General features: G+C 43.2%; 2 protein-coding genes across 3 annotated transcripts; one reads left to right on the top strand and one right to left on the bottom strand.

Annotated features, from left to right (window-relative positions):
• The first annotated feature begins 29770 nt into the window (after positions 1 to 29770).
• Positions 29771 to 46562, top strand: LOC123102004 (PH-interacting protein). The gene is made up of 24 exons (XM_044523258.1): positions 29771 to 30068; positions 30842 to 30917; positions 32001 to 32371; positions 32856 to 33007; positions 33174 to 33410; positions 34171 to 34280; positions 34356 to 34433; positions 34527 to 34633; positions 35303 to 35397; positions 35481 to 35605; positions 35696 to 35883; positions 36076 to 36151; positions 36570 to 36738; positions 36930 to 37000; positions 37951 to 38031; positions 38105 to 38175; positions 38498 to 38594; positions 38933 to 38992; positions 40011 to 40065; positions 40155 to 40555; positions 40645 to 42321; positions 42577 to 43149; positions 43233 to 43291; positions 46056 to 46562. The coding sequence occupies exons 3-24, from the start codon at positions 32004 to 32006 to the stop codon at positions 46249 to 46251; spliced, it is 5046 nt and encodes a 1681-aa protein (XP_044379193.1). The 5' UTR covers positions 29771 to 30068; positions 30842 to 30917; positions 32001 to 32003; the 3' UTR covers positions 46252 to 46562.
• Positions 46563 to 51379: 4817 nt separating this feature from the next.
• On the bottom strand, positions 51380 to 56243 carry LOC123102003 (enolase). 2 transcript variants are annotated; one of them, XM_044523257.1, is made up of 17 exons: positions 56056 to 56243; positions 55215 to 55278; positions 54976 to 55040; positions 54327 to 54374; positions 54157 to 54243; positions 53981 to 54061; positions 53788 to 53889; positions 53621 to 53701; positions 53469 to 53543; positions 53230 to 53292; positions 53056 to 53136; positions 52778 to 52972; positions 52639 to 52689; positions 52406 to 52494; positions 52260 to 52311; positions 52086 to 52142; positions 51380 to 51783 (listed from the first exon to the last, which is right to left on the bottom strand). In XM_044523257.1, exons 1-17 carry the CDS (start codon positions 56122 to 56124, stop codon positions 51703 to 51705), a joined length of 1341 nt encoding a protein of 446 aa, XP_044379192.1. In that variant the 5' UTR covers positions 56125 to 56243; the 3' UTR covers positions 51380 to 51702. The 2 variants fall into 2 exon arrangements, with proteins under 2 accessions (XP_044379192.1, XP_044379191.1); XM_044523256.1 differs by lacking the exon at positions 51380 to 51783 and having other exon boundaries at positions 51963 to 52142.
• Positions 56244 to 72089: the final 15846 nt, after the last annotated feature.

Genomic DNA, 72089 nt, shown 5'->3' with positions numbered 1-72089 from the left:
AGGTTGAGGAAGATGGCTCTAGCAGCAGCACGACGGCGTGGTGGTGATGGAGCTGCAGTACTCCGGCAGGGCTTCGCCAAGCTCTATGGAGGAGGAGGAGGTGTTGGAGAGGGAGAGGGAGGCACCAAAGGCAAAGGTCAGAGGTCCTCCATCCCCCCCACTATATATAGGGGGGCCTAGGGGGGCGCCGGCCCTAGGAGATGCAATCTCCTAGGGGGGCGGCGGCCAAGGGGTGGGGGGCTTGCCCCCCAAGCAAGGGGGCGCCCCCCCCCCCTTTAGGGTTTCCCCCACCCTAGGCGCATGGGCCCTAGGGGAAGTGGTGCCCCAACCCACTTTGGGCTGGATCCCTTCCCACTTCAGCCCATGGGGCCCTCCGGGATAGGTGGCCCCACCCGGTGGACCCCCGGGACCCTTCCGGTGGTCCCAGTACAATACCGTTGACCCCGAAACTTGTCCCGACGGCCGAAATAGCACTTCCTATATATAATTCTTTACCTCCGGACCATTCCGGAACTCCTCGTGACGTCCGGGATCTCATCCGGGACTCCGAACAACATTCAGGTTACTGCATATACATATCCCTACAACCCTAGCGTCACCAAACCTTAAGTGTGTAGACCCTACGGGTTCGGGAGACATGTAGACATGACCGAGATCGCTCTCCGGTCAATAACCAACAGCTGGATCTGGATACCCATGTTGGCTCCCACATGCTCCTCGATGATCTCATCGGATGAACCACGATGTCGAGGATTCAAGCAACCCCGTATACAATTCCCTTCGTCAATCGGTATGTTACTTGCCCGAGATTCGATCGTCGGTATCCCAATACCTCATTCAATCTCGTTACCGGCAAGTCACTTTACTCGTACTGTAATGCATGATCCTGTGACCAGACACTTGGTCACTTTGAGCTCATAATGATGATGCATTACCGAGTGGGCCCAGTGATACCTCTCCGTCATACAGAGTGACAAATCCCAGTCTTGATCCGTGTCAACCCAACAGACACTTTCGGAGATACCCGTAGTATACCTTTATAGTCACCTAGTTACGTTGTGACGTTTGGTACACCCAAAGCACTCCTACGGTATCCGGGAGTTACACGATCTCATGGTCTAAGGAAAAGATACTTGACATTGGAAAACTCTAGCAAACGAACTATACGATCTTGTGCTATGTTTAGGATTGGGTCTTGTCCATCACATCATTCTCCTAATGATGTGATCTTGTTATCAATGACATCCAATGTCCATAGTCAGGAAACCATGACTATCTGTTGATCGACAAGCTAGTCAACTAGAGGCTTACTAGGGACATGTTGGTGTCTAAGTATTCACACATGTATTACGATTTCCGGATAACACAATTATAGCATGAATAAAGACAATTATCATGAACAAGGAAATATAATAATAATGCTTTTATTATTGCCTCTAGGGCATATTTCCAACATGGTGTGTATCCTGTTGATCTGTTGGGTGTAGTATTGATGCTCCATAACACAGATGGTAACTCTTCTACCCAACAACCCGGTGTTCTCTGCAAAGGAACCATAAGCCGGGGCTTGATGCCTTTCAAGATCTCTTGATTAGCCCTTTCTGCTTGACCATTGGACTGTGGGTGTGCCACTGATGAAACGTCAAGCCGGATGTGCTCCCGTTCGCAGAACTCCTTCATGGCACCTTTGGACAAATTGGTACCATTATCTGTGATGATACTGTGTGGAAAGCCAAACCGGAAAATCACTTTTTTGATGAACTAAACCGCCGTGGCCGCATCACACTTGCTAACAGGTTCTGCCTCCACCCACTTTGTAAACTTATCAACCGCCACCAGGAGGTGAGTCTTCTTATCTTTGGACCTTTTGAAAGGCCCAACCATATCCAGCCCCCAAGTCGCAAATGGCCAAGTAATTGGAATCATTCTCAATTCTTGAGCCGGCACATGAGCACGTCTTGAAAACTTTTGGCAACCGTCACATCGTCTGACCAGATCCTCCGCATCAGCATGAGCAGTTAACAATAGAAGCCATGACGAAACGCTTTAGCTACCAAAGATTTTGAACTCGCGTGGTGACCACAATCTCCTTCGTGGATCTCATGCAAAATTTCACAGCCTTCTTTAGGAGACACACAGCGTTGAAACGCCCCTGATACACTGCAATGATGCAACTCGCCATTGACAATAGTCATGAACTTGGACCGCCGGATTATCTGTCGGGCCAGAGTCTCATCCTCTGGTAACTCGCCCCGGTTCATGTACGCCAGGTAAGGGAGCGCCCAATCCGGAATGACATGAAGAGCTGCCACCAATTGAGCCTCCGGATCAGGAATAGCCAAATCCGCTTCACCAGGGAGCTTGACCGATGGGTTGTGCAGCATATCCAGAAAAACATTCGGCGGGACCGGTTTGCGCTGAGAGCCCAGCCGGCTTAAAGCGTCCGCCGCTTCATTCTTCCATCGGTCCACGTGGTCCACCTAATAGCCTTTAAAGTGGCCTGCAACAATATCCACCTCACGACGATATGCTGCCATGAGTGGGTCCTTGGAGTCCCAAGTGCCAGATACTTGTTGAGCCACGAGGTCCGAGTCACCGAAGCACTTAAATCAACTTAGGTTCATCTCCTTAGCCATCCGGAGACCATGGAGCAAGGCTTCATACTCAGCAGCATTGTTAGTACAAGGAAACATTAAGCGGAGAACATAACAAAACTTATCACCTCGTGGGGAAGTTAATACGACTCCAGCCCCCGAGCCTTCCAATTGCCTGGATCCGTCAAAATGGATGGTCCAATATGTGTGATCCGGCTTTTCTCCAGGTGCTTGCATTTCCGTCCAATCATTGATGAAATCAACAAGTGCTTGAGACTTAACCGCCGTCCGAGGCACATACTTCAATCCGTGCGGCCCAAGCTCTATAGCCCACTTGGCAATCCGGCCAGTCGCTTCCCGGTTTTGGATGATATCCCCCAAAGGAGCAGAACTGACCACCGTAATTGGGTGCCCTTGGAAGTATTGCTTAAGCTTCTGGCTTGCCATAAAAACTCCATACACCAGCTTCTGCCAATGCGGATACCTTTGCTTGGACTCAATGAGTACCTCACTGATATAATATACCGGACGTTGAACCGGATGCTCCTTACCTGCCTCCTTTCGCTCCACCACAATAGCCACGCCGACTGCACGAGCATTAGCAGCAACATATAGCAGTAACGGCTCCTTGTCAATGGGAGCGGCGAGCACAGGCGGATTGGCCAATTGCCGCTTTAAGTCCTCAAATGCTTCATCGGCAGCGGAACTCCAGACGAACTGATCCGTCTTCTTCAACATCTGATACAAATGGATTGCCTTCTCACCAAGGCGGCTGATAAACCGGCTTAACGCGGCAATCCGGCCTGCCAGGCGTTGAACATCATTGATACACTTCGGTTTAGCCAGGGAGGTGATGGCTGTGATCTTCTCCGGATTAGTCTCAATTCCCCTGTTGGACACCAAAAAACCCAATAACTTGCCCGCCGGTACACCAAAGACACACTTGTCCAGATTAAGCATCATCTTGTACGTCCTCAGGTTATCAAAGGTTTCCTTCAAATCGTCAACCAGAGTCTCCTTCTCCCTGGACTTAACCACGATATCATCCACGTAAGCATGTACATTACGGCCAATCTGCTTGTGAAGACAATTTTGTACACACCGTTGATAAGTTGCCTGGGCACTCTTGAGCCCAAAGGGCATAGACACATAGCAGAAGGCTCCAAAGGGAGTTATGAATGTCGTCTTCTCCTGGTCCTTAACTGCCATTTTGATCTGATGATAGCTAGAATATGCATCCAAAAAACTTAAACGCTCACAACCCGCCGTAGCATCAATAATTTGATCAATACGGGGGAGGGCAAAAGGATCTACTGGACAAGCCTTATTAAGATCTGTGTAATCCATACACATGCGCCAGGTGCCGTTTTTCTTAAGGACTAGCACCGGATTGGCAAGCCACTCAGGGTGAAAAACTTCAACAATAAAACCAGCTGCTAAGAGCCTGGCTACCTCTTCTCCAATCGCCTTGCGTCTTTCTTCATTAAACCGGCGGAGGAACTGTTTCACCGGTTTGTATTTAGGATCCACATTAAGGGTGTGCTCAGCGAGTTGCCTCGGTACACCTGGCATGTCAGAGAGCTTCCATGCAAAAATGTCCCGATTCTCATGGATGAACTCGATGAGCGCGCTTTCCTATTTCGGATCCAAGTTGGCACTGATGCTGAACTGCTTGGACGAATCGCCAGGTACGAAGTCAACAAGCTTAGTTTCTACTGCCAATTTGAACTTCAGGGTCGAATCATGCTCCGTAGTTGGCTTCTTTAATGGAGTCATGTCCGCTGGATCAACATTGTCCTTATAATACTTTAGCTCCTCGGTGGCACAAACCGACTCTGCGTAGGCCGCATCTCCTTCCTCGCACTCCAAAGCAATTTTACGGCTTCCGTGAACCGTTATTGTCCCCTTGTGACCCGGCATCTTGAGCTGCAAATACACATAACAGGGTCGTGCCATAAACTTGGCATAGGTCGGTCGCCCAAAGAGGGCGTGATATGGACTTTGGATTTTCACCACTTCAAACATCAATGTTTCCGACCTGGAATCATGATCATATCCAAAGGCCACTTCCAGAGCTATCTTACCAATAGGATATGCTGACTTGCCAGGTACCACACCATGGAACACCATATTAGACGGTTTGAGATTTTTATCTGTTAGTCCCATACAACAGAAGGTCTCATAGTACAAGATATTAATGCTGCTCCCTCCATCCATAAGCACTTTGGTGAACTTGTAACCTCCCACCTGAGGCGCCACCACCAGAGCCAACTGACCCGGATTATCAACCTGGGGAGGGTGATCCTCTCTGCTCCATATGATTGGCTGTTCAGACCAGCGTAGATAACGGGGCACGGCCGGTTCAACAGAGTTGACTGCCCGCCTCTGAACCTTCCGATCTCGCTTGTACAAGCTAGTAGTGAAGACATGGTACTGCCCACTATTCAACTGCTTTGGGTTGCTCTGGTAACCTGATTGTTGCTGCTGCTGGTTATAACCACCCTGGTTGTTCTGATTATTTTGATTATTATGTCTGCCCGGATTACCATTAAATCTTGAACCAGAATTTCCTCCACCGTAACCCGGCCCGGATCCTGAGCCACCGCCGGAGCCATGATCATACCGGAAAGCATTAGAATTCTTGAACTCCTGCATAATAAAGCAATCCTTCCAAAGGTGGTTTGCTGGCACCTCCTTCGTCCCATGTCTTGGACAAGGCTGGCTCAGTAGATAATTTAGGCGGTCTGGGTTAGGGTTGGGTGCCCCACTGCGATTTGGCGGTTTACCCTTACGTCACTGGCCCTTGTCCTGCGCGTTGTTATTAGCCACAAAGTCCATGTTACCATCCGCTTTACGCTTGCCTCCGCCACCATTGCCTGCCAAGTGATGTTGCTGACCTTTGGAGTTGTTGTTCCTCTTTCCCTTCCCTGCCTTGTCATTATCAGATTCGGGATCCTTGGTACTATCAGAATCATCATACTTTACCAAAGCGGACATGAGGGTCCCTATGTCAGTGCAATGGCGCTTCATCCGTCCCAACTTCAGCTTTAGGGGCCCAAACCGGCAGTTGCCTTCTAGGGTTAAGACTGCGGTGTCAGCGTTGATGCAGTCTGATGAATGCAACACTTGTGAGACCCGGCGCACCCAATGAGTCGTTGATTCTCCTTCCTCCTGGACACAGGCAGCTAAGTCCACTATCGACATAGGTTGCTTACATGTATCCTTGAAATTACTGATAAACCGGGCTTGTCGTGGTTTTGTCACGGCAGATGTCCTAGAAAAAGGACTTAGTCGTGGAGCCATCGCGACGGGTTAGCTTGAAGGGGTTAAAGCGGACACAAGGACGCAAGAGAGTTTATACTAGTTCGGCCCCTTCGAGGAAGGTAAAAGCCTACGTCTAGTTGTGATGGAATTGATGGGGTTTCGATGACTAGGGAGCAAACAAGCTTCGCCTATGTCTCGAGTTGTTGTCTCCCTCCTTGAACCGCCGCCGGGTCGCCCCCTTATATACACGGGTGACGCCTGTCGGTTCAGAGAGTCCTTACACCGGTTCATACTCGTATCCGGGTTGGTCTCTCCTCGTTCCTAACTTCAGTACAAGTATATGTACAAACACCGGTATACAGCTATAGGTTTTAAACCGACTACGGGCCCTGGGCCTTTATCTACCTCTTTGGGCTTTAACACCTTTGAACTACTGATGAAGTTAGTCCGCCCAGGTAGGCCGGTTTACGCCCAGTAGTAATATCCCCAACATTAGGCCCCAGATTGATTTAAACAGGTTCATGTCAATCTTTAGCAAAAAATCTTCGTCTTCAACCTCTTCTTGTAGTTGTTGAGCCGCCGTGATGTCATCTTCTCTGTTTGCTGTAAACCAGCGTGACGTCATCTATCATAAAGAAAACATCCATGATATCTTCTTGTTTAATAGATTCGCAATGACCGAGGCAACAGCTCTACTTCCAAAATCTGCGGTCCCTTGATTCACGCGCCTGACCCATGTCCTTTGCCTTATAAACGAAGGGTCATTTCTTTTCTCCCCTTCGTGCCCTTCCTCTTCGTCTTCCTCGCGTCGCCAGTCTCAGACCTCCGCCACCGCCGTCGTCGTCTTCTGCATCATCCTTGGCCGCTGCATCAACCTGAACGCACCAGAAAACCGCGGCGACCTTCCGCGTCTTCCTCAGCTCTGGTAGGTCTTCTGCTCTTCTCAACATAGATCTGATCTAAGGCTTCATGTTCTTGCGGTGTTCATCACTTGTTCATACTCATGTACTAGCTCCTGGATGCACATGTGAACCCTTGCTTTGTGTAGCGGTAACTTTTAGTATCCGCCGCTAGTTTCCTTCCCAAAACCATAGATCTCACATATAGTTCTGCCATTGATTCAATACTGTTCTGCTTTGATCTTCGACCATTTTTCTTATTTTCTGAACTTGCTTCAGATCCAATGCCGTAACAAGACCTTGTGAAACCTGTTTCTGCATACTTAACCATCCGCAATCTCAATTGCTTCAATGTTTAGATCAGGCGGTTTAACCTTATAGAAAATTTTCCAAACCGGTATATGCCATTAGTCCCCTTGTTGAACCGCCAGATGTTGGTTGCTTTATGAAACTCCGGTTTAGATAGAGCTTTCTCCGGTTTAACATTGTACATGCCAGTGCACTTTAATCAATGCATTTTTGAACCGGGATCTTTTACCTTGTAGATTCCATCATGGCCAAGCAAGTGTATGAGTGCAATTGGGTTCCTTCTCGCGTCACAGAGGCTGAACTGGACGATTTAGTCCTGATTGGTGCTTTAGGCAGCAAAGATACCATCCATTGGAGGGCTCCTAGCAAAGAATGCCCTCCCACACCTCGGGAAGGAGAGGCTGTTGTTTTCGTAGATCACTTAGCCCGGGGCTTTAAGCCGCCCGGTTCTAAATTTTACCGGGATGTTTTAGCCGATTTCCAGCTCCATCCACAAGATACTGGCCCCAACTCTGTTACAAATATGTGTCACTTCCAAGTGCTCTGTGAAGCGTTCTTTCAGGAGGAGCCCACGGTGGAACTGTTCAGAGACCTATTCCATCTAAACCGTCATACTAAATTTACTGACGGCTCCAATACGGAGTTGGGTGGCGTGGCGATTCAGAAAAGGAAAGAGGCCACATACCCTCACGCTAAACTGCATAGCCACCCCAAAGAATGGAATCAGACATGGTTCTACTGCAAAGACACCTCCCCTGCTGGTGAGAATCCCTTGCCTGGCTTTTGACCGGAGCGGCTCAACAACACACACCCTCTTCCACAAAGATTGACTGCACAGGAGAGAAGTAAATATGCTCCTCAGCTATCAAAGCTCAGAGCTTTTATGGCCAATGGTTTAACAGGGGTTGACCTTGCTCACTGTTGGATATCATGGAGCATACTGCCTCTTAGTCAGCGCTCCGGTTTGATGTGCGAGTATACTGATCATGTTGATGACCCACTGCGACATTCAAAACTCCAGCTTTCTGGTGAAGAAATCACAGAGGCTGTGCGTAAGATACTGAATGAACCGGAACATGTCTGCGCTAGAACCGGCCTGCTTCCCTTCTGTGCCACCAACAAACCGCCAGTTGTAAGACTTTGATTTTTCTCTTTGCTGAATCTATTATTGATATGTCTGGTCATTGTTTTTTAATATCAGTGTCTGCATAATCAGGGCGATGATCCATTTTGGAGCAAAAAATTGCCGCAGGAGAAACCAGAAAAACCAGACAAACCGGAAAAAGCAACCCGACAAAAAACTAAAGCTGTGAAGAAGACTGCCCATAGGAAAAGAACCACTGCATCTTCTAATCCGGCCCTTGACGATGAGGTGGATAATCCGGACTTTGAGGTAGAGCTTGACTCACTTGGTTTATTTTTCATGCGTCTTATTGATGATGATATTTGTCAGGACGATGCCGAAGCCAGCCACGCGGATGCTGCAGAGGTAATTATTCTCTCTTCCGATTCAGAAATTTTGCCTTCACAAAAAATCCGTCAGGCAAACCGGAAAGTTAAATTTTCTCATCCTCTTGCTTATTTGGATCCTAAACTTCTTATGAAGACCCAACAACACGAAGCTCGCCGCACCACCCGGCACAGCGGGCAGGTAGTTACCTCCGCCGGTTTACCGAATAGTCCGGTTCGGAAATGCCATTCCGAGGTCTCTAATTTGCTTGTTAGTGCTTGTCCTAAAGCGGGCTGCTTTCGTCAACCTCTTAATCCGTCTGACTCCGATTATCAGGTTACTTCCCACTCATCTTTTGGCGAGTCATCAGCTACTCAGCTCCCACCGCTCAAAACGGTGCTTGGGTAAGCTATACTTATTGTGATGTTTGCAGTACATTTCCTTAGAACATATTCTGTATTTGATTTTGTTATTCTTCTTAGGGCCAAACCTAGGCCAAGCAAGAAGGCCCGCCTGGACAAAGCGGCCGAAGAAGATGTCGTTCTTGAAGCAGGACAAGACACCCAATGCTGAAGCGGCTATTCCTGAGGATATTCCCAACGATCCACCGCAGCAAGATGATGATCTTATTGCTGAAGAGAGACCTACTGATACTTCAGGTCCTACCCATCAGCCCACAGGTTCCATCCAGATTGAAAACTCCACCGGTCCAGCAAAACCCACTGACAAGCCAACAGCTCTAGTGCAAACCGGCGGTACCAAAGATGATGAGGTTGTCATTACTGGCACTGGCCATACTGAGCCAAACAATCCTGTCGCTTTATCCAAACATTCTGCCAAGGAAGAATTTGCTGCCTTTGGCAAAGGCAAGTGGAACGCTGATCTGACGACTTACGCTGCTCTGAACGCCCAAGATATCCATTCCGGCTATCTGAACCGGCTGTATACCAGCCGTGACTACGAAGCCGGTCTGGTTAATATGATGAAAGATAAATATGAGGTAATTTCCATATGCTCCTTCCTGCTTGTATGCTTCCATTCTCTGACTCTCCTAGCCCCCAAGGGCCGGTTTGGAATATTCTTTCAAACCGGGACTTAAATAATATAAATCTTGTTGCTTTGAAATTTGCTGATGTAGCCCCCAAGGGCCGGTTCAACTTAGCGTAGTTAAACCGGTACTTTAAGTAATTGAAACTGCCGCATCAGAATATATATGATCAAATAGCCATTAGCCCCCAAGTGCCAAGTTGAATACTTGTATTGATCTTGGGACTTTGTAAACAATTGAAAGATGAAGATCAAATATGCATTAGCCCCCAAGTGCTAAGCGCATAACTTGTTATGTGGTTAGTACTTGAATCCTTCTACCGATTTGTTGAAACATATATCTGTATGCATGCAGGCGGAGCTGAAGACGAAAGAAAACCAAGTCATCGATCTTCAAGAAAACCTGAAAACCCAACAGGCTGAAACCTCCAAAGCAAAAGAGGAATTGGCCAGTGCTTTAAGCGCCATGGAACAACTTAAGGAGAACTTCAAGAAGAAACGGGCGGACTGGGCCACTGAAAAGTCCGCTTTGATCAAACGAGCAGAGGATGCTGAGGCTGCACTAAAACCAGTGGCAGATGAACTGACCAGCATAAAGCGGCACGTGCATGCCATGACTGCTGCTATCTTTGGTAAGCCAGTTTGCCTTCTGAATTGGCTCTGCCTTCTGACAGAGTCGCCGGTTTATTAACCCTTTATGGTATTTCAGGGACACGCATTGGTCACTTGGGGTCAGATGTGCGGAAGAAACTAAAAGCCGCCTATACATTGGTTGAACAATTGTATACTGGTGCCCAGCGGATCATCTGTACCGCATCTCATAACAAACCGGCGCCCACTTTGATTCAAGATACTCTGATGAAACTGTCGGTGCTTCCTGCCCGGGTTGAAGAGCTGAAGAAATCTGCTGCTCGAACCGGCGCAATCAATGCTTTAATCCGGGCAAAAGCCTGGGTGCCGGATTTTGATCCTATTGAAGCGGCTCAGGGCTATCCCAGCTTGAAGGAAGACGGGTCAGAATTTGGTGAAGCGGATCTGCGAGCAATAAACCAGGAAGTGCGTCCACTAGCTTGTGAGTTGACTGAGGAAGCAGACTTGTCTCGTTATCAAGCGCAATATGACAGTCAGAACAAGCGAATAGCTGCGCCAATCCATGAATCGGAAAATCTGATTCCTCCAATCCGTAAGCATACTTACGCTCCCGATATTGACCCGTCATTGCTGATCCATGATGAAGCTGTTTTTCAAGCATTAATGGGAATCGACTGGACAACTGTGGATTTCCAGCCACTAGGCAGGGACACGGAGGCTGAAGCGGCGCAGGATGACCCACAACCATCAGGCCAGGCTGGTGACCAAGCTTGAACCAGAAGCCGGTTTTAAAACTGCCTCTCCTTTGCGAAAAACAATTATATTATTATGGGCACCATGTTGCCTTGTAATAGGCTAGCTGATACCTTTGATGTTGATATGCCTTCGTGCATAATTTGTTCTTCCTGTGGTAATGAACTTTCCAAAACACTTTCTGAAATGAAAATTTCGTCAAGTGCCACCGCGGTTGTACCGTCAGGCGGAATATGATGTCTGCATATATGAAATCAAAACAAAGTTTTAAGTATATGACCAAATTTTTGAGATACATAATACCTGTCGTCATTGAGTGTGAAGTTGGCTTGGCCAATCTTGAAGCGGAGTTTTGCAAACCCACACTGTTGGAGGAGATAACAACTCCTGTATATATATGACGCTGGTTTACCATGTAAACCGTGCCGGGTTATAATAAAGACCGTGTTACTCCATAAGAGGATGTTAACAACACGGATCAAACCGGTCAAATAGTCTCCGGATTGACGTGAACTGTGTTCCGTCAATCGATAAAAGTTTGTCGGTTTAAAAACACAATAAAAAGCAAAAAAAACTTCAAAGAAAAGTGTGAAGCAAAAGAAAAGTTTTATTTAAGCTGATCAAATGGCGTTACCATGGCCAAACACGACCAAGCTCCCATTAGGTGTAACTATGGTTCTAGTCAGCCAGGTCCCCAAATGAAACCGTGGCATTTATGCCGACCAAATGGCGTGGTCATGGTTCGGGTCGACCAAGCCCCCAAGTGATTCTGTGGCCTTAGGCCGATCAAGAGGCATGACTGGTTCAGACATGACCAAGTCCCCAAGTGATCTGGTGGCTCTCGCCTATCAAGAGGCATGGTATTGGTTCGGACACGACCAATCCTCCAAGTGATATAACACGATGCTTTTAGCAAAGCGAACTCAAGGGGTAAACCGGAGGCCGCTTTAGAGCAACTTCGTGTAACCTCACATGATGTAAAAGAACAGATATCCCGCTTTAGCTGAGGTTCCGGTTTATTATATTTAATCATAATATATACATTGTCGTAATATGTACATAAGTACAGCCAATGGCTCAGGTATAGTAAGGCTGAAGATGAGCTATATTCCATGGCCTGTTAGTCTCCTCCTCTGATGTACGTGAGTCCTTATGCTCTCGAATATCGATCAGATAGTACGACCCGTTGTGCAGATTCTTGCTGACCACGAAAGGCCCCTCCCAAGGTGGGGATAGCTTATGCATATCAATCTGATCTTGGATGAGCCGAAGCACCAAATCTCCTTCCTGAAAGGTTCTGGTTCTGACCCAGCAACTGTGATAACGACGAAGATCCTGCTGGTAAATCGCCGATCGGGCGGCTGCGATGTCACGCTCTTCATCCAACCGGTCCAAAGCATCTTGCCATGTTGTCTCGTTGTCCACTTTAATATAGGCCGTGACACGAGGTGAATCATGGCGGATATCACTGGGGAGAACCGCCTCTGCTCCATAAACCATGAAGAACGGTGTGTATCCTGTTGATCTGTTGGGTGTTGTATTGATGCTCCATAACACAGATGGTAATTCTTCTACCCAACAACCCGGCGTTCTCTGCAAAGGAACCATGAGCCGGGGCTTGATGCCTCTCAAGATCTCTTGATTAGCTCTTTTTGCTTGGCCATTGGACTGTGGATGTGCCACTGATGAAACGTCGAGCCAGATGATCTCATAATTGGGCCCATGAACTGATAGAGTTGGTCGGTAAGCTTTTTAACCAAGTGCGGGCCGTTCCTTCAAGCATCATGGTGAAGTACTTCGCACATGCCGCATCATCCACATCAAGCATCTCCATGGCCATCTCATAGCTCTCCACCCACGTCTCTGGGGGTTGATCCGCCGTGTAATTTGGTACCTTGCGCGGGCCCTTGAAATCCTTGGGCAGGCGCACATTGCGTAAAGCGGGGACAAGGCAAGGCACCCCCAAAGAACTAGAAGTAACACCGGGTTCGACCGAGATAGTTGGACGAACCGGTGTAAGCTGCCGAGCCTGATACTGTGCGGCTAACTCGGCCTCCCTGCGTGCTCGGGCCCGGTCCACCACCTCCTGAGTGTTATCAGCACCACCCGCCGGGTTGTTGTCGTGGGGCGCTCCACGTCGTTCATTGCTTGACACTATTGGTTCATCCATACACCTGCTATAGCTCCGGCTTGGGCGAGGGGTCAAGTGGATCCGGTCGCGGCTGTATGAGTATGCTTCCTGTTGGTCCAAAGCTGTCCTAAGAAGCTCCTTGACCCGTCGCGTCTCTATCGCCTGCGGTGAGTCGCCTTCAATTGGAATGGCCTCCAGCCGTGCAGCAGCGGCAACAAGATTGTCCATTGGGTTGGAGTAGTGACCCGGAGGTGTTGAAACAGCCTGAGGTATAACAGTGTTTTGACGAGGCAGATCCATCAGACGGGGCTGAACCGGCGCACCGGTCCCAGGAGCTTACGCCCGGTTCCCCTCCAGCGGATTACTGGTTCCTGCTCCTGAGGTGTTGAAAAGGTCTCTGGCCTCGAAAACCGAAGGCAAACGGGATCGGTACTTCCTCCTCATGACTTCATGCGACGCGTTCTGGTCCAACATGAGCCTGTAGGCTTGTGCGTCTAAAGCGGCCCGCTCTGTGGTCATCCTGGCATTCTCAGCTGCCAGGTCCGCCTTGGCCTGGGTGATCTGTTCCTTCACCTTTGCAATCTCCACGTTGTGGACTTCCTGATCCGCTGGATTAGCTTCTGCCATAAGCGCAATCAATGCATCAAATAGATCTGATAGAACTTGAGCCGGCGGGTGTGCAGAGCTTCCTGCCCCGGCAACCGTCGCCGCTACTGAACCGGAGGTTATTGGCGCAGCGGTCGAAGAATGAAGCGTTGCTTGTGTCCCATCCATGAATATTCCAACTCGATTGGGTTGATCAGAGGGGTCCGGAATACTGTTGCCATCAGAATAGCCCCCAATCCGGCCATCTTGTAGCTGATATAGAGATTCAGTTTCTCCAATTGATGACTTGTCGCCGGAATAAACGACGGTCTCGCCGCGAGATTCCGATCCATCCTCATAACTTCCTCCATGGATGACTCCCATGAAGGCACGCTTCACGGCCGGTTTAACCCGGGCGGATCACGCACGCTGAGCCATTTCGACGAGGTCGGTGCAGATGTCCGGCTCAGGGCCCGGTTCTCCGATCTTGCCGATGAAAACATGTATGCCACCAAAGGGGACCCGGTACCCGTACTCAACTGAGCCGGCCTCGGGGCCCCAGCCTGCATCATCGATGTAGAGCTTGCCGTGACGACTCTTAGTCATCTGGCCCACAGCGTAGCCCTTGAGTCCTTCAGAACGGCCCTCCAAGAACTTGAAACCATCGTACGATAGCCCCACGGTGGGCGCCAACTGTCGTGGTTTTTGTTGGGTTTCGTAGTAATTTCAAAAAAATTCCTACGCTCATGCAAGATCATGTGATGCATAGCAATGAGAGGGGAGAGTGCTGTCTACGTACCCACGCAGACCGACTGCGGAAGCAATGACGCAACATAGAGGAAGTAGTCGTACGTCTTCCCGATCCGACCGATCAAGCACCGAAACTACGGCACCTCCGAGTTCGAGCACACGTTCAGCTCGATGACGATCCCCGGACTCCGATCCAGCAAAGTGTCGGGGAAGAGTTCTGTCAGCACGACGGCGTGGTGACGATCTTGATGTACTACAGCAGCAGGGCTTCGCCTAAACTCCGCTACAGTATTATCAAGGAATATGGTGGCTGGGGGCACCGCACACGGCTAAGGAATAGATCACGTGGATCAACTTGTGTGTTCTAGGGTGCCTCTACCTCAGTATATAAAGGACCAAAAGGGGGGGGGCTGGCCGGCCACAAGGGGTGCGCCAGGAGAGTCCTACTCCCTCTGGGAGTAGGATTCCCCCCCCCAATCCTAGTTGGAATAGGATTCGCGGAGGGGGAAAAGAGAAGGAGGGGGCCGGCCACCTCTCCTAGTCCTAATAGGACTAGGGGAAGGGGGAGGCGCGCAGCCCATGTAGGGCTGCCTCTTCTCTTTTCCACTAAGGCCCATCATGTCCCATTTAGCTCCCGGGGGGTTCCGGTAACCCTCCCGGCACTCCGGTAAAATCCCGATTTCACCCGGAACACTTCCGATATCCAAACATAGGCTTCCAATATATCAATATTTATGTCTTGACCATTTCGAGACTCCTCGTCATGTCCGTGATCACATCCGGGACTCCGAACAACCTTTGGTACATCAAAATGCATAAACTCATAATATAGCTGTCATCGTAACCTTAAGCATGCGGACCCTACGGGTTCGAGAACAATGTAGACATGACCGAGACACGTCTCTGGTCAATAACCAATAGCAGGACCTGGATGCCCATATTGGCTCCTACATATTCTACGAAGATCTTTATCGGTCAGACCGCATAACAACATACGTTGTTCCCTTTGTCAACGGTATGTTACTTGCCCGAGATTCGATCGTTGGTATTCCAATACCTAGTTCAATCTCGTTACCGGCAAGTCTCTTTACTCGTTCTGTAATACATCATCCCGCAACTAACTCATTTAGTTGCAATGCTTGCAAGGCTTAAGTGATGTGCATTACCGAGAGGGCCCAGAGATACCTCTCCGACAATCGGAGTGACAAATCCTAATCTCGAAATACGCCAACCCAACATGTACCTTTGGAGACACCTATAATGCTCCTTTATAATCACCCAGTTACGTTGTGACGTTTGGTAGCACCCAAAGTGTTCCTCCGGTAAACGGGAGTTGCATAATCTCATAGTTATAGGAACATGTATAAGTCATGAAGAAAGCAATAGCAACATACTAAACGATTGGGTGCTAAGCTAATGGAATGGGTCATGTCAATCAGATCATTCTCTTAATGATGTGATCCCGTTAATCAAATAACAACTCATTGTTCATGGTTAGGAAACATAACCATCTTTGATTAACGAGCTAGTCAAGTAGAGGCATACTAGTGACACTAAGTTTGTCTATGTATTCACACATGTATTATGTTTCCGGTTAATACAATTCTAGCATGAATAATAAACATTTATCATGATATAAGGAAATAAATAATAACTTTATTATTGCCTCTAGGGCATATTTCCTTCAGTTTTGTCACGGCAGATGTCCTAGAGAAAGGACTTAGTCATGGAGCCATCGCGACGGGTTAGCTTGAAGGGGTTAAAGCGGACACAGGGACGCAAGAGAGTTTATACTAGTTCGGCCCCTTCAATGAAGGTAAAAGCCTACGTCTAGTTGTGATGGGATTGATGGGGTTTTGATGACTACGGAGCAAACAAGCTTCGCCTATGTCTCGAGTTGTTATCTCTTGTCTGAACCGCCGCCAGGTCGTCCCCTTATATACACGGGTGACATCCGTCGGTTCATAGATTCCCAATACCGGCTCATAGATGTGTCCGGTTTGGTCTCTACTTATTCCTAACTTACAATACAAGTTACATACCAACGCCGGTTTACGGCTACAGGCCTTGAACCGACTATGGGCCTTGAGCCCTCATCTGCCTTCTTGGGTTTCAACATAGTTAACTACTGAAGAAGTTAACCCGGCCCAGATAGGCCGGTTTACGCCCAGTAGTGATATCCTCAACAAGCTCGTTATAGTAATGAGTCGAGTCGAGCTAGCTCGTTAATGAAACGAGCTTTAGCGAGTCGAGTCGAGCTGGCTCGACTCGGCTCGAATTCCACCCCTAGGCGCGCCCTACCCCCCTGGGCGCACCCCCTGCCTCGTGGGCACCTCGTGTGCTCTCCGGACTCCATTTTCTTGCACGATACTTCTTTTGGTCGGTAAAAATTCATCATGTAACCTCCCGGAGGTTTTGACTGCCGTATCACGCAAATATCCTCTGTCTTTGTTTCGAGCTGTTCCTGCTGCAGATTAGAGCAATATGCCGTCCCAGGATTCCGAAGGAGAAAGCTATGTGGCTGATTATCTTGTAGATCCTAAGGTCTATGGGGACGTGGAGCATTGTGGTTGGACTACAGAAGAAGAAGAGGACTATGAACCCAAGGGAAAGGAGGAGACGAGCTCAGATGAAGATGAAGTCCCATTACCTCAACCTGGGGACATGCATGTGGAGTTCAAAAAGTCAAGCCTCCCTGATAGAGCAAAGAAACCTAAGATCGAGTTTATCCCCTTTCGCCTCTTGCAGGAAAACAAACAGGAATTATGCAAGAAGATATTAAGCCTTGAGCAGGAGATCGATGACCTCAGGGATCAAAATTCTATCCTCAAGTGCAAATTAAGGAAGAAGCCTACGCCATCAACAAAACCATCACCTTCTTCACCAACAAAGAAGAACTGAGTATATGGTATGGGTACTCCCCTTGGCAACCGCCAAGCTTGGGGGAGTGCCCAGGTATCGTATCACCATCACTTTTATCTCTACCATTTTTCTTAGTTCGATCCTTTTGATAATATCTTGATCTAGTAGAATAAAGTTTTAGTATGATCTAGTTGTGAGTTTTGCTTTATGATCCTTCTATGTAATCGAGTCCGTGAGCTATATATAATAAAGATTAGTGTTGAGTCAAGGGCTTGATTTTTTTGCTATGATCTTGAGGGAATAAAATAAAAGAGAAGAAATAAAAAGAAATAAAGAGATCATATGGATCTTATGGAGAGTAATGAGCTCACATATAAAGAGTATGATGAATAAAGGTTGTTGAGAGTTGACAAACATAGTTTTGGTCATTGCTACAATTAATAGGAAGTAATAAAGAAATAGAGGTTCACATATAAATATACTATCTTGGACATCTTTTATGATTGTGAGCACTCATTAAAGTATGACATGCTAAGAGTTGACGTTGGACAAGGAAGACAACGTAATGGGTTATGTTTTCTTACATCCGAGATAAATTATATTGTCATGGATCATCCAACATGTTGAGCTTTCCTTTCCCTCTCATGCTAGCCAATTTCTTTGCACCAAGTAGAAATACTACTTGTGCTTCCAAATATCCCTAAACCCAGTTTTGCCATGAGAGTCCACCATATCTACCTATGGATTGAGTAAGATCCTTCAAGTAAGTTGTCATCAGTGCAAGCAATAAAAATTGCTCTCTAAATATGTATGAATTATTAATGTGGAGAAAATAAGCTTTATACGATCTTGTGATATGGAAGAAATAAAAGCGACGGACTGCATAATAAAGGTCCATATCACAAGTGGCAATATAAAGTGACGTTCTTTTGCATTAAGATTTTGTGCACCCAACCATAAAAGCGCATGACAACCTCTGCTTCCCTCTGCAAAGGGCCTATCTTTTACTTTTATCTTCTACCTTACATAAGAGTCATGGTGATCTTCACCCTTCCTTTTTACATTTTATCTTTTGGCAAGCACAACATGTTGGAAAGATCCTGGTATATATGGCTAATTGGATGTGAGTTTTCATGAACTATTATTGTTGACATTACCCTTGAGGTAAAACGTTGGGAGGCATAACTATAATCCCCTATCTTTCTCTGTGTCCGATTAAAACTCCATACCCATAAGTATTGCGTGAGTGTTAGCAATTGTGAAAGACTATATGATAGTTGAGTATGTGGACTTGCTGAAAAGCTCCTATATTGACTCTTTCCTATGTTAAGATAAATTGCAATTGCTCCAATGACTGAGATTATAGTTTGTTAGTTTTCAATGAAGTTTATGATTCATACCTGAAATTGTGATTGAATTGTTACTCTAGCATAAGAGATCATATGACAAGAATTATATAAATTGCTGTTCTAAGAATGATCATGATGCCTTCATGTCCGTATTTTATTTTTATCGACACCTCTATCTCTAAACATGTGGACATATTTTTCGATTTCGGCTTCCGCTTGAGGACAAGTGAGGTCTAAGCTTGGGGGAGTTGATACGTCCATTTTGCATCATGCTTTTATATCGATATTTATTGCATTATGGGCTGTTATTACACATTATGTCACAATACTTATGCCTATTTTCTCTTATTTTACAAGGTTTACATAAAGAGGGAGAATGCCGGCAGCTGGGATTCTGGGCTGGAAAAGGAGCAAATATTAGAGACCTATTCTGCACAGCTCCAAAAGTCCTGAAACTTCACGGAAGTCATTTTCAGAATATATAAAAAATACTGAGCGCAAGAAGTTCCGGAGGGGGGCCACCCCCTGCCCATGAGGAGCTGTTCTGTCGGGGATATCCCTCCGGGAGGGGGAAATCATCACTATCGTCATCACCAACGATCCTCTCATTGGGAGGGGGTCAATCTCCATCAACATCTTCACAAGCACCATCTCATCTCAAACCCTAGTTCATCTCTTATATCCAATCTTTGTATCCAAACCTCTGATTGGTACCTGTGGGTTGCTAGTAGTGTTGATTACTCCTTGTAGTTGATGCTAGTTGGTTTACTTGGTGGAAGATCATATGTTTAGATCCATTATGCATATTAATACCCCTATGATTATGAACATGAATATGCTTTGTGAGTAGTTACCTTAGTTCCTCAGGACATGGGAGAAGTCTTGCTATTAGTAGTCATGTGAATTTGGTATTCGTTTGATATTTTGATGAGATGTATGTTGTCATCCCTCTAGTGGTGTCATGTGAACGTCGACTACATGACACTTCACCATTGTTTGGGCCTAGAGGGAGGCATTGGGAAGTAATAAGTAGATGATGGGTTGCTAGAGTGACAGAAGCTTAAACCCTAGTTTATGCGTTGCTTCGTAAGGGGCTGATTTGGATCCATATATTTCATGCTATGGTTAGGTTTACCTTAATACTTCTGTTGTAGTTGCGGATGCTTGCAATGGGGGTTAATCATAAGTGGGATGCTTGCCCAAGTAAGGGCAGTACCCAAGCACCGGTCCACCCACATATCAAATTATCAAAGTACCAAACGCGAATCATATGAACGTGATGAAACCTAGCTTGACGATAATTCCCATGTGTCCTTGGGAGCGCTTTCCTTCATATAAGAGTTTGTCCAGGCTTGTCCTTTGCTACAAAAAGGATTGGGCCATCTTGCTGCACCTTATTTACTTTTGTTACTTGCTACTCGATACCAATTACCTTATCACAAAACTATCTGTTACCGATAATTTCAGTGCTTGCAGAGAATACCTTGCTGAAAACCGCTTATCATTTCCTTCTGCTCCTTGTTGGGTTCGACACCCTTATTTATCGAAAGGACTACGATAGATCCCCTATACTTGTGGGTCATCAAATACCTCTTTTCTTTGGAGTTGGCTTAGGAGTTGTTTTAGGAAGTGCCCAATCATTTTCATTACTCAACATATTATTCAATAACAATTCAGCTTGATCAACAGTTCTTTCCCTGAAAACACAACCAGCACAACTATCCAGGTGGTCTCTGAAAGCATTGGTTAGTCCATTATAAAAGATATCAAGTATTTCATTTTTCTTGAGAGGATGATCAAGCAAAGCATTAAGTAATCGGAGAAGCCTCCCCAAAAGCTTGTGGGAGATTCTCTTCTTCAATTTGCACAAAATTATATATTTCTCTTAAAAGCAGCTTGTTTCTTATGAGTGGGGAAATATTAGCAGAGAAGTAATAAATCATATCCTGGGGACTACGCACACAACCAGGATCAAGAGAATTAAATCATGTTTTAGCATCACCCTTTAATAAGAACGGAAACAACTTAAGGATAAAGTAATAGCGAGTTTTCTCATCATTAGTGAACAGGGTGGCTATATCATTCAACTTAGTAAGATGTGCCACAACAGTTTTAGTTTCATAACCATGGAAAGGATCAGATTCAACCAAAGTAATTAACTCAGGGTCGACAGAGAAATCATAATCCTTATCGGAAATACAGATAGGTGAAGTAGCAAAAGCAGGGTCATATCTCATTCTAGCATTCAAGGATTTTTCTTTCAGCTTAGCTAATAATTTCTTAAGATTATATCTATCATTGCAAGCTAAAAAGTCTCTAGCAGTTTCTTCATCCATAACATAACCCTCAGGCACAACAGGTAATTCATATCTAGGGGGAGAATCTTCATCATTACTTTCATCAATATTATCATTTTCAATAATTTCATTCTCTCTAGCCCTAGCAAGTTGTTCATCAAGAAATTCACCTAATGGCACAATATTATCAAGCATAGAAGTAGTTTCATGATAAGTATCATGCAAAGCAGAAGTGGCATCATCAATAACATGCGACATATCAGAATGAATAGCAGGAGTAGGTGTCGCAAGTTTACTCAAAACAGAAGGTGAATCAAGTGCAGAGCTAGATGGCAGTTCCTTACCTCCCCTCGTAGTTGAGGGGAAAATCTTGGTTCTTTTATCTTTCAAGTTCTTCATAGTGATCAGCAGATATAAATCCCAAGTGACTCAAAGAATAGAGCTATGCTCCCCCACAACGGTGCCAGAAAATAGTCTTGATAACCCACAAGTATAGGGGGTCGCAACAGTTTTCGAGGGTAGAGTATTCAACCCACATTTATTGATTCGACACATGGGGAGCCAAAGAATATTCTCAAGTATTAGCAGCTGAGTTGTCAATTCAACCACACCTGAAAAACTTAATATCTGCAGCAAAGTATTTAGTAGCAAAGTAGTATGGAAGTAGAGGTAACGGTGGCAAAGGTAACAATATTGGTTTTGTAGTGATTGTAACAGTAGCAACGGAAAAGTAACTAAGCAAAGATCAATGTGTGAAAAGCTCGTAGGCAATGGATCGGTGATGGATAATTATGTCGGATGTGATTCCTCATGCAACAGTTATAACATAGGGTGACACAGAACTAGCTCCAGTTCATCAATGTAATGTAGGCATGTATTCCGAATATAGTCATACGTGCTTATGGAAAAGAACTTGCATGACATCTTTTGTCCTACCCTCCCGTGGCAGCGGGGTCCTATGGGAAACTAAGGGATATTAAGGCCTCCTTTTTAATAGAGTACCAGACCAAAGCATCAACACTTAGTGAATACATGAACTCCTCAAAATACGGTCATCACCGGTAAGTATCCCGATTATTGTCACTTCGGGGTTAACGGAACATAACACATAATAGGTGACTATAGACTTGCAAGATAGGATCAAGAACTCACATATATTCATGAAAACATAATAGGTTCATATCTGAAATCATGGCACTCGGGCCCTAGTGACAAGCATTAAGCATAGCATAGTCATAGCAACATCAATCTCAGAACATAATGGATACTAGGGATCAAACCCTAACAAAACTAATTCGATTACATGATAAATCTCATCCAACCTATCACCGTCCAGCAAGCCTGTGATGGAATTACTCACGCACGGCGGTGAGCATCATGAAATTGGTGATGGAGGAAGGTTGATGATGATGATGGCGACGGATTCCCCTCTCCGGAGCCCCGAACAGACTCCAAATCAGCCCTCCCAGGAGAGATTAGGGCTTGGCGGCGGCTCCGTATCGTAAAACGTGATGAATCCTTCTCCTTGGTTTTTTCTCCCCGAAAATGAATATATGGAGTCAGGGTTGAGGTCGGTGGAGCGTCAGGGGGCCCACGAGGCAGGGGGCGCGCCCCCCGCCCTCGTGGACAGGGTGTGGGCCCCCTGGCCTTGATTCTTTCGCCAGTATTTTTATATATTCCAAAAATATTCTCCGTGAAGTTTCAGGTCATTCCGAGAACTTTTATTTCTGCACAAAAATAACACCATGGCTATTCTGCTGAAAACAGCATTAGTCCGGGTTAGTTCCATTCAAATCATGCAAGTTAGAGTCCAAAACAAGGGCAAAAGTGTTTGGAAAAGTAGATACGTTGGAGACGTATCAGCCAGCCCCGCTAGCGTGCCCTGGTGGGTAGTGGGGCCCCTGGCCCACCTCTGGTGCCCATCTTCTGGTATATAAGGTCTTTTGACCTAGAAAAAATAAGGAGAGGACTTTCGGGATGGAGCGCCGTGTCTCGAGGCGGAACTTGGACAGGAGCACTTTTGCCCTCCGGCGGAGCGATTTCACCGGGGGAACTTCCCTCCGGGAGGGGGAAATCGAAGCCATCGTCATCACCAACAACCCTCTCATCTTTGGGAGGCCAATCTTCATCAATATCTTCAACTGCACCATGACAACTACTATGATGTGGAAGCAATAACTAAGCATGATATGAAACTACTAGAGTACTGATGAACCAACATCTTCGATCTCAAGAACCATCTCACTCTTGGCTATCCGGCTAATCAATATACCACCTCGATCACCTCATGATCAATACCTCCACGTGATCATTGTGTGACCACATCACAAACTGAATGATCATCCTCAAGATCATCCCATCATCATCCTCAACATCCTGCCAAACTTTTACTGCTCATAATATCAACATATAAGTCACCTAAAAGTCATTTCGTCATGTGAGTGTTGATCGAATGGTGTGACCTAGTATGAACTTGTGCCCATGACCGAGGAAACAACTATCGATAGATTAAACACACACTGCAGAGGTTAGCACACCGTACCCACATCACAGAACCCATGACCTCGTACTCCCATTCGGGTGGACCAACGGTGTTCCGACAAAACCAATCTACTGCCATGACACTCTCCCGACCACTCCGACCAACTCCCCTTTGGGATCAGTCCTGGGTGGCCCCGATGTCACCTCGTGACACCCAACGGCCACCGTCGTGGCAAAACAAAAATGGTCCCAAACGAGGACAAAAGCGCGTAAACAACTCGGGTGCACAAGGTTATTACCGCCTACCGGGCCAGGGCAGCACGCGTGCATAGCCTTCCCTAGTTGGAGGCACCGGCGAGAGGCATGATAATAGACCGCATTAGGGCCCTCCCATAATGGCAAATGTGGTTGCACTGGAAAAGCCCGGTTCAGTGGCACTTGACCAATGAAATGATGAAATTTGTCCCCAAAGATAGATCTGTGATAACTGATACTCCGACATCATACATCCACCTGTAATCCAAGTTATAGCAATATCCAACAAATGATCCAAAGCATAACCTAGTCATATCATAATACTCTGAGGATAGCATATACCTAATACCATGATGAATCCAAGAACCAAGATGCTACTAATCCAATAGCAAGACCAAGATATTAACCTAAGATCCACATGATAACATCATATCCAAAATAATACTCCAAAGCATAATATCAAATACTATCATGGTGAAAATAATATAAGCCACTAATAATCCAATGGCAACATGTCATCCTCAATCTACAAGCATTAGTCCTAATAATCCGAACAACATCATGTCAATAGCAAGATCAAAATATCACTCCGAGAAATGCCATGAACAAGTCATGCATAGCTAAGGTAATATTTTAAATAAGTTCAAATAAATAAACCATGGCATTGCATTGCAATGCAATCATGCAAATGGCGGGTGTGGCTTGCCTGGGATGGATGGATTCATATCTCAAACCCTAGTTCATCTCTTGTGTTCAATCTTTGTACCGGAACCTCAGATTGGTACTTGTGGGTGACTACTAGTGTTGATTACACCTCATAGTTGATGATATATGGTTTATTTGGTGGAAGATTATATGCTCAGATCCATTATGCTATTTAATATCACTCTGATCTTGAGCATGAATATTATATGTGAGTAGTTGCTCTTATTCTTGAGGCCACGAGAGAAGTCATGTTGCAAGTAACGATGTGAACTTGATATTCGTTCGATATTTTGATGATATGTATGTTGTGATTCCCTTAGTCGCGCTGAGGTTGTAAATCGTTAAGTTCTGTTCATTTATTTGCACTGACATCAGTCTTTGATTGCCCAGTGGATGTAATTTCCTGTAATATATGTTGGACGTGCTATGTTTTCCCATTATGTGGTACATTTGCTTAGCGCGCCTCACATTCCAGCTAACTGGTCACTAGTAAGCCAAAAAGCTGTGAAATTAATAGCTAGCACACACCGTCATGGGCCCTTTGTGAAGGATAGCGGCCCACTACCGTTAATGGGCCCCCCTAATGGGCTCGCAAGGGCTAGAATTCTCTTGGGGCTTTGATTGATCAGTTTTGCTCTTGTCCATAAATACTCGTCATAATGGGCTGAAATTATAGCTAGGCCAAATTCGACTTTGTCTAATTGGGCCTACAGACATGTTCAAACTTTAGCGGGCCCAATAAGTTAATGGGTTGTAACCAGGCCGAAAGCTCTATTGGGCCTCTATAATTGAAAAGGGCCAAAAGTTAATGCTTGGCCCAGTAACCTCTCGGGTCGTTAACATGCCGAAAACGAAGCGGGCAATAAGTGGGCCCATTCGATTTCACGGGCCATTAACAGGCCGATACTAAGGTTGGGCTGTATATGGCCCAACTGTATTGTGGGCCTTTAGCAGGTCGAAAGAGACATCGGGCTGGTATTGGACCATGAAGAGCATGGGCCGCTAAGAGGTCGAAAGTCAAGTCGGACTGTATATGGCCCAACTTTGTTGTGGGCCTTTAGCGGCCCAAAAGAGAAACTGGGCTGGTATTGGACCATGAAGAGCATGGGCCGTTAAGAGGCCAATGCTCAGGTCAGACTGCAAATGGCCCAACTCCTTTATGGGTCATTAACATGCTGAAAGACACACCAGGCTGGAAATTGGCTCAACACTTAAATGGGTCGCTAAAAGGCCGAAAGACATACATCCTGAAAATTGGCCATCCCTTGAATGGGCTGTTAATAGGCCGAAACTACGTCGGGCCGATATTGAGCCCAAATATATAGTGGGCTGTTAACGGACTCAAACTAACGATGGGCTGCAATGATGTCAAATAGTTAACGGGCCATTGACGGGTCGAATTGGCACATCTTGTATGGGTCGTGGGCCTAAATGGACCAGACACAAGTAGGCCTATATGGGTCAGCTTGCTAATTTTGACTGGCCCGACCTCTTTCACCTAAATGGGCCACTGTTGGGCCTTGCCACGTGTCGACGTATCATAGGCGCCTTCCGTACAATGAGTGGATGTCATCTGTCCCAACACTAAGCCGACACGTGGATCCTCTAGCGAATAAGAATTTTACACGTGGAAAATCCCTATTGGTTCGGGCTGTTAACGGGTTATCGGATCCAAACCGGAACCCGATAACTTAACGGCGAACCGTTACGGTGGATGCCACGTGTCGGTTAACCTTGACGAAAACACTTCCATGACGCGCGATTTATCGTCATGGAAGTGGACACTTCCATGATGACAATTCCAGTATTGTCATGGAACACTTCTACGACAGCACAGGTATGACTATCTTGATTATGCCATAAAATCGTCATGGAGTACATGCATGACAGAAAACGTGACCTACTGTGACAAACACGTATCATCACGGAAGCGTTTTTTTTGTAGTGATATCATCCCACCAAAATTGCCTAATTGGCATGCATGTTACTAGTTATGATACTCCCACTACAAGGAGCCTTATATATGACTAGTAAATAATAAATATGGGGTCTTGGGGAAGTCAAAAGTAATAAAGTCTTGTGCTAATATAGTTGACACCATAAACATGATTTCAATAGGTACCCGTCAATGATGGCTAGGTGTACCATAGACAAAATTTTACCCATATGTGTTTGTACTAATTATAATAAAAAAATGAATGTAATAAGAGTACTTGATGTGTCCAAAAAGGTGGACAACAACATGTAAGTTATTGAAATCACAACATTATAATATATCCAGCTCAGCCATGACTTTTAGAGAAACAAGTTAAAAGCCACACCATTATGGCATTCTATGCCGTATACCCATAAATTCTGGCTATAAATGACTGGTATGACCCAACCAAGGGTGACACCTACAAGTTGCCCCATTTGTTGGCATCTTCTTCCCTTCAAATTCCTTTTCTTGTCATCTCTTTGTTTCTCCCATTGATACCTCAGCATGGGATAAACCTAGGAGCACCATCTGAGCCATAGCTTGGTTCGTATAGGTCCGAGACATCGCTTACTTCCCCTTTTCTTTCTACTTTTCCTATTATTATTCCCTTCTGGATCTCTCTCGTAAGACCAAAGAATGAATGTAAGCAGTAATGATACGACAAACCATTCAATGTCGTTGATGCCACCCCAAACTTAGAAGACACACTACTTCCTCCGCTCCTACGATATGTTTGGTTTGTGTTGTATCACACATTACCATTTCTTGCCAACCATTAAGTAGCCAGGAAATCGGCTAGAGATTCTTGGCCCTTTGTTGGGGAATTTTTTGGCAAGTTTGTAAAAGGCATGCGAGGTGAGTGGGCTACTTTTCATAGGCAAAGGACCAAATGAGGGCCAAAATATTATAGGTTACCAAGATTTTGTTAGGGCACATAAAGGCGTCGAGAAAATGTACATGTACTGCCAAATCCCCCCATACATAGTTGTATGTTGATATGCCATGTTTGCACGTTAAGAGAACTAGGTTACTGGGAGTCGCTTATTTATTCATATAAAATCATGTTATTTCATAGCGTGTTTGAAGGGCATACGAGTAGAAAAACTATTTTCAAATATTACAATAAAGTAGGTTGTGTCAATTGACAACATGCCATAGAAAAGGAAGGCCCTTTTCTTTCCAACAAAAGTAGTTACAATAAAGTTGGTTTGTCGGATTTTATGTTGTTATATGTGATAAGAACGTCATCAATATTGAATGCTTATCCACAACGTGTACAAATGATTTCTCACTTCACTTCCTATACATCATATTGTCATACATCTATGTAACATCCATTTCCATCTGTAGCATAATCTGGCACATTACAATGACTAAAACTCCTCCATTTGCATGTGAAATTTTTTGTTATTTTCATGTGGCATACATACTTTGAACAATTTTATGGAAGTGTTGTTAACAAGCAAGCTTTGGCACAAAACATGGATGCCCCAAATCAACATTTTGCCATGCTGCAATAACTGGATGCAAATTCAACAATTTTGCATCATTATGATCAATAGAGAGTTGGATCAATAGAGAATTAAAAAAAATCATGTGAGCCTTGGGCGACCGCAGAAGGTCGAGGATAGCGGAGCTCCCAATGGACGGAATGCTTGGACCCGGATGGTGCTCGAGTTGGAGGAGCTTGGAAGGACGATGATCACACATTGGCGTGGAAGATACCATGATGGACGATGGGGTGGAGGAGATAAGACGGGCAAGGGCGAAGACATGCCTGGGAAGCCATGACTATATCACTGGACCTAGTAACAACATGCCTCGTGGTTCCTTCTTTACAAAGTACATAAAACCAATAGAGTATATCACTCAAGCTAGCTCAACCCTAAGCATGACTGTTGTTAGCTATGCATTTGCAGATTGAGGCTAGCCTAGAAGTACAAGCTGCCATGCTCAAGAGGCCATGGAAGGAGGAGGGCGGCAAAGTGGAGGCGGGCGGGCGGGCGACATCGACCTAGGTGACATCAGCAACCGTAGCATGAGAGAGAGAGAGAACAAATAGAGGACTGACTGGACAAGGAGGTCGTCGAGGGAGGAGACAAGAGGAGGCGACATGTGACGACAAGAGCAGTGACATCTAGGACTCTAGCAAAGAAGTTAGATGAGTGGGCAAGAGGAGACAAGCGATGTGAGCGAGATAGAGGGAACCGACGGATACATGTTGGGTGTAACGTCTTTAATAGGATGTGTCCAATGACATTTTTAGATCGTAATTATAGTATTAAGTTAAACAATAAACATGAATAGAAAAGAAGGACAAACTCAGTATTTTCCTATGTGGAGGAAAGGGGGTGTGCTAGATAGAAGCTGATCCCATTGAGTTATATTCCTTGTTTTTGAATGGAACATCGATTGATTTTGAATTTTTCTTTTTTTTGCTTCTTTATTTTCTTTTCACCCCTCGCATTTTTATTATTTGTACTTAATCATTTTCCTTTCTTATTTTACCTATAATATATTTTTTCTTTCATTCATTTGGTCATCGACTCGTTTTCCTTTTCTTTAATTTACCGTGCCCAGAAAAATATTGTTGTGTTTTACAACTTGTATAGAGCACTAGAGTTTGCTTTTATCACCAAAAGAATTTGCTTTATCCTCAGCACATTACTTTTATGAAAGTATACATACAAGCAATAAAAGAGACGAGCATTTATGTTTATATTATATCTTTTCAGAATATTTCACCATTAAAAAATACCTTTTACCCATTTATTGTTTTCTGGCACCGTTTGGTCTAACTCTCCCCACCCCTAAGTGTGTTGGCTCTATTCTAGGGTTAGTTGTTGCATTCTTATCACTCCTTGATTTCTTCTCCACCTATCTCTCAATCCCTCCAAATTGGCGCGGATTTGCTTCCAATTTTTGGTAGCCAAGATCGCTATCAGCCCACCCACGTCAGCCAAGTGTGATCGCCTTCAGATAGACCCATCCGTCCCTCCAATACCAGGGCCTCTCACTGCTGTGGTGAAGGGAACGACAATTGCTGCCCTGCAAGTAGGGCGTAAGGGGACAGCTGCTTTCGTCGTTGTGCTTCACCTCTGCTCCCCATTTGCCGACACGACCGTGAGTCACCGTACTCCTTGCTCAACACCACCTCTGACATCGCTTCACCGTTGACCGAAAACACGCGCTATGGTCGATCCCCGTTCTAAAGCACACAACACCGGCCCTCCCGTGGCATTTCGGCACCACCTTTTATGAAGCCACCGACATTCTCCTCTGCGCGGGAGGTACGGACCTCATGCTGCTGCTTTCTTAGAAAATCGGTGCCAAGTGCGTTGGGGAGAAAATTAGGGATAATATAGTGAATCAAATACAAGAACGGATACGTGTAAACCTTGACACCGCCACGTATATACGGCGTATAAAAAAGGAAAAGAGAACGTCGCACGCCCGTGGTGCCCGTTTCCGTTTCCTAAATTGCAGCCTATTTCCAACCTTTTTTTTTTTGCAGCCCTATTCCCTCGACCGAGCCTCCCTCCCGAGCGAACCACCAGAGTCCTCACCGAGCGCGACAGCTAGGGTTCCTGGCCGGCCCTCCGCCGCGGCGCGACCAGCCGGCCGAAGCCTCCGCCGCCCCGCCGCCCGTACAGGATCCCTCCGTCGAGCAACCCTCCCACCACCAGCAGCGCCTCCCTACCGGGACCCGCCGCTCCCGCCCGGCAACGCCGCCGCCCGGGGCCACGCCGGCGACCGGTCCGTAGGCAGGTAGCCACCCCTCCTTCGTCCTCCCCCCCTCTACCCTCATCCCCCCTCCCTCCTTCCTCCTGCATCCACTCTTTGTTCAATTTCTCCCCCTGATTTTTGTATTGGATGAGTACCTGCTTTAGATTTGATAATTGTGAGAATATAACGATGGTTATCTCTTGATGAGTACTCGCCGCATGATTTTCCGAGTGCATGTCCAAGTTCATTCGCATGTGAAAGGATTTTGCCTGATAGATGTTTGTGATAATGCTCCTAGGGGCAAATGCTTACAAATTGTAGTTTTTTTTTCCAGATGAGCAACTGTTTTGGTTTAAACATGTTAGCAGTGAAACACGCGATGACTGATGATATATGAGAAGGAAAAAGATTAAGTTGTTTTATCTGCACTGCATTGACCTGAAAAATCAAAGCTTTACAGTAGCATGCAATTTGAGAGAGCAGGAGCTTTGTCTTGGTTATACTGGCTGAAATGGGTTAACACATTACATTAGTACTAGTGGCATGGTTGGCATGATAGATGTCGCAAATATTGCTTATGATTGGGAATATGGTGGTACTGTTACACTGTGTTGTTTTTTATTTTAACAGTCAGACTTGAAATATTACCGTTTAAAGTGACTGTTTCTCCTTTTTCGTGTTAGCTGATTGATCTTCAGGTTGCACCTTCCGTGTTATGCCATGATAGATGTACATCTAACTAATGATTTGATTTGCTGCTCCATATTCATTTTGCACTCACTAGAAGTCTAATTCTATCCCTTTGGAACTTGTAGTTGGAACAGGGCATCGACGTTGTCAATTGGAGGGGCTTGGAGCTGCTTTGGCATCTACAGTAGAGCAAACTAGAAGGTAATCTGCTGTTCCTAGCTTCTTATACATATATTTTTTTGTGAACTAAAAAAATAGTAAAATGTATTCCCGTATTGGCGCTTTTCCAAAGCGAATTTACGTATCCATATCAGCCCGATGCTGATACACGTATCCGTAACAGTGCATTTTAGTATGTCTGTTTGCTTAAAGAAAAGGCTGATTATTCAAGTATAATGTGATAGCTGATTAGAACATTCTACCGTGTCCAAGTTCCACATTGTAATTTTGTAGGCTCGGTAATATTTTGTACATCACTCATATGCGTTTGTGTGCTTGCTTCAAACTAACATCAGGTAACTCTGAGCCATACTTGCATGTAAAAGTTGAAATTCTTGTGCAAACAATAACTGGATTATTAATGAAGTTATCAAAAATTTAGATCCCCCCTCCTCCCTCCTCTCGATAAACACAGCTTGCATGTAGCACTGCTCGATTCCCTAAACAGTATCATCTTTTCAACAATAAATAGAAACATCGTAAAGACATGCAAATGGTAAAGTGGTACTGTATATTACAACTGAAGTTTTATGCTGTATACTTCTAAAATGAAATGTATAGTGGAACTATTTGGATATACTCCTTTCAACCTTGGTCAAAATGGTTATATGTTGCCACACATCATTGTGCATGCATCTACGGTTGTGAAGAGCTATTCCTCATACGGGACTTTTGTGCAGTGGGGTAACATGTACCACAAACTGGTCGTTCCCCAGTTCTGTAAACTGCAGTTAACCGATGTCACCTCACTAGAAAATTTGTTTTCTAGTTCAACCTAAAATCTATTCATTTTCTCCATGTCTCATGATCTGCAGCTTGCTTCCGTTCTCTGAATTACTTTTAACTGTTAGTGTCTTTATATGTGTGCTTTTTACTCTGCAATATATATTCTCCACCATTACTATTGAGGAAGTATAATTTTCTGCACCTTTCATGTCCATTCAACATTGGACTTCTCTACTTGTGTTTTACATCTTTGGCTGTTTGTTTCTTAAGCTCGTCCAGAACTCAATTCCTCTTCACCAATATTATTTTTTAATTATGCTTTATTGCTTCCAACTTCAGGTTATGTTTGCAGACATAGATTTTAGAAAGCACCAACCTTCTGGTAATGCAACCTCTACTAGTATGGTGCCCCTGGATGTTCCAAGTCAGGCACCTGAGAAGATTAATTCTCTGAATCAAGTGATTTCAGCAGATGTACCATGCAAGGCTCCTGTTGATTTTGATACGAGAGAACTTTACTTTCTCATTGCGCACTTCTTATCACATGGTCCATTAAAGCGGACTGCTGGAGAACTTTGCAGTGAACTCCAGGAGCATCATCTGCTTCCTAGAAGATATCATGCTTGGTATTCGCGTGGTGGTTTCCATAGTGGCGAAGAAAATGATGACGGTGTATCACTCCCTTTGGATTACCTCAAGTTAGTTGAGAGGTAGAAAATGCATCACTCTATTTTTTTGGTCAGCTTGCATCTATTATTATTCATTATTATCCTTGTACTAAACATATTTGAAAGGGATGAACTTAGTAGATTCTGCAAGTAATGAAGAACTGGAGATGCTTCCGTGTTGTTTGAATTCTTTAGGAAAGGACTGGAAAATAGTTTAATACATATCCAGTATATAATGGTGATATATCCATTTTGTTTTCTCTTGTGGAGCACAAGTTTCCTCCAGCTTTTTTCGAACTTATTAACAATGATTCTCAGTCAGTATTTTTGTGCGACTAATCTAGAACTGATGAAACACATGATTCTGAATTGTAATTATTGTTTGGTAAAGGCCAGCCATATAATAATTAGCATAAAACAGATTATTACCAGAACAATTAACTTCTTATCTGCCTTTTTTTCTTTCTTAATGATCACATGCAATTGAGGTTTTTGCATACTAAGGTCTACGTTTCTTATTTTGTAGATATCCCCACATTGGTAAAGACCACTTGGTAAAGCTTTTAAAGCAACTGATGGTTGGTTCCTGCCACCCAGAGAGCTTGATTGGAGCTGTGTCTCCAAATGCTGCTGATGTTCCAACCCTTCTTGGCTCCAACTCATTTTCCCTTCTTGCATGTATGTACATTATGTTCTCCCCCCCCCCCCCCCCAAAAAAAAAATTAAATTGTGCTATTTATGTTTGTTGCAACTTAGTGAGTTTTGAAGTTTCGATAGGTCGTTTTATGTTCAGTAAAATTTTGTGCTGTTACTTCTGTACTGATGCAATTTTGGATCCTTTCAGCTAATAGGGGCCGGCAAGAAAAGGAAAATCACAGGTTGCCGACGTATCTCCGTTGGCCACATATACAGGCTGATCAAGTTCATGGTTTAAGTTTAAGAGAGATTGGTGGCTTCACTAAGAATCATCGAGCTCCTTCTGTCCGTGCATCATGTTATGCCATTGCGAAGCCATCTACCCTTGTTGAAAAGATGCAAATTATAAAGAAATTGAGGGGACATCAAAACGCTGTGTATTGTGGTCAGTTGAATTTCCTCGTTTACTGAATTTAATCATGTTCAAGTAAATTATTTTAATACTGGCAAAACTTCTTTGCACACCACTTGGACAACATTTACTGAAACACAACCATTTTTTGGCTCAGGGACACTGAATACACTCTGGCCATTACAGCAATAGTTTTTCGAATAGCCAATTTTCCCTCATAAACTTACTGAGCCTACCTGTGTTGGTGCCATGTCGCATGCCACACAGACATACTGTACACGAGTCCTCTAGTTGTATCTATGGTAGAGGGCACTCAAAAGTGGGTTAAGATTGATGCCAACTTCCAAGAGCAAGAATGATTTTTTTACCCCTCTTTACAATACCACAATTTTGTGGCGTCTGTGAGCTGAATCATTATTATATGGTGTGTTCAGCAACCGCCATCCAAGTAAATTGTCCAGGGCCTAATTTTCCCTTCAATATTTGGAGTTCTGTTCATATGCCAGTCAATTCTATTAATGCCATCTATACCAGTACATGCTTTGTCCTAACTGAATGCCAAGCCTATTTAATATTATGGGAAGTTCTTACAGTGGATTTATGTTTGAGGGGTTACTCAATAAATGCCCACTTTCTGTTTCTAAAGACCGTATTGTTCTCCATACTATATCACCAACAGAGGCAGCTGCTTCTTCCTTGTCCTAGTAGTTTTGGTCAAATAATTGTAGTTGTCAATCTGTATATTTCCCTTTAAAACGCTGTAATGTTTCTCACACCATTCCTGTTTCCGCAGCTACTTTTGATCGCACAGGGCGTTTTGTTATTACTGGTTCTGATGATCGCCTTGTTAAAATTTGGGCAATGGAAACTGCATTTTGTCTGGCTAGCTGCCGAGGTCATGAAGTAAGTTTGCTTATTGCAATGCAACATTTTAAATATTCACAACCTTTCACTAAATTACACTGTTTCCAAATTAAGGGTGATATTACTGACCTCGCGGTGAGTTCCAATAATGCTGTGGTAGCATCTTCAGCCAATGATTTCGTTATTAGAGTGGTAAGATAAGATTGCTAATTTCTGTACTTCCTAATAAGTCATGACATCGTTCTTTCTTCCATTTATGTTTAATGAATGTGGTCACTAATGCAGTGGCGTATACCTGATGGCATGCCGATCTCAGTGTTGAAGGGGCATACAGGGGTTGTAACTGCTATTGCATTTAGCCCAAGGCCAGGTGCTGCTTTCCAGCTATTGTCGTGAGTGTTTCTTTTTTCTCCTCATGTTCCTGATAGTATAGTTATTTAGTCTTTACAGCTATTTCGTTCATGATTGTACATAGTAGCTGGATGACAACAGCTGTACAGATGGAAAAAAGAACCTGTCAGTATGTCCTGTCTAATCTGCATTAATTTTACTGAAGCAAATGCTTGTTTACATGGAGTTTAAAGCTTGGTTTGTCAAAATGAGAAGAAACGAGTCAATACTGGAAAGCATATTTGATGCATTGCTCATTTTCATTCTACCTACATTCTTACTCAGAGCAACTATAGTTACTAAACTTGCAAGTTATATCACTGCTTCCACCATATAAAAAAGGGCAGTCCGGTGCACGTAGCTCCTGCTTGCGCAGGGTCCGGGGAAGGGTCCGCTCCAGCTTCCACCATATGAATAAAAGAAGGCACGCTGGTGTTCTTTCATGTGCTATGTTGCACATGGTAGACATTGCATTGTGCTGTACTTTTCATATCCTGTTTAATTGCACATACATATTATCAGATGTATGGAAAAGATTTTTTTTATGTTCTTTTGATAACACCTCACCATTGGTCCGCTGTCTGTACATTTACATTTGCTATATATACGGTTCTTCTGGCCTATTTTAAGTTCTTTACTCTCCCTAACTTGGCACATATATTGAGGAACAGATCATCAGATGACGGGACATGCAGGATTTGGGATGCCCGATATTCTCAACAACCTCCACGAATATATACACCAAAACCTCCAGATGCTGCCCCTGGTTAGTTCATTGAAACATGTCTATTGTGTTTGCATGTGTAATGCCTACATTTTATTATTCCAACCGCATGGTGTTGATGTCAGGGAAGAGTGGTGATGCATCTTCCAGTGCTGTTCAAGTTCAACCAATAAATCACCAAATCTTGTGTTGTGCATTTAATGCCAATGGAACTGTGTTTGTTACTGGCAGCTCAGACACTTTTGCAAGGGTGTGTTTTCTTTTATCTATTGCACCTGTGAACTTCTGATTTTACTACCAAAAGGTGAATTGCCCTTTTCATCGCCAGTGTTGATTTCAGGTGTGGAATGCTTGCAAGAGTAGTTCTGAGGAACATGACCAGCCGAATCATGAGATGGATGTATTATCGGGCCATGAAAATGATGTAAACTATGTGCAGTTTAGTGGATGTGTGGTATCTAGATCCTTTTCATCTGAAGGCAGCCACACCACTAAGGAAGAAAATAATCTTAAACTAAGAAATTCATGGTCAGTAATTTTTGTAGTCATGGAATAGTCATTCACTTATTTTTATGTAATCCTTCAGGTTATTCACCTCCTGTCTTACATGCTCTTACGGGTTTCTGTAGTTTCATTCAGCTGGTTTCTTCTCATGTCCAACTGGTGGTTATTGTTGGCTTCAGCAGTTCTAAATCATCCTATTTTGTCTCCTTTTGCCAGGTTCACACATAATATTGTTACTTGCTCCCGTGATGGCAGTGCAATTATATGGGTTCCACGATCTCGGAGATCGCATGTAAGCAAATGGGACCTAAAACTCTACAGTTTTGTACTTTTACTCCTGATGACCATTGTTCCAGTGCATTGTGTGTATGGCTTATTTGCATCACTGCCCATTCCGGACGCTACTACACTAATATATGTATTACCTCCTGAATGGCGCCCATATATTTTCTGATACATTGTATATTTCCCCATCGTGTCACATATCAAATAACTAGACACTTTATAATAAGACCTGGTATAAAAGCAACTTGCTGCAGTGGCCAGCTTAATAATGTGCCCTATAGTTAATGTAGGTTTTCTGCCTGGTCAGTTGGATTAGCGTGTGTACTGGGAGAAATGTAGCTGGTAGTTGGTGTTATAGTGTTACCTTATAGCTCCATCCCATTCGATATAATGTTATGCATAACTTGTTCCCTGCACCAAACCAGGGAAAGATTGGACGATGGACACGTGCTTACCATCTCAAGGTCCCTCCACCTCCAATGGCTCCTCAACTAGTTCGTGGTGGCCCACGACAAAGACATCAGCCAACTCCTCGTGGTGTCAATATGATTGTCTGGAGTTTGGATAACCGATTTGTGCTTGCTGCTATCATGGGTATCCTTATTTGACTTTGTATATTTTTCATTATGATCATGCTGATATTTAGCCTTTCTTTATTCCAGTGTTTGCATGTATTGCCATTTGTGGTTCCTAGTATTCCTAGTGTGCGGAAACTGAGTTTTGTTACATAGTTTATATTTTATTGTTCTCATTTGTATCCTTAAAGTATGTCTTACGTTCTGCAGACTGCAGAATTTGTGTTTGGAATGCTTCTGATGGGAGCTTAGTACATTCACTGATTGGCCACAAGGAATCTGTAAGCATGCACCATTCAGTTTATGCATTAAAATTACTTTTGGTTAATGACCTGCATAGCATGTTTACTAGTATTTCATGCATGGTACTTTTGGTCAGTTGGGTGCATATGTGATATGTGTGAATTTTATCGCTTGCAATTCTTAACTGGTACACTATTCATCATCACTTAATGAAAACATAATTAATCGAATCGGTGTGTTCCCTTAGTAAGTACTCCCTCTGTTCCTAAATGTAAGACGTTTTTGCTGTTCGTTAAAAAACGTCTTACATTTAGGAACAGAGGGACTATATGCTGGCAAGCGGCATGGATTAAAGATGATAAAGTGTAAATGGAACTGAAAAACTAGGACATTGTGGTTTTAGAGGCGTTAGTTCTTTTTCTGAAGAATACGAAACTACAAATTGCATTATAAATTATTGCCACTTTGCGATTGAAGCATTAATTCTTTTTTCTTAGTTCTTTTGGTTTTTAGTTTTTTTTATGTGCTAGGGTTTCCATTTAGTAGCTGTAACAATATTGTCCTTAACCCCAATATTGTTTTATTTTATATTTGATCAGCGCATTTCGCATCCATTTTGTTGTCCATTTGTGATACTAACTTCTGAACCGTTTGTGCTTTGGCTGCCAAGACTGTTTCACATTAATAACCTTCTCCTTATGATGCTATAATTCTTTGTCCTACGTCATTGTCGACCTTGGTTTTTAAAACGAACATTTTAGGTCTAGAAATGGATTATTTTTGGTTAGCACCATCAAAGTTGCATGACTTCCATGTTCATTTCTATTTTTTGCATGGCTTAATGGATCTAGCACCTGCACCTTTGTTTGGTGTCAAGTGCAACGTTGTGATTCCATTCCCTTTCATAATTTATCTACACTTTTTTATTCAACCTCTTTTATTTAAAAGGTTCACAATGAAACGCTCTTATGAATTTCATTATCGACAGACATTTGTTCTTGATGTGCATCCATTCAACCCTCGTATAGCAATGAGTGCTGGGTATGATGGCATGACAATCATCTGGGATGTAAGTTCCTAACGAGATCTCTGTAATCTTAATCACTATTTCAGTCCTCAAAATGTGCTATTTCTTTATCCAGATATGGGAAGGAAAACCTGTACAGATCTATGAAACCGGTCATTTTAAGCTAGTTGATGGCAAGTTCTCTCCGTAAGTGTCACTGTCGATTTTCTTTGTATTCTCAACAAATTGAACCTTTTGTTTTGGCCCTTTTACAAGTATTCATTCTTAACTATTCCTTAATGCATGACCATTCAGCTAGTAATTTATAAAACATAGAGAAGAATGAAGAAAAACACCAGAGAAAAATCAACTGAATTGAGATATTTCTGTGTGGGGTTGGGATGTTAACATAGAAGGAAGCATCATTTCCATGCCAAATTAAAATTTGCACTGTTTATCAATTACCATAGATTGCTGAATTTATTTTATGTGTTGTGTTATCCTGATGTGTCGCTGGATGGACATTTAGGGATGGAACATCACTTATCCTCACCGATGAGATTGGCCAAATATTCTTTATTGGTACAGGGCAGGGTGAGTCCCAGAAGGATGCGAAATATGATCAGGTACACAAACTGTTACTGATCAAGTTATTGGGGAGAATGCCTAGTGCAGGCCAATGTTGGTTGCAATCATGCAAACTGTCATCTCAGTGCTCATGTGAACAGTTGGATGAGGCACAAACAGATTCAATATTTTAATTCAGTTTAATCATTCACAAAATTATTCATCATGTGGCACTTTAATCCCCTAAACTTAGTCCACCAAAAGCTCATTCAGCAGTTCACACTGATAGTTTGCATCACTGTACCAAGATATGTTTGCATTGGATATGCCCCCTGTTTAGGGAAATATCCCACCTTTTATTCAATCATTGACGCTCATCATTCATGTTTTGCAATAGTTCTTTCTTGGAGACTATCGACCCCTTACTCAAGATACAAATGGAAATGTTATTGATCAGGTTCGTCTGAAGATATGAATCATCTGTTCTTTTCTTTGCGTTAGCTAATTTAGTTGTTTTGTTTCTCTAAAATTTATGATATTTTGTTCAGTTTGTGAAACTAACTCGCATCAGAGTAATCTATCATGTATACAGTTTCCAAGATCTGTTTCTAAAATAGAAATTTTCATTTTGTTATGTTCTGAAGATCAGATAGAAACATTTCATTGGGTGTTGCTTTCAAGAAAACTCCCTAGACTTGTGTTCGTCATAGTATATGTTTAATATTATGTCAGATGATTTGGACTCCTTGCTATTTGTTAGCCTCCTTGTGACTGCCAACTATACTTCTGAAGTGTTGCCATCTCGGTAGCTGAGCAATGTGGATTATAAAAAGGAGCGTGCACTGCTGCTGATTGGCTGAAAGTTTCACTTTGATGGCAATCTTAAAAGCATTCAACATTGAAGTTCTGTTATTGCCTACTACAGTATGTTCTTATAAGTAAAAAGTATCCCGCACCATATCTGATCACCTCACTTGATGTGTTTTCCAGTTAGCTGTAATATTTAATATGTTCCATACATCAATGATCTTGTGGGGCTACGGCTCGCATCTCATCAGGAGTCATACAAAGGGTTTGATGTACTGTCTGTAACTGGTCTCTTTTTAGTATTGGTGGTGCTTATCCGGAACAACCAAAAAGCAAACATCACAGTAGTAAGGAATGTTGTAACATGCTAAAACATACTCCCTCCGTCCCAAAATTCTTGTCTTAGATTTGTCTAAATACGGATGTATCAAGTCACGTTTTAGTATTAGATATACCCGTATCTAGACAAATCTAAGACAAGAATTTTGGGACGAGGGAGTATAACTCAAGATTTCAGAAGCTATTGGACACCCATTTGAGCTGGTTTTGAAAAAAAAGGACATTGGTCCCTTGTCATACGTGCCCGTGTGAAACTATATTTTTCTCTGTTCACGAAGTGCATCATGAGCTACCAGGTTTTGTTTACACTGTTTTTCTTAATGTGCCAGGAGACACAGCTCCCACCTTATAGGAGAAATATTCAAGACCTTTTGTGTGACTCGGGTATCTAACTTCTCTACTTTCTATCCTCTGCATAGTATAGTAATTTTACTGGGTTGCACATGCTTATAATTGTTATTTGCTAATTGCAGGTATGATGCCATACCCAGAGCCTTTTCAAAGCATGTACCAGAAACGGCGATTAGGTACCATGGGTATTGAGTGGCGGCCTCCCTCTGTAGATTTTGCTGTTGGCCCCACGTACAATGCAACCACTGGTGAATACCAGATCATCCCAGTCATTGATCCAGATAGGTGGGAGCCACTTCCAGAGATACCGGACTTCTTTGAGCTTGAACCTGAGATTGAAGTTATCTCTGATGATACTGATTCCGAGTACAACGGCATGGATGACAAGTCTAGTGAAGGAGAACAGGAGAATTTGAGTGGTGATTCCTCTGGTGCTTCATACTCAAGTGCAGAGATTGATGGGAACAACCTTAGCGATAGTGCTAATCTTCGCAGATCTAGAAGAAAGAAGAAAAAATCAAAGGTAAGAGGCAACAATCAAAGACCATGCCACCTTCCTTTATGTTGCATTACAACCTTTTGACTTGTTTTCCTTTATTACACCTTCTGCAGGCTGATCTTGTGACTTCATCTGGTCGGCGAGTTAAGAAGAGGAATTTGGATGAGCATGATGCTGCTACTGTGTCAAGGTCACACAGAGCTAGGAAGTCTAAGAATGGTCGCTCTAGTAAAAGGAAAAGATCACCTAAATCTAGGGGATTGCGACCTCAAAGACGCGCTGCTCGCCATGCACTCAGTTTTTTAACAAAGATGGGAGCTTCAACAGATGAGGATGAAGAGGACTCAGAGAGTCTCTCAGACAGTGAATTGAACACGGAAAGCATTGAAGCTGAGCCGTCAGCATGGTATAGCCGGCCAAGACTTGGTAGAGAGAGTAACCAATATGATTCAGAAGATGTTACACAACCTTCTCATTTCACTGAAACTCGGGGGAGTTCTGGAAATAACAGAAAACTGGTCCTGAGGATACCACGCCGTGATTTAAAAGTTGAATTTCCATCAGCTGTATCAGTCATGGGGGGCAGACATGGATCAGTTGAGCCGGAACTAGCTTTTGAGCCTGGAAGTTCCTCTGTTTGCAAGGCTGACCCACCTGCAGATGGAGGTCAAAGCACAACAACCTCTGGTCTACATGATGTTTCTTCTGTTTATAGTAACAGCACAATCAAGTGGGGTGAGGTTAAGCAGCGATCTTCAAAGCGTTGCAAGTTTGGTGACTCTTCCGCTGGAGACATGTGGCCCTCTTCAAATAATGCAGTTTCACAGGATGGTGGCAAATCTGGTGTTCAGAAGACACCTCATGAATATGGTAACGCCATGCAACAAACGGTTGAGCAGACTGTACAAAAGAGTGAACGTGCAATTTGTCTGGATAGCATCCATGAAAATCACGATACTGATGTTTATAGTGAAGATAATTTACTTGGTGAAGAAAGGACAACTAATAACAATAATACTCATGTAGAGGAAGTAAACAACAAAGAATGCAACCAACAGTCCCACAGTACTACTCAGTCTACTATCAAACTGAAGTTAGTCAGGTCAAGAGGCATTCCAGATGCAAAAGGTTCACCGGACAAATCAAAGACTACTGCAGTAGGGAGTGACGTGAACTCTGAGTGTGATAAAGTTCCCATGCAGCATGATGAGGATCCTACCACCAATCAACATATAAGCAGTGACTTCCCTAGTGCGTCTAGAGATTTCCAGGAATGCACAGATAAAAGCACTGGTTTTCATGATTCAAGGAAGTTCCATTCTGAATCTGGGAAGACGATTGCTGTGTACCAAAGGTCAAAGTTAAGTAAGCACAAGAAAAAATTGGATTCAGATTCTGGCAATGGAGATAGTACCTCCGTCTCCAATGATGATGGTGGGTATCAACCTTCAGAGTACAGTCCTGTTGCACCTGGTACTGGTAATTTGCGAAGAAGCACAAGGAGGTCATGTGCATACACTGATGGTGGAGCAAGGAATGCTATCTCTCATGTGAAAAATTCTTCCCATGAAGCATCAACTAGTGGGAGACAAATTGGTGCAGACGTGCATGAGTGGGGTTCACCATCAAAGACTGCTGGTTTAAGGTCTACTAGGAACAGAGTTCCTGATACACATTCATTGGCAGAAAAGCCTCAAGTATCCTCGAGTTGTTGGTTGATGTTGTTGGAGCATGAAGATATTTACCGTTATATTCCTCAACATGGCGATGAGGTTATGTACCTGCGACAGGTAATGTTATTTTCTGTTTTATTCTGTGATGGGATGACTTTGGTGCAAATAACTTTTAGCTGCAAAAAAAAAGAAGTTTTCCTGCTTCTCATTTCTACCCACCCCAGCTGAAACGTAACTGGTTGAATTTTTTTGGGGACGGGTGGGTGCATGTATTATCAATTTAATACAAACAGATGGGCCATTGTGGCTCCGAAAATAGTATCTATGAAGTTATTCTTGTCATACTATTTTGTGATTGCTTTTTTTTTTCAGGGCCATGAAGAATATCTTAAAGGAATGCGATTATCGGATAGTTGCCCATGGAATCGGATCAAAGGCCTTAAAGCTGTAGAGCTTTGCAAAATTCAGGATCTTTGTTATACCACTTATAAAGGGTCTGGTGAAAGCTGCTGTAAATTAACACTTAAATTCATTGACGACACTTCAAGCGGGTTTAACAGAGAGTTTGTAATCACATTGCCTGAGCTGGTTGGCTTCCCCGATTTTCTGGTGGAAAGAACACGGTTTGAAGCTGCTGTTGCGCAGAACTGGACTATCAGAGATAAGTGCAGAATTTGGTGGGCGAATGATGAGGGAGGAGGAAGTTGGTGGGAGGGACGTGTGTTGGCAATAAGACCTAAGTCACCTGATTTTCCTGAGAGTCCATGGGATAAATATGCCGTACAGTACAAGAATGATGGTTCAGATCATCTGCATAGCCCCTGGGAGCTCTATGATGCTGATAGCCCATTGGTTCCATGGAAACATCCACATATTGATTCCAGTATTAGGAATAAATTGTTATCAGCAGTGAATAATTTACAGAACAAGTCTCGCAGAAACCAGGTAAAGTCAAACTACTATATTTGTGCACTCTTTGATTACTCTTGTTGTTGTTGACTCTCTGGTATTTCTTTATGGATTTTCAGGATCACTATGGTGTCCTGAAGTTGGATACTGTTGCAGGAAAATCAGAGTTCATAAACAGGTAACTCGTGAACAAATGCATTCAGTTCTGATGAATTTGCATTTCTTTTAATTTAGCAACACAAGTGAGAATAATGACTAGTGTGAAATAATCATCATTAGGTATAGAATTGATGGAAATTGAAGGATAACAGATTTCTCGTATACATATTATGAAATCACATTATTTTGAACGGGTTAACATAATGCCTATATTTGTGTGATTTTTCCCAACTAAAGGTTTGTGGAACTCTACAACAACAAAGCCTATCGGTCCCAAACAAGTTGGGGTAAGCTAGAGTTGAAACCCATAAGATATCGAAACCAAGTCATGGTTCTGGCACGTGGATAGCTAACTTTCACGCACTCCTGTCCATGGCTAAGTCTTTGGATATTCCAGTCCTTCAAGTCTCTCGTTACGGACTCCTCCCATGTCAAGTTTGGTCTACCCTGACCTCTCTTGACATTACCATCTCACATTAACCGTTCTTATGCACTGACACTTCTGGAGGCCTGTGCTGAACATGTCCAAACCATCTTAAACGATGTTGGACAAGCTTCTCTTCAATCGGCGTCACCCCAACTCTATCATGTATATCATCACTCCGGACGTCGTTCTATCTTGTGTGGAGCACATCCATCTCAACATGCATGTCTCTGCTACACCTAGCTGTTGAACATGTCGCCTTTTAGTTGCCTAACATTCATTGCCATATAACATCGCAGGTCGAATTGTTGTCCTATAGAACCTGCCTTTTAGCTTTTGTGGAACTCCCTTATCACAGATAACGCCAGAAGCTTGGCGCCACTTCTCCATTCAGTTTTGATTTGATGGGTCACATCTTCGCCAATGTCACCATCCTTCTGCAGCATCGAGCCCAAATACTGAAAGGTGTCCTTCTAAGGTACCACCTGCTCGTAAGGCTAACTTCCCTGTTCTCGTACCTAGTAGTACTGAAACCACACCTCATGTACTCAGTCTTAGTTCCACTAAGCCTAAAACTTTTTGATTCTAAAGTCTGTCTCCACAGCTCCAACTTCCTATTAACCCCGTCCGACTATCGTCGACTAGCACCACATGGTCCGCAAAGAGCATGCACCATGAGATATCTCCTTGTATATCCCTGGTGACCTCATCCATCACCAAAGCAAAAAGATAAGGGCTCAAAGTTGACCCTTGGTGCAGTCCTATTTTAATTGGAAAGTCATCAGTGTCGCCATCACTTGTTCGAACATTATCGTACATGTCCTTAATGAGAGTAATGTACTTTGTTGGAACTTTGTGTTTCTCTAGGGCCCACCACTTGACATTCCAGGCCCTCTCCAAGTCAATGAACACCACATGCAGGTCCTTTTGCTCCTTGTATCTCTCCATAAGTTGTTGTACCAAGAAAATGGCTTCCATGGTCGACCTTCTAGGCATGAAATTAAACTGATTTTTGGCCACGCTTGTCATCCTTCTTAAGAGGTTCCCAATGACTCCCATAGCTTCATTGTATGACAACAACAACAACAAAGCCTTTAGTCCCAAACAAGTTGGGGTAGGCTAGAGTTGAAACCCAAAAGATCTTGTAACCAACTCTAGTTCTGGCACATCTTCCACACACCCCTGTCCATGGCTAGTTCTTTGGTGATACTCCAGTCCTTCAGATTTCTCTTTACGAACTCTTCCCACTCTCTTGACATTATCAGCACGCTTTGGCCATCCGCTATGCACCGGAGCTTCTCGAGGCCTGCGCTGAATATGCCCAAACCATCTCAGACAATGTTGGACAAGCTTCCCTTCAATCGGTGCTACCCTAACTCTATCTCGTATATCATCATTCTGGACCCGGTCTTCATTGTATGGACAAGCTTCTCTTCATCTCAGAAGATGTTGGACAAACTTCTCTTCATCTCAGATGATGTTGGACAAACTTCGCTTCATCGTATGACTCATCAGCTTAATTTCACGGTACTTAGTACAACTTTGAACATCCCCTTTTTTTTGAAGATTGGTACTAATATACCCCTTCTCCATTCTTCAGGCATCTTGTTTGACCGAAAAATGAGGTTGAAAAGTTTAGTTTATGGAACACTAAGCGTAGTTTTTTTAATGATTATTTTAGATGTTGCTTTTTAGGAAATGTGCGCAAACACTTCTACAAACTACCTTCTATTGTTGGCGTATCTAGTAGCGTGCATAAAACTTAGATTTGCTAATTTCTGTTATCAAAGTAAAATAAATGCCGTTTTGACATGAGAAGATGCTGCCTGTGCTTGTACAAGGCCTCATTTTCCATTTCTATTATGAGGCATAGTTGTTAGAATACAATGGATGTTTCTTTAGACAAAATTTAACCAATGCATACACTTCTTTTTTTATGTCGTGTGTTGCATTAAATTGTTTTGTTATTTACTCTTTTCCATCCATATGCTCGTAGGATGAGTATCTAGAATATTAAAAGGCCCTGTATAAGTATAAATAAATGTTTATTTCAAGGTTTTGATAGTGCCAGTCCTTGCAAAATACTCCCTCCGTCCGAAAATACTTGTCATCAAAATGGACAAAAAGGGATGTATCTAGAACTAAAACACATCTAGATACATCCCCTTTTATTCATTTTGATGACAAGTATTTCCGGACGGAGGGAGTACTATAGAAGTAGCTTTTTTTCAGACCTGGTGCCTCCTTGCCTGAGCATTGTTGGTTTAGAAAATTATGAGTATATATTGGTGCTTTTTATCGATGAATGATGAAGTAACATCCATCTAAAGATAGATATTTTTGTGTGCAACAATTGTAGGTTTCCTGTCCAGTTTTCCATGGAGGTGATCAGGACAAGACTGCAAAATGGTTACTACAGAAGCGTGGAGGCTGTCCAACATGATGCCTCTGTGATGCTTGCCAATGCCGAGTCTTACTTCTCAAAGAGCGCGGACATGACCAAGAAGCTTCTCAGGCTATCCGAGTGGGTCGAAGATAACATCCTATCACTTTAGGGGGAGGTGGCCTTCTTCCTTGTTCTTGTTGATTGAGAAGATGACATCTGAAGCAAGCATAGTTTTGTTAGACGAATGGGCCAAAGTAAAGTAGTTCGCTGGTTGGGAGGAGATAGAGATTCATCTTTACTAACAACTGTCGCCATAGTTCTGAAAGAAAAGCAAAATTAGAAAGAGAAGATGCTAGCGTCGTGAAATCTGTCAGAAAATGCTTTAGCAGATCATTGGATTTGTATAGACTATTGTGCATCATCAGTCAATCAGTAAAAACGCAAGGCAAATAATCGGTTGGGTAGAATATTCACAACTTAGCTATTGCTTGTCTTGGGTGCCTCAGGACTAATGCTTGTCTTGGGTGCTCCAGATAATTGGCCCAATAATCACTTGTTTGCCGCCACCTCCCTCCCCTTCACTGGCCCTTGCCCTGCCCCCTCCCCCCGTTGTGGCCGCACATTGCATTGCATCGTCCACGGGATGACTACCATAGTGGCCGTGACTCCTACAGAGATAGCAAGGGAAGGGACCAGTGAACGCGACCAGCAGAGTGGCCGTGATGACCGGCGTCGGGGTCGGCCCCTATGTGGCTTCGGCTCCGACAGTGACGCGCACCATCCGTATATATTTAAAATATATATATTTAGAAACTACATCCGTATAGAAATCTAGTGATATACTTTTCATGACATATAACACATATTTAATTCCTCAAATCGACGATCTAGAACTACGCGAATGACTTATTCACCGAGACGGAGGTAGTAGAAGTTTGATGGATTAAGTGGGATCCCCCTTAAGAAATGTATATGTATTTCTAGTTCATAAACTGCAGCCTACGGACAAACATGCTTGCAAGTTATTTAAGCTACAATGCTAATTATGCTAGTGAAAATCATCTGGGGCTACATGCAACCAGATTGTACACCATTTGCTAACAATGGTAAACTTGACACCTAACATGACAAAATGACAGTAAATTTGTGAACACACAATACATCTAACAATAGTAAAATCTGTTAATACATAGCACATCACAAATGCCAAACTTGACAAGGCTGCATGGCTATATGCTCTGAACATCGGCGACATCATCTTTCTTCACATCATGTGAGGAAGCATCCAACAACACGACCCATGAAAGGGCCCGCAAGCAAGTGGTCACCAATAAGAGAAGCCTCAGCTACTACTCCCTCCGTTTCAAATTACTTGTCTTGGATTTGTCTAGATATGGATGTATCTAGCACTAAAATGAGTCTAGATACATCCGTATCTAGACAAATCTAAGACAAGTAATTCGGAACGGAGGGAGTAGAACTTAGGGGATGAACATGGTCATAAGCTGGCCCCTAATACAGGCCATCGAGGATAATCATGTACGCACATTGCGAACCCCACCACACTCGAGAGGAAAGCACTTCGTGAAAGTAGCTGCATGGCGCATGATTGTTCATTAAGAAAGTATTAAAGAGGGTAACACACTTGAGTAAATGGTAAAATAGGCCAAATTAAAAAGGAAATATAACGCTCCCCAGAAAACACTGATTGAATTCTCAGAATCTGAAAATTTGTATGGGGAACAACATCACTAGGAAATCCCTTTCTTATTAATTTCACGATATCTCCATAACTTGTGTTTGTATGGTTCTCTACCATTAAATTCATGATCATTTAAATTCATGATCATTTAGGTCGTCTAAGGGAATCATGGCCAAGCAAAATGAGTCTTTCTAGAGATTCCAACAAGTGACTACATACAAAGCAAAATGAGTGAATCTACACTCTAAAATATGTCTACATATATCCGTATGTTGTAGTCCATTTAAAATGGCTAAAAAGACTTATATTTAGGAACGGAGAAGTATTCGTTATTGCTCGTGAGCAATTAACGAAGCATGCCGAGTAATCAGTGCCACCTTCCGAATCAACTAACCAGTCATATATACCTGAGTCGATACTGTATGTTCCAATGTCTGGAAAAGGAATTTGATTCCACTGAGGAAGAGGGCAGCTGCTATTCATGTCTAAGTTGGCGTCGTCCATGGCCCTGAAGGAATAACGCTCAATCTTAGTGACTACTCCCTCCGTTCCTAAATATTTGTCTTTCTAGATATTTCAACAAATGACTACATACGGAGCAAAATGAGTGAATCTACATTTTAAAATATGTCTACATACATCCGTATGTGGTAGTCTATGTAAAATGTCTAGAAAGACAAATATTTAGGAACGGAGGGAGTATATACATACATACATACCTGTGTCGATCTTAATTGTAGACTAGTACAAGTCAAGTCGTTTTTTCTTTGAGACCACATTCAGGTGGATCACCTCACCTAGGCTAAGTTCACCACAAGAGAAAGGAGGACACTACTTCACAGAAAGATGACTAACCTTTTTGCATGCCGCAGCTGTGACGATGCTCTCTCTTCTTCTCAAACATGGATTCATGGAATCGGCATAGCCACAGCTAGCATGGGAAGATGAAGACTTGTTCAGATATTACCCGGCATCCCGGTGCCACGAGCAAATAGAAGTCACCTCTCATATTTGGTACATTCTGATGTGCCTATGTCTCTTCTTAAACTGGACTGCAAGCTAGGTTGTATCTGATGGAGTCATTCCGATACCCAAAACTTACAATCCTAGTGCCGGCAAATTACTCGATAACTCAACTCAACATTCAAGGAAAAGGCGGAAAGAATCCTCAATTTTTCTACGACGACAGTCAGCTGGGCAGTGAGATTAGATCATCAGCAAGACAGAGCACACTACTCCTCAGGTGGCTATGAGTGTCAACGATGTCAAGGACATGGGCAACATTCAGCTCACAAATTAAAGGAACGACACATTCTGCATACATAACACGCACGGTATTACTTTGAACTCCAATTAGAATTTGCATTTCTATTTTGTAAAATGGGACTTTTAATTCTCTTATTTTTACTGCTTTTATTTTAGAGTTTCTGATTCAAACATTTCCATGTGTTGGACGTATCCACAACATTTTCTATCATTTTTCTCTTTGACAATAGCATTTGAGCAATCATAATGAGGCGCGCGCCCAATTCTCCTAAAAATATCATATAAATATTTAAGGTAAAGAAAATTATATTGTTGGTGTGTGTCAGTTAGACTGTGACCTTTATCGAATTCGGAACACTTTACTTGTTATTTAGTCTAACGCTCCTGTAGGTATATACAGATATAACATTGCTACATAGAGAACCACGAAACACAAAATTTATAAATAGTAAAAGTAAAGTTGAAATGGGTACTTATTTATTAAAAAATCTAATAGAGCTTGCAATAAGAAATTACCCGTTCCTTCAAAATAAAATAAGAAATTGCCCATAATCCATGGTACCCACCTGATAATCCCTAATCGGCCATGTTGCCCAAATAAGATGGACCTAGTCTGATCATATAAACGATCCAACTGCACTCAAAGTCATCTAGAGTACCAAGACTCACTTTCAGGTCAGGTGCCCAACAAACCCTTGACCAATTGCGATGCAGCCAGACTGAAAGCCAGGGAATAAACAAAGCTTAAACCTGCAACCACCAATACCACATCCTCTGGAACATAACTCAACAGCAGCAAAAAGGCAGAACTCCAGATAGTCAGACACAGACATTGAATGAGAAAATCAAAACAAAAATAGATACAGCAGACAAAAGCTTGCATAAGCAGGAGCAAGAGAAACCTTGGTTCTAGATTGATCCCTACTTCATAGCAGAGTTACTTGTTGCCTGCATTTCGCTCTGTAATAGGATGTTGAGCGATCTCTGTGTAGCACAGTTTATCTAATTCCCTTTATACCGATTTCTTCTCTTCCTATTATTATATAATAAGACGTGACGAAGATTTGCCCTAGAAAAAGCATAAACATTGTACACGTATTTCTTCAAAATCTAAGACCGTTCCATTAGGGCAACTCCATCGTATCCCACGAGGGCAATGTATTGCAGCGGCGCTAGACACTAGGCAGTACTAAAACACTTGTTAGTTGAGCAACATTTTTCTATGACTTTACTTCCTTTTGTTTACTGGGACCATCCATCGGATCTCATTCTCGTATTTGTATTTGCAGGACTGCGTACCAAAGTTATTGCAGGTACTGCTCTAACCCATTTTTTTTCTATTTCAAAAGAGGAAGAAATTAATTATAAAAATAGGAAAGGTCTTCCATTAATGCACAAGCACTTATTGCTGCCTGTTCTGGCTCTAACATCCTCTTGTCTCCATAACAAACACAAAGTAAAGGCCTTTAATCCTGATGCGACATGCTGATTAGCTATTCTCTTTTATTCAGCTACTTCATCGGTGGTCACATTAGTTGTTATTTTGTCGATGGTGGCCACTGCCCTTTTATTTTTCACTGAAGACAAGATATAACCAAGAAATACATTTGAAGGTTGAAATGTTTCTTAGGACATATGGCACATCAAAACCCAGGAGGTACACTTTCTCTGAAGTTAAGAAGATAGCAAGACCGTTCCAGCGCGCTCTAGTCTCGGTTGCAATATCACGCCACGTCCACTGCCCGGCTCGCGGTCACCACGAACGCAGCAAAAAACGTTGTTGATTCCAGCTCGTGGTCACCACGGGCACAACAAAAAATGCAGCTCGTTCCAGCCCGTGGTCACCAGGGTTCGCAGCAAAAACACTGCTGGTTCCAGCCCGCGGTCACCATATCCAGCACTGGCAGAGCCGGTCGTAGACGGTGCGCTGTTCCCTGCTACAGACGGGATGGGTGTGGACGAGGCAAAGAGGAAAGACGCCATGAATTGAATTGAAGAGTGGAAGAGAACATCGAGTGGACAGGGGATAAAGAGATAAGGTGTGGCTGGGCCAGACAGGCGCGTCCGCGTGGGTGGGTTTCTTGGGAGCGAGCGGCCCAAGGTTCGGCCACTTCCACAAACACAAGCATTTGCGTTATCATGTGCTCCCTGTGTTCCTTTTTTTTTAAGATTCCAACAATAAGAGACTTGCAGAGCAAAATGAGTGTCAAACTATACATCCGTATGTAGTACTTGCATTTAGGTACTCACATTTCCTCTTTTATTCATCTACTAGTATGTTGTTTTACAAGCAGGTTTCTTATCTACAATAATAACAACAACAGAGAGATGACAGAAAACAGTGGTAAATTAGGAATGGCGAACAAAAAGCATGCTTTCTGCAACAAGATTAAAGTGACGCCAAATACGATGCCAACAGCCAAACAGTTTACTACAGATCCAAAAGGTAATCAGGCGTACTTGCTCGCTCACCACAAAGACCAAAATTGGAGCAAGTTTGGTACATATCCGTCCCGTTCACAGCAACATGCGGTACATTATTGCTCGACAAGTCCTAAGAGCTTCAACCATAGTTCATTCCGCGAGTTAAGACACACGCCCACTTTCGCAAAAACAAGTGCAGAGTGGTGGTGTCTCAGATGCAGATCCCATCTAGTATGGCTCCACCGGTGCGCGGAACTTGAGGCCGGCATACACAGCGGCAGCGCCCAGCTCCTCCTCGATCCTCAGAAGCTGTTCCAATTAGAAAAGAAACAACCCCTTGGTGTAAATTTGGGAAACCGATAAAAAAAACAAGACATGAATGCTCAAATAAACACATTACACTGAACAAAAGAATATCAGAAACCAAACATGCAAGATCAGTCTAACGCCAAACACAAGATGAGAAATCTTTCTTAAATGAGCACATTGCATCGAACAGAAGATTAAAGAGGAAGAACAATTTGTTTTTTGTTATTGTGAGAGGTCATGTTGGTCAACAGAATATCAGGAGAATGGTTCTGCAGTGCAAGAATTACAGGAAAGCCACTTGCCTGGTTGTACTTGGCAAGCCGCTCTGAGCGGCAGGGAGCCCCAGTCTTGATCTGACCCTGTTGCACATGAAGAAACATTGGTCAGTTACTCCTGATAGATCCAGAGGAGAAAAAACAGTAGTCTCATTAAAATTATTCAGACAAACAATTAAAATGAAGATTATAAAATCATACCGTGGACAAACCGACAGCCAAATCAGCAATGAATGTGTCCTCAGTCTCACCACTGCACACCACAAATGTACATAAGCATACAAATGGTAATAACGATAGAAACAAGGGGGAAACGGATGGGTAACAAGGCAGTATCTAGTATGTACCTCCTGTGACTGGTCATCACACCCCAACCGGCATGTTTTGACATCTTCACGGCCTCGATACTCTCAGTGACGGATCCAATTTGGTTAACCTACACATGAAAAGGATGAAACAATCAGAATATGTAGTGCATACTCCATCTGATCAGGTCCTTATTATGGACGGAAGGAGTACTTGTACTATGACGACCAAAGGAGAAGAATCAATAACAGCTTCTGTTTGAAGAGAATAATACCTTCAGCAGAAGAGCATTGCATGACTTCTCCTTGATTGCCTTTGCAACTCTCTGCACAACATAGTGATACAGCAAATTAATTACAGTGATCCAACAGAATGAAAATGCTCACCTACACCACAGAAAACAAATCACTCACGGTTGGGTTGGTGACTAGAAGGTCATCACCAACAATCTGAACTTCCACTCCACATTCTTCAGTCATCTTAGCATAGTGCACCCAGTCATCCTGGTCAAATGGGTCCTCAATCGACACAATGGGGTACTCGCTCACGAATGACTTGTATACATTCTTCAGGCTATCTCCAGATATCTTCTGGGAACCATCGTTGTTCTACAGCAAGGGAGGGCAATGTTAAAAATGCTCATGAAAAGAGAACAAATTGTTGCCACAAAACAAACCATGGGGCTAATTACCTCTTCCTTGAAGTTGAGGTCATAGGTTTTGTCCTTGTCATTGTAGAACTCTGAAGCAGCAACATCCATTCCAATGACAACCTAGAATTTCCCAAACCAACAAATCTCCTTCAGTCACTAACTTAAAAGCTCACTGAGAAGTGTGTGACAACAGATTAATTCAAGCAGACAAACCTTGCCGGTGTATCCAGCCTTTTCAATTGCAGTCTTCAAGAGCTCAAGGCCCTCCTTGTTCTCCTACAACACCCGAAAACAAAAAGAACTCAGATCACACCCCACAAACATTGACCTCAATTTATAACAACACAGTAGTTCTATACGTCCAAACATGACAATCAGCAACTGTCGACGAAATAACAAGGCATAACAAAGCAAGGAAATCTGATCTTAAACCTCTAAGGACAGGGAAATACCTGAATGTTAGGAGCAAAACCACCTTCATCTCCAACATTGGTGGCATCTTGTCCATACTTCTTCTTGATAACAGACTGTCACAGAAAATGTTAGTTTTAGTAAATTTGCTTTTTACAAGATAGCAAAGAGAAAAAGAAGATGAAAGAATTACCTTCAAGTTGTGGTACACTTCAACGCCCATCTTCATTGCCTCCTTGAATGAGGCAGCTCCAGTAGGAAGGATCATGAACTCCTGCAGATATGCAAGTAAAGGCATAAATAAGAAATGTGTGAAAACAACATGATGAAAGATGTGAAAATCTTAGTTCAGAGCATTGCCTGCATAGCAAGCTTGTTTCCAGCATGGGATCCACCATTGATGACATTGAATGCAGGAACAGGCAAAACCAATTGCTTGTTGCCAGCAAGGTTGGCAATGTGCTGCAGTGAAGAATATATTCATGTTCAAAGACTTTAGGCAATAGCAAACAAATGTAGAATATTAAAAGAGTTGATTAGCAATGATGCACACCTGGTACAGCGGAATCTTCTTGACGCTGGCTCCAGCTTTGCAAACAGCTAGTGACACAGCCAGGATTGCATTAGCACCAAGCTGAATATACAGAAGAAATTGAGCTGTCAGAAGGGGATCTGCATATGGAAATTAGCATTGGCACCAAGTAAAACTCGTTGTGGATTATGTAATACCTTCTGCTTGCACCAACCCCATTCGTTTTTGGTTCCATCAAGCTGCTGAACCATATAGTTGTCGAGCTCAGTTTGAGCTGTAGGGTCCTGTGGAAGGAAAGAGAGCACTGAATGAATTATGCATTCAACTCCCATATCACAATAGAAAAGGGGGCAGAGACAATGCTAACCTTGCCAATCAAAGCTGGCGCGATAATCGAGTTCACATTGTCAACAGCCTGTGAAAGAAAAAAGGAAAAATACATGTAAATACAAAGAAAAGACTAAATTATGCATGCAAATGGACTATTCGCTACAATAGAAAAAACCCGGATAGCTATAGTGAAACATCAAGCACTAAATGATCCTGAGTTGTTCATTTCATGACAGTACTTGAGCAAGTTGGTTTTTTAGTAAATAAGAAAATGTGCACAAGAGATATTGCCCATGATTATTCACTTCATAAATACATAATCCTAAGCTACTACACATAATCAACGGCAATGAGATATCAAAGAAAAAAAGCTACAACCTACCACATTAAACTAGAAACATCAAGTTATACAGCACAAGGAAACATTGTATGAAACCAACATGGCAAAATAACTTGTTCTCACAAACAGGATAACTGGAAAGATGGCACTGTTTGGTCCATTTGGCATAATAATTTGGTAAACAAGTAGGAAAATTTCAAAAGCTGGCAACAATATTGCTAGTGTAACAGAAGCATAGAGTTGAGGCAAAAAAAAAAAACATATACAGCAGCCACATTACATGACTATTAACTATGACATAGATTTAAAGAATGTGAAGATAAAATTCGCTCAAATGGATGTAAACCTTGGATACACCCTTTCCCAAGTAGTCAGATCCACCATCCCTCAGTTCCAAAGCTTCATAAACACCTACATAAGAGGGATGATTCAGACAAGACTAGTTAAACAAAACCAATACAATAACATTCCATAAATAATGATCCAAATAAGAGTTTGTGCCTTCACTAGTCAGGAACTCAGGAAACCAAAGCAGAAACTTAAGGTTGAAAAGAAGAGAGTGGTGATAATAACAAAATAACTCACCAGTTGATGCACCGCTGGGAACAGCGGCCCTGGCAAAGGTTCCATCTGAGCAGCACACATCAACCTGATGCACAAAACCATGAGATTAGCCAAATAACTTGCCAAAATATTTTACAATTTGGCATTGTGCATAGCTTAAACAATAAAATCCAGACAATGCCGCATGCAACTAGGACACAGGCCATATGGCTACATTTAGCTATATAAACACCAAGCACAGCGAACAACCATCTGTTGATACACACTGTGAAAACAAACAATGGAGGGCTGGCAGGCAAAATAAAAAATCGTTCTACCCAGCATCTATCTGACTGAACAAGCCAGTTTGCGTCAAATCTATCTAACATATGAAAAAAAAACTGGCCAAGGATTGGCAACAAGCAAACGACATTTTACATCCTACCTGCACACCCAATGCCACTTGGACCAGAATGAGATGCTACACTCATTTAGATTTTCGTCACATTACTTCACACTACGGAATTATGCACAGATCAAACGATAAGCACTAAGCAACAACCAGGGCACGAAACCGCAATGACTACATAAACACAGGGCATGGCGACCAGCCGATCTAAATGCATGACGAGCGCCACAGTAATCCGACTAAACAACCCACCTCACATCGAATCTAGCACATCCCTCGGCAACAGTAATCTGCATCCTACCTACCGTCCCACCCACCCAAAACCCCTCGAATCTAGCGCATCAGAAACCTACGGCCAGCGCCCCAGAAGCCCCGACCCACGGCCGACGGACGAATCACCAGATCGAAACCAGGCCGTCCTACCAGATCGAGTCGGACCGGAGCAGAACGTACAAATCGGGGGCGCGTGCGTACCTCGACGGTGGGGTTGCCGCGGCTGTCGAAGATCTGGCGGGCCTTCACGGACTGGATCGTGGCGGCCATGGCCGAAGCTTGGAGGAGAGGAAGCCGAAATAGATCGAAACGAATGGAGCGGAGGGCGGACAAGGCGAGGCGAGGAGAGGGGAGAGGACAGGGCCGCCCATTCCTTTTTATAGTCGCGAGATGAAAGGGAAGCGTCCCCCCGTTTTTAGCCGTGCCGCTGCCTGTGGGGCCAGTGGGCGCGCGCTCTCCCGGGGGCCCGCATGGAAGGGGCTTTCGTGTCTCGGAAACTGACGGGATGGATCGTCTTAACCAATGCTTGTTCAAGGGGCCAAAAGATTTTTCATTACTTATAAGGAGCTTTCTTTCTTATACTCCCTCCGGTATTATTTTTTCTTTTGGGCCCCGGTATGTTTTACTCCGCATATAAGATTTTTGTCTGAAGTCAGACTTGATACGACTTTATATTGAAAAAAAGCATCAACATTCATAATATGTAACCAATATCATTAGATACGTCATGAATTCAGTTTTAAATTGTAGTATAGCTTAAGTATTGTAGATGTTGATATTTTTTTCATATAAATATGGTCAAACTTTATGAAGTTTTTTTTTGCGGGAAAAACTTTATCAAGTTTGACTTCATACTAACCGGGAGACACACGGGCACTTCTCCAGATTGAGATCATTTGCATCACCAATGGGCTCCAGGAACAGTCGGGCACAACCAAAGGTAGTAGCGGACACCTCCTACTTGAATAACTGGGGACCATCATAAAAAATCTGATGAAAAGGAGCAGGTCGTCGCTCTCAAGCTAACCAAATGCTTGAGGATGCCCTCAAAGCAGCAACAACAAAAAAAGACAAACCTTGTACGCATGATGAAAGACTCCTTTCCACATAATTTTGTCCGTGCCTTGAACCTCGATATGGCATAGCCGGCGTAGAGGAGGTCGAAAGAGTTCACAGCATGGTTCCGCCCGACTCGATCGTTGACGAGCTGGTCACATTCTCGAGCTAACCATCATGCTTTAGGGATGTCCTCAAAGCAAAGATGGCCCTTGTAGGCCCATCCTCGGAAAAAAAAGTCAGGTCTTCAACCTTAATATGTCGTAGCCAACGTAGAGGAGGTCGGGAGAGTTCAAAGCCTCGTTCCACATGGATTGATCGTTGGAGAGAAGAAGGAAGTCATCATCATTGTTGAATTTGGTGACGTTAAAATTGTTTTTTCAGGATTGCGTGTCGGTGTCAAAACCGGCGGATCTCGGGTAGGGGCTCCTGAACTGTGCGTTTAAGGTTGATGGTAACAGGAGACAGGGGACACGAAGTTTTACCCGGGTTCGGACCCTCTTGATGGAGGTAATACCCTATGTTCTGCTTGATTGATATTGATGAGTATGCGGGTTACAAGAGTTGATCTACCACGAGATCGTAATGGCGAAAACCCTAGAAGTCTAGCATGTATGATTATGATTGCCTCTACGGACTAAACCATCCGGTTTATATAGACACCGGAGGGGACTAGGGTTGTACAAAGTCGGTTACAGAGAAAGAAATCTTCATATCCGAACGCCAAGCTTGCCATCCACGCCAAGGAGAGTCCCATCCGGACACGGGGGAGAGTCTTCTGTCTTGTATCTTCATAGCCCATGCATTAGTCCGGCCCATGTCCAACAGGTCAGACGCCCGAGGACCCCTTAATCCAGGACTCCCTCAGTAGCCCCTAAACCAGGCTTCAATGATGAGGCGTCCGGCGCGCAGATCGTCTTCGACATTGAAGGCGGGTTCCTCCTCCGAATACTCCAAAACAGCTCTCGAACACAAAGAACATGTCCGCCTCTGTAAAACAAACACCACATATATCCGCAAAGAGTATAATATTTTACAAGTCCAATTTGCTGACATTTTTTGTAGCACGACATCACGTCCCAGCCCGGCCATTATTTCGAACCATTTTTTAGCCTCCCGCTCCACGTTTTAAGACGCGGTTTTATTGGCACGTCTTGTCGAAGCAGAGATCATGTCCCCTTATCACGGTATTCTCATTAATATGGGCGTGGATAACCCAATTGTTCCGTTGGCATGATCCCTTGGGAATAGGCGGGCTTTAAGGCCTATGAGGAGGCGTTTGATATTCATCGCCTTTATAAAGGGGCTCAGACCCGTCTTTCTCCTCCGCGCCTACCTCTTCCTCAACCTTTCCAATCTCGAATTCCAACACCCAGGTTTCAACTTAATTGCTCCAAGCCTCCCAGTCATGTCCGGACCCAGCCTTCAAGGCCGGTGGGTGGCCTCCTTCGTCACAGAGGAGGATATCGCAAAGCTCCGGGCGGCAAGATACCTGACCGCGGAAATTCCCCATAGGCTACCTGCTAAAGGACAGGTTATCCCTACTCCCAAACCCGGCGAGAGGGTCGTATTCATCTCTCACTTCCTCCGGGGGCTAGGGTTCTCTCTCCATCCCTTCGTTCACGGACTCATGTTCTATTACGGGTTAGATTTTCACGATCTAGCTCCAGACTACTTTCTTCACATCTCGGCGTTTATTGTCATGTGCGAGGCCTTTCTTCGTATTACCCCTCACTTCGGTTTATGGCTCAAGACCTTTAATGTGAAGCCGAAGGTAATCGAGGGGTGATACGTCTCCGTCATATCTACTTTTCCAAACACTTTTGCCCTTGTTTTGGACTCTAACTTGCATGATTTGAAGGGGACTAACCCGGACTGACGTTGTTTTCAGCAGAATTGCCATGGTGTTATTTTTGTGCAGAAATAAAAGTTTTCTGAATAACCTGAAAATCAACAAAGATTATTTTTGGAATATATAAAAAATACTGGTGAAAGAATCAAGGTCGGGGCCCCACACCCTATCCCCGAGGGTGGGGGCGCGCCTACCCCCCGGGCGCGCCCCCCTGCCTCATGGGCCCCCTGATGCTCCTCCAACCTCAACTCCAACTCTATATATTCGTGTTCGGGGAGAAAAAAATAAGAGAGTAGGATTCATCGCGTTTTACGATATGGAGTCGCCACCAAGCCCTAAACTCTCTCGGGAGGGCTGATTTGGAGTCCGTTCGAGGCTCCGGAGTGGGGAATCCGTCGCCATCGTCATCATCAACCATCCTCCATCACCAATTTCATGATGCTCACCGCCGTGCGTGAGTAATTCCATCGTAGGCTTGCTGGACGGTGATGGGTTGGATGAGATTTATCATGTAATCGAGTTAGTTTTGTTAGGGTTTGATCCCTAGTATCCAATATGTTCTGAGATTGATGTTGCTATGACTTTGCTATGCTTAATGCTTGTCACTAGGGCCCGAGTGCCATGATTTCAGATCTGAACCTATTATGTTTTCATGAATATATGTGAGTTCTTGATCCTATCTTGCAAGTCTATAGTCACCTATTATGTGTTATAATCCGTTAACCCCGAAGTGACAATAATCGGGATACTTACCGGTGATGATCGTAGTTTGAGGAGTTCATGTATTCACTATCATTGCGTTTGGATGTCTCCATTGGAGCCCTGGAAATGGATTTGGTAATCATCTCACATCAATACAGATGTTTGGCTGGACACTGAATTCGTATTGGAAATGAAAAACCAATTCAGTCCGTTTTGGCTACCACGTAAATCTCCCTCGCACGTTTCGGAGGGCTACCCCTTCGAATTGGACTGAAATGGACACCTCCCGCAAAACGTACCTGTTCGAGCCCGCAACAAGAAAATAGAAGAGAGAAAGGAGGGGATACGAGAAGGCGACCTCGCGACGACCTAGCAGGTAGCAGGCGGGCGGCGGCGGCGACCTAGCAGGTTGGTGGCGGCGGTAACAACCATGGAGTCCGACGGCGGCACAGGTCCCTTCCTCCCTGGCCCTTCCCCAACTCCTCTTCTCCGCCCCACTGAGCCACACCCCGCCATGGAGGTCGGCGGCGGCCCCAGGACCAGCGCGCCCCGCCCCCTTGTGCCACGCCCCGCCGTCCTCCCCGGCCACCGTGCCCCGCCCTCCTCGGCCACGCCCCGCCCTCCTCCCTGCTCGCCGTCCTCTGCCTTTCTTCTACTCCATGGCCGAAGGAACTGCTGCTCCTCTTCTGCTCCATGGTCAAAGGACATTGCTAGAATATTTATTTCTTACTGCCATATTTATTTCTTCTGCTCCATGGCCAAAGGAGATGCCCCAGTAGAGTATAATTTTCATGGCAATATAGCTATGCAATTCCAAAGTTTGTCATCCAAGCAGGATTTGGTATTACAACCTCATAGGCATTTCAAGGGGCAATGCAGTGAACAACCAAACATGTGAATTCGTATTTGTGCCATTTCAATTTCCTCACTGATTTGGAATTCCAGACCAATTCAATACAGAGCTCACCAATGGAGACATCCAAACGCAGCGTATGTGTTAATGCTTTGGTCCGGTACTCTATTAAAAGGAGGCCTTAATATCCCTTAGTTTCCAATAGGACCCCGCTGCCGCGGGAGGATAGGACAAAATATGTCATGCAAGTTCTTTTCCATAAGCATGTACGACTATATTCGGAATACATGCCTACATTACATTGATGAACTGGAGCTAGTTCTGTGTCATCCTATGTTATAACTGTTGCATGATTAATCGCATCCGACATAATTATCCATCACTGATCCAATGCCTATGAGCTTTTCCTATATTGTTCTTCGCTTATTTACTTTTCCGTTGCTACTGTTACAATCACTATAAAACCAAAAAAATTACTTTTGCTACCGTTACCACTACTATCATATTACTTTGCTACTAAATACCTTGGTGCAGATATTAAGTTTCCAGGTGTGGTTGAATTGACAACTCAGCTGCTAATACTTGAGAATATTCTTTGGCTCCCCTTGTATCGAATCAATAAATTTGGGTTGAATACTCTACCCTCGAAAACTGTTGCGATCCCCTATACTTGTGGGTTATCAAGACTATTTTCTGGCGCCGTTGCTGGGGAGCATAGCTCTATTCTTTGAGTCACTTGGGATTTATATCTGCTTATCATTATGAAGAACTTGAAAGATCAAAGAACCAAGATTTTTCCCTCAACTACGAGGGGAGGTAAGGAACTGCCATCTAGCTCTGCACTTGATTCACCTTCTGTTTTGAGTAAACTTGTGACACCTACACATGCTATTGATTATGATAGGTCGCATGTTATTGATGATGCCACTTCTGCTTTGCATGATACTTATGATGAAACTACTTCTATGCTTGATAATACTATGACACTAGGTGAATTTCTTAATGAACAACTTGCTAGGGCCAGAGAGAATGAAATTATTGAAACTGATAATATTAATGAAAGTGATGATGAAGATTCTCCCCTAGAGATGAATTGCCTATTGTGCCTGAGGGTTATGTTATGGATGAAGAAACTGCTAGAGACTTCTTAGCTTGCAATGATATATCTGATCTTAAGAAATTATTAGCTAAGCTTAAAGAAAAGTCTTTGAATGCTAGAATGAAATATGACCCTGCTTTTGCTACTTCACCTATCTTTATTACTAATAAGGATTATGATTTCTCTGTCAATCCTGAGTTAATTACTTTGGTTGAATCTGATCCTTTTTATGGCTATGAATCTGAAACTGTTGTGGTACATCTTACTAAATTAAATGATATTGCCACCCTGTTTACTCATGATGAGAAAACTCGCTATTACTTTATCCTTAAGTTATTTCCGTTCTCATTAAAGGGTGATGCTAAAACATGGTTTAATTCTCTTGATCCTGGTTGTGTGCATAGTCCCCAGGATATGATTTATTACTTCCCTACTAAATATTTCCCGCTCATAAGAAACAAGCTGCTTTAAGGGAAATATATAATTTTGTGCAAATTGAAGAAGAGAGTCTCCCACAAGCTTGGGGGAGGCTTCTCTGATTACTTAATGTTTTGCCTGATCATCCTCTCAAGAAAAATGAAATACTTGATATCTTTTATAATGGACTAACCGATGCTTCCAGAGACTACGTGGATAGTTGTGCTGGTTGTGTTTTTAGGTAAAGAACTGTTGATCAAGCTGAATTGCTATTGAATAATATGTTGACTAATGAAAATAATTGAACACTTCCTGAACCAACTCATAAGCCAACTCCAAAGAAAAGGGGTATTCTATTTCTCAGTCCCGAAGATATGCAAGAGGCAAAGAAATCTATGAAATAAAAAGGTATTAAAGCTGAAGATGTTAAGAATTTACCACCTATTGAAGAAATACATGGTCTTGATAACCCTACACAGGTAGTAAAGGTAAATTCTCTCTATAGATTTGATAAATGTGAAATCACATTTACTATGTTTGCTAGCCAATGCTTGGATGAGTTTGATGACTTTATGGTTAAACAAGAAAACTTCAATGCTTATGTTGGTAGACAATTGAAACACAATGCTGATATGCTAGAACACTTGAGTGATTATATGGCTAGTGTTAAAGGTGAACTCAAACTTATTAGTAAACATGCTTCTATGGTTACCACTCAAGTAGAACAAGTACTTAAAGCTCAGAATGATTTGCTCAATGAATTAAATAATAAGAAGAATGATAATGCTATTAGAGTTATGACTAGAGGTGGTAAAATGAATCAGGAACATTTGTATCCTGAGGGCCATCCTAAGAGAATTGAACAAGATTCTCAAAGAACTAATATTTATGCACCTAGTTCTTCTAAGAGGAAGAAAAAGAAAAATGATAGAACTTTGCATGCTTCTAGTGAACCTGTTCTTGACACACCTAAGAATTCCAATGATATTTCAATTTCTGATGCTGAGACACAATCTGGTAATGAACATGAACCTAGTGATAATGTTAATGATGATGCTCATGTTGATGCTCAACCTAGCAATAATAATGATGTAGAAATTGAACCTGCTGTTGATCTTGATAACCCACAATCAAAAAATCAACGTTATGATAAGAGAGACTTTGTTGCTAGGAAGCACGGTAAGGAAAGAGAACCATGGGTTTAGAAACCCATGCCTTTTCCTCCTAAGCCATCCAAGAAAAAGGGTGATGAGGATTTTGAGCGCTTTGCTGAAATGATTAGACCTATCTTTTTGCGTATGCGTTTGACTGATATGCTTAAAATGAACCCTTATGCCAAATACATGAAAGATATTGTTACTAATAAAAGAAAGATACCGGAAGCTGAAATTTCCACCATGCTTGCTAATTACACTTTTAAGGGTGGAATACCAAAGAAACTTGGAGATCCAGGAGTACCAACTATACCATGCTCCATTAAAAGAAACTATGTTAAAATTGCTTTATGTGATCTTGGAGTCGGTGTTAGTGCTATGCCTCTCTCTTTATATTGTAGACTTGATTTGAATAAGTTGACACCTACTGAAATATCTTTGCAAATGGCTGATAAGTCAACTGCTATACCTGTCGGTATTTGTGAGGATGTGCCTGTTGTGGTTGCAAACGTTACTATTTTAATGGACTTTGTTATTCTTGATATTCCCGAGGACGATAGTATGTCGATTATCCTTGGTAGACCCTTTTTGAATACTGCAGGGGCTGTTATTGATTGCAACAAAGGCAATGTCACTTTTCATGTTAGTGGTAATGAGCATACGGTACACTTTCCGAGGAAACAACCTCAAGTCCATAGTATTAGTTCTATTGGAAAATTTTCAACGATTACTATTGGAGGTTTTGAATTTCCCCTTCCTACTGTCAAGAAAAAAATATGATATTCTTATTGTTGGGGATGTGCATATCCCAGTTGAGGTAACCTAGTGTTATTCGAAAATTTTCAGGTTTCATGCGATTCAGAATGAGTTTGTTAACAAGACTTGATCAACCTTGTTAGTGGATTCCTTTTGATGAGCATGATATGGATGAAGTTAGAAAACACAACTATCTGTACCCTCTTTTTACTTTCTGTTATTTATATTAAATAAAGCAAAAATAGTATTTTTGTCTGTTTTCTGAATTATCCATGCAATAAAAAATACCCCAAAAATAAAAGTTCTCCAAATGACCTGAAAATTAAATATAACTTTTCTAGAATATTTGAGAATTTCTGGCACTGAGAACACACCAGGGGACCCACCACGTGCCCACACGGGTGGAGGGCGCGCCCACCCCCTAGGCGCGCCCCCTGCCTCGTGGACCCCACGTGGGTCCCCTCCACTTATCCTTGCACCCACACACTTTGTCTTGCTCCTGAAAAAATCACTAGCCAGCTCAAACCCGAGTTCTCGCTCATCTTGCTGTCATTTTTTATCTCCTTGCTCAAAGCTCCTCTCACAAAACTGCTTTGGGGGATTGTTCTTTGGTATGTGACTCCTCCAATGGTCCAATTAGTTTTTGTTCTAGTGCTTTATTTATTGCAATTTTTTGCTTCTTAGGTGACCCTGTTCTTGAGCTTGCATGTCAAATTTATGTGGTCAAAAGTAGTTTTAATGCATGATATGGCCTCTAGGCACTTGTAGGAGTAGTTGCTATCAATCTTGTTGAGTTTGGTTCACTTTTATTTTAAGTTACTAAAATTTTCAGAAATTTTCAGAAAAAGATGAAGAGATTTTTGAGGTGCTCATCGAGCCGAAGCTCGAAGGATAAGCAAAGTGAGGAGAACAAGAAGCCCAAGTATACTCTCCCTCGTACTGCGGAGGTTCGGCCGTGTGAATGGCCTTGTGATGAGTTCTTGAGAGAAGCTGGGATTTATGAGGATTTTTATCATTTGGTTGAGAATGCAGGCCTCACCGCCTTCCTCCACGACCAGCGTGAACAATATCTCTTACTCACCAATATCTTTGTGCAAAATTTTCATTTCCATGCTAGGAGATCACCACCTTCGGTGGAATTTTATTTATATGATGAGCATAAGGAGATGTCACTTTATGATTTTGCCGGGTCTGTTTGATACCCTTTGAGGGCAGCATAGAGGAACCACATCGTAATGATGTGGAGGGATTTATTGATACAATTGTTGTAGGGGAAACGAGGAAAGTTTCCGATGCAAGAATCACTAGCATACATTTTCCTGTTCTACGTTACTTTGCAATATTCGCTAGTAGATGCTTAATTGGTCGCGGGAATTGTGGAAACCTTAGTGCCCCTGATATTGTCATTTTGCGCCAAGCCTTGTTTCATGATACTACTTTCAGTTTAGGCGCTATTGTTGCTAAACGGTTAAATCTGAACCGTACTAAGGGCCCCGTCCTCGGAGGCATCTTTGCCTCCCGCCTTGCTGCACACTTTAATATACCTATCAGACATCATGAGAAAGAGGAAAAGTTGTTGCCTCTTATTGTTCTAGATTACAAGAGTATGGTAGCACATGAGTTTATTATTAACGATAAGAAGAAGACACTCAAATATAAATTGATATTTAACAAAAATTATTGTGAGTTTATTACTTTGCCTGCGTCCTCTTTGTTCAACATATTTTCAGGCATGTACCTTGTTCTGTCGGAGGCCATTCATGACTACCGGAGCCAGATGTCAGTTGCAGATCCGGAGCCACCATCTAATCCTCACCGTCAGTATGTTTATCAATGGAATCCGGAGGAGATCGCCAACCAGTGGCAACCTGAGGACCCTTCTCAGTGTGACCCCAGCTACAGTTTTGATCCTTGGGCATAGACCAACTTCGGCCAAAAGCCTAAGCTTGGGGGAGTACGTATCTCTCACCGACATTGCATTCATGTTCACACACTCATGCCAATTGTCGGTGCTCATACTTTTTCATTGTATCATCCATGCTAATTTATTTTCTTTTTCTAGCTTTCTTCTTGTGTGTTTGAAAAACCTTAAGAAAAACAAAAAAAAATAGTTGTAGCTTTTAGTTAGTTTACTTTCCATGTCTATAATAGTAGTAATTAAAAACAAAACCCAAAAAGATTTCTCGTTCTTCTTTTGCTTGTTGGGAGCTTTCCTGTGTAAATAGTTTTGTTTTATTTCTTTTCTTTGGGGGTCGAGAGGAGAAGACCATAATGAAAATGTTGAGTGGCTCTCTTATGCATTATTGTTGATCTAACAAAGAGCCCATATTACCTTATCTTCTCTCTTGAATTGAATGCTTGCAGATCCCAGCTTAGTCCAATGCATGTGCACTATTATTATTATCCACACTATTCGGTTGTGCAAGTGAAAGGCAATAATGACGATATATGATGAACTGATTGAGTTGAGAAAAGCTGGTATGAACTCGACTTCTCTTGTGTTTTGTAAATATGATTAGTTCATCGTTCCTGATTCAGCCTATTATGAATCAAACATGTTTGCAATGACAATTAGAGATTATAGTTGCTTATGTCATGCTTAATTAGCTAGGAGTTTATAATGGTTTACCTTGCGTGCCAACATGCTATTAAAATGGTTGTGATGTGGTATGATGGGGTGGTATCCTCCTTTGAACGATTCGAGTGGCTTGATTTGGCACATGTTCACACATGTAGTTGAAACAAAATCAACATAGCCTCTACGATATTTATATTCATGGTGAATTAAATCCTACTCATGCTTACATTCAGTGTTGATTAATTTTAATGCATGTTCATGACTGTTGTCGCTCTCTAGCTGGTCGCTTTCCAATCTCTTTCTATCCTTCACTTGTACTAAGTAGGAATACTGCTTGTGCATCCAATTCCATAAACCCCAAAGTTATTCCATATGAGTCCATCATACCTTCCTAGATACGGTATCTACCTTCCGTTCCAAGTAAATTTGTATGTGTCAAACTCTAAACCTTCAAATAAACATTCTTTTTTGTATGCTCGAATAGATCATGCATCAACTAGGGCTGTCTGTATCTTCCATGCTAGGCGGGTTATTCTCAAGAGGAGTGGACTACGCTCCTCATTCACGAGAAAATGGCTGGTCACCGGTATGCCCAGTCCCATGCTCAAATCAAATCAAAATAATTGCGAACAAAACTCCCCCAGGATTGTTATTAGTTGGAGGCACCCGTTGTTTCGGGCAAGCCATGGATTGATGCTTGTGGTGGGGGAGTATAAACTTTACCATTCTGCTTGGGAACCGCCTATAATGTGTGTAGCATGGAAGATATCGAGATCTCTCGGTTGTTATGTTGACAATGAAAGTATATCGCTCAAAATATTATTCATCTCTATTTCAAAATCAAGCTCTGGCACCTCTACAAATCCATGCTTCCCTGTGCGAAGGGCCTATCCATTTACTTTTATGTTGAGTCATCATCCTCTTATTAAAAGGCACCAGTTGGAGAGCACCACTGTAATTTGCATGTATTATTGTTAGTTTACATTGAGTATGACTTGACTAGATCTCTTTTACCATGAATTACAATGTCTAGTCAGTCCTTGATCTTTAAAGGTGCTCTGCATTTATGTCTTGCGGTCTCAGGAAGGGCTAGCGAGATACCATCTTGTTATATCATATTATGATTGTTTTGAGAAAGTGTTGTCATCCAAGATTTATTATTATTGCTCGCTAGTTGATTATGCCATTGATATGAGTTAACATGAGACCTAAATGTTATTGTGAATATGGTTAGTTCATGATCTTTGCTGAAAACTTGAATGCTGGCTTTACATATTTACAATAACAAGAGCAAACAGAGTTTGTAAAAGTTTTTCTCTATCACTTTCAGTTTATCAACTGAATTGCTTGAGGACAAGCAAAGGTTTAAGCTTGGGGGAGTTGATACGTCTCCGTCGTATCTACTTTTCCAAACACTTTTGCCCTTGTTTTGGACTCTAACTTGCATGATTTGAAGGGGACTAACCCGGACTGACGCTGTTTTCAGCAGAATTGCCATGGTGTTATTTTTGTGCAGAAATAGAAGTTCTCGGAATGACCTGAAAATCAACGGAGATTATTTTTGGAATATATAAAAAATATTGGCAAAAGAATCAAGGCCAGGGGCCCACACCCTATCCACGAGGGTGGGGGCGCGCCTACCCCCGTGGGCGTGCCCCCTACCTCATGGGCCCCCTGATACTCCTCCGACCTCAACTCCAACTCTATATATTCGTGTTCGGGGAGAAAAAAAATAAGAGAGAAGGATTCATCGCGTTTTACGATACGGAGCCGCCGCCAAGCCCTAAACTCTCTCGGGAGGGCTGATCTAGAGTCCGTTTGGGGCTCCGGAGTGGGGAATCTATCGCCATCATCATCATCGACCTTCCTCCATCACAAATTTCATGATGCTCACTGCCGTGCGTGAGTAATTCCATCGTAGGCTTGCTGGATGGTGATGGGTTGGATGAGATTTATCATGTAACCGAGTTAGTTTTGTTAGGGTTTGATCCCTAGTATCCATTATGTTCTGAGATTGATGTTGTTATGACTTTGCTATGCTTAATGCTTGTCACTAGGGCCCGAGTGCCATGATTCCAGATTTGAACCTATTATGTTTTCATGAATATATGTGAGTTCTTGATCCTATCTTGCAAGTCTATAGTCACCTATTATGTGTTATGATCCGTTAACCCCGAATTAACAATAATCGGGATACTTACCGGTGATGACCATAGTTTGAGGAGTTCATGTATTCACTATGCGTTAATGCTTTGGTCCGGTACTCTATTAAAAGGAGGCCTTAATATCCCTTAGTTTCCAATAGGACCCCGCTGCCACGGGAGGGTAGGACAAAAGATGTCATGCAAGTTCTTTTCCATAAGCATGTATGACTATATTCAGAATACATGCCTACATTACATTGATGAACTGGAGCTAGTTCTGTGTCACCCTATGTTATAACTATTGCATGATTGATCGCATCCGGCATAATTATCCATCACTAATCCAATGCCTATGAGCTTTTCCTATATTCTTCTTCGCTTATTTACTTTTCCGTTGCTACTGTTACAATCACTATAAAACCAAAAATATTACTTTTGCTACCGTCACCACTACTATCATATTACTTTGCTACTAAATACCTTGCTGCAGATATTAAGTTTCTAGGTGTGGTTGAATTGACAACTCAGCTGCTAATACTTGAGAATATTCTTTGGCTCCCCTTGTGCCGAATCAATAAATTTGGGTTGAATACTCTACCCTCGAAAACTGTTACTATCCCCTATACTTGTGGGTTATCAAGGGGAAGCAAAAAATGGAGTGTGGTGGTGCTACGGTGAACAAGCTCACCAATGCCTTTTGGCCCAAAGGCTCTTTCACGGAAGCTTCCAACCTATGGCAGCGGGAGTGGTTTTACATCACTAAACCTCGTGGTACCAAGTGGGCAGCTACACCTGCATTCCGATCTGTCCCTCCATTACAGCTCGCATACTGGATTAATAAGGGGCTGCACTGGGGATCAATTGACGAAGTGCAGATGCTACAAAGCCGCACCCGGTGCCTCCTCGAAAAGGACACCAGCCTCATCAATGTAATCCAGGTAATGCTAGTCCGTCGGGTCCTGTCGTGCCAGCGACAGCCCCTCCGCATGTGGGAGTTTAATCCGGAAGGACCACAGACCCTTCAACACTTCTTCGGCACTACACACAAAGGAATGTGGAAGTTATTCTTCAGGACACGAAAGCAGTGGCCTGATACCACCGAAGACATTGGCCTCGACTGCAACCACCCGGATACCTCGGTAAGTACTCGACTCCTGGACACAGCTTAGTTAAATATCCCGTAGCACTGAGAAAACCATCTTCGAACGGGTTTGGGTAAAGAAGGCGGAACGAATTAGGTGTTCGGCCCCTCTTCCCGAAGACTCAGCCGATCCTGTGTTAACAAGGATGCTGGCTCCGGCACCATATCAAGTGCCGGTGAAGGAGGACAAGGAGGAGAGCAAGAAGGCCAAAGGCGGCCTCCATTCTAAAGGTACACCGGACGCTATGTCCGGGGAGATTGGGACTCCCTCTTCCAAAGACAAAAGAGAAGGGGACGCTGACATCCCTTCCCCGCATGGGAAGAAGACGACCGCCTCCGAAGATTTGGAGGTAGAGGCTCCTAAGCGAGGGAAGATGTCTTTGCTAGGAGATTCGGGTTCGGAAGACGACGTTGACGCGCAATTCCTCCGTAAGGACAAGCTTTTAGCTGAATCATAAGTGAACAAGGGTGTCCTAATCATATCTTGTTCCTTTTCGCTTACAAGGGTAACATCTGACATATATGTTTGCAGTGCGGCACACTGATATGTCTCCAACGTATCTATAATTTTTAATTTCTCCATGCTATCATATTATCTATTTTGGATGTTAATGGACTTTATTTTACACTTTTATATCATTTTTGGGACTAACCTATTAACCGGAGGCCCAACCCAAATTGTTGTTTTTTTGGCCTATTTTAGTGTTTCACCGAAAAGGAATATCAAACGGAGTCCAAATGGAATGAAACCTTCGGGAGTGTTATTTTTGGAACAAATGTGATCCAGGAGACTTGGAGTGGACGTCAAGCAATCAAAGAGGCGGCCACGAGGCAGGGGGCGCGCCCACCCCCTGGGCGCGCCCTCCACCCTCGTGGGCCCCTCATTGCTCCACCGACCTACTTCTTCCTCCTATATATGTATCCATATACCCCGCAAACATCTAGGAGCACCACGAAAACCTAATTCCATCGCCGCAACCTTCTGTACCCAAGAGATCCCATCTTGGGGTCTTTTCTGGAGCTCCGCCGGAGGGGGCATTGATCACGGAGGGCCTCTACATCAACTCCATGGCCTCTCCGATGATGTGTCAGTAGTTTACTTCAGACCTTCGGGTCCATAGCTAGTAGCTAGATGGCTTCTTTTCTCTCTTTGGATCCCAATACAAAGTTCTCCTCGATTCTCTTGGAGATCTATTTGATGTAAGCTTCTTTTTGCGGTGTGTTTGTCGAGATCCGATGAATTGTGGGTTTATGATCAAGTCTATCTATGAACAATATTTGAATCTCCTCTGAATTCTATGTATGATTGGTTTATCTTTGCAAGTCTCTTCGAATTATCAGTTTGGTTTGGCCTACTGGATTGATCTTTCTTGCAATGGGAGAAGTGTTTAGCTTTGGGTTCAATCATGTGGTGCTCGATCCCAGTGACAGAAAGGGAAACGACAGGTATTGTATTGTTGCCATCGAGGATAACAATATGGGGTTTACATCATATTGCATGAGTTTATCCCTCTACACCATGTCATCTTGCTTAAGGCGTTACTCTGTTCTTATGAACTTAATACTCTAGATGCATGCTGGATAGTGGTCGATGTGTGGAGTAATAGTAGTAGATGAAGAATCGTTTTGGTCTACTTGGCATCGACGTGATGCCTATATACATGATCATGCCTAGATATTCTCATAATTATTCGCTTTTCTATCAATTGCTCGACAGTAATTTGTTCACCCACTGTAATACTTATGCTATCTTGAGAGATGCCACTAGTGAAACCTATGGCCCCCGGGTCTATTCTCTATCATACAAGTTTCCAATCTACTTTATTTTGCAATCTTTACTTTCAATCTATATCATAAAAATACCAAAAATATTTATCTTATTATTATCATCTCTATCAGATCTCACTCTTGCAAGTGGCCGTGAAGGGATTGACAACCCCTTTATCGTGTTGGTTACGAGGTTCTTATTTGTGTGTGTAGGTATGAGGTGACTCACGCGTGGTCTCCTACTGGATTGATACCTTGGTTCTCAAAAACTAAGGGAAATACTTACACTGCTTTACTGCATCACCCTTTCCTCTTCAAGGGAAAACCAACATAGTGCTCAAGAGGTAGCAATAAGGATTTCTGGCGCCGTTGCCGGGGAGATCTACGCCAAGTCAAGACATACCAAGTACCCATCACAACTCTTATCCTTCGCATTACATTATTTTCCATTTGCCTCTCGTTTTCCTCTCCCCCACTTCACCCTTGCCGTTTAATTCGCCCTCTCTTTCCGTTCACCTCTTTCCTGCCTTCTGTGTGCTCGTTCTTTTTGCAATTTGTTGCCATCATGTCTGAAACTGGGGAGGTTATCATTGACAAGTTACTCTATTAGACCTCAGTATCTGATATTTTTCTCTTTTCAGTGGTTTCCGAAGCTATTTACTAATGACTACCTTGTAAACTACATGACCGGGGTGGAGGCAACTAAGGTTAAAGTA

The sequence above is a fragment of the Triticum aestivum genome, chromosome 5A, assembly GCF_018294505.1.
Source record: "Triticum aestivum cultivar Chinese Spring chromosome 5A, IWGSC CS RefSeq v2.1, whole genome shotgun sequence".
In the NCBI taxonomy this organism is placed as follows: Eukaryota; Viridiplantae; Streptophyta; class Magnoliopsida; order Poales; family Poaceae; genus Triticum; species Triticum aestivum.
The sequence above is the reverse complement of the archived record's forward strand: the minus strand, read 5'-3'. Positions and strand labels throughout refer to the sequence as shown.

Bases quoted from the DNA above. Each gene is read 5' to 3' on its own strand.
- LOC123102004 (XM_044523258.1), top strand. From the start codon at position 32,004: ATGTTTGCAGACATAGATTTTAGAAAGCACCAACCTTCTGGTAATGCA. The intron at 38,176-38,497 runs GTAAGTGTCACT...ATGGACATTTAG, and splicing joins GTTGATGGCAAGTTCTCTCC to GGATGGAACATCACTTATCC. The intron at 43,292-46,055 runs GTAACTCGTGAA...CAACAATTGTAG, and splicing joins AAATCAGAGTTCATAAACAG to GTTTCCTGTCCAGTTTTCCA.
- LOC123102003 (XM_044523256.1), bottom strand. From the start codon at position 56,124: ATGGCCGCCACGATCCAGTCCGTGAAGGCCCGCCAGATCTTCGACAGC. The intron at 55,041-55,214 runs GTGAGTTATTTT...CCTCTTATGTAG, and splicing joins TCCCAGCGGTGCATCAACTG to GTGTTTATGAAGCTTTGGAA. The intron at 53,890-53,980 runs GTGTGCATCATT...TCTTCACTGCAG, and splicing joins AGAAGATTCCGCTGTACCAG to CACATTGCCAACCTTGCTGG.